This window comes from Zingiber officinale, chromosome 6B (assembly GCF_018446385.1).
Source record: "Zingiber officinale cultivar Zhangliang chromosome 6B, Zo_v1.1, whole genome shotgun sequence".
Taxonomy (NCBI): Eukaryota; Viridiplantae; Streptophyta; class Magnoliopsida; order Zingiberales; family Zingiberaceae; genus Zingiber; species Zingiber officinale.
The window spans coordinates 33,534,200-33,606,288 of NC_055996.1; the positions used below are offsets into that span (position 1 = coordinate 33,534,200).

The 72,089-nt window shown below is 38.1% G+C and overlaps 1 protein-coding gene and 1 long non-coding RNA gene across 2 annotated transcripts; one reads left to right on the forward strand and one right to left on the reverse strand.

Moving 5' to 3' along the window:
- Positions 1-6,400: 6,400 nt before the first annotated feature.
- LOC121992340 (WRKY DNA-binding transcription factor 70-like) lies at positions 6,401-8,156 on the forward strand. Its single transcript, XM_042546639.1, has 3 exons — positions 6,401-6,854; positions 7,159-7,263; positions 7,355-8,156. The coding sequence occupies exons 1-3, from the start codon at positions 6,529-6,531 to the stop codon at positions 7,833-7,835; spliced, it is 912 nt and encodes a 303-aa protein (XP_042402573.1). The 5' UTR covers positions 6,401-6,528; the 3' UTR covers positions 7,836-8,156.
- A 17,396-nt stretch (positions 8,157-25,552) lies between these two features.
- LOC121990070 lies at positions 25,553-27,650 on the reverse strand. The gene is made up of 3 exons (XR_006114433.1): positions 27,543-27,650; positions 27,374-27,442; positions 25,553-25,741 (listed from the first exon to the last, which is right to left on the reverse strand). It is a non-coding gene; the product is annotated as an uncharacterized LOC121990070 (long non-coding RNA).
- Between the last annotated feature and the right edge of the window lie 44,439 nt (positions 27,651-72,089).

Sequence of the window (72,089 nt, forward strand, 5' to 3'; positions counted from 1 at the left end):
TTATGCCAAATTACTATAATTGGTATTGTCACGGAGAGCCTTATTTGTATGAACCAATTAGGCCTTCTGGTGGTTCTTCATCTGGTACAACTTTTACTACACCTGAATAATCAACTTATGATATTAGAATGCAATCAATGGTTCACAATGCAATGAATGTTGCAATTGATTATTCCAATATCAATGAAATACCAACACCTGAATATCAGCAACTATATGATATGTTAAAGGCTAGTGAAAGAGAAGTGTGGGAAGGCATTCGTTCTGGTCATTCACAATTATCAGCTACTACAAGGTTATTGAATATGAAAATAGAACATCTTTTTTTAGAAAGATGTTACGATGACATATGTCAATTGATGTCAGAGTTGCTCCCTGCCGACAACATAATGATGTTAGAGTTGCTCCCTGTCAATTGGTTAGAGGTTTAGGGTTGCCTGTAGAGAAGATTGATTGTTGTATAAATAATTGCATGATCTTTTGGAATGAAGACAGTGAACTGAGTGGATGCAAAATATGTACTCACCCTCGTTATAAGCATCGTACTCGCATACCAAGGAAGAAGAAGAAAAATATTGCTTGGAAAGTGATGTATTACTTTCCTTTAATTGCTAGACTTCAACGCTTATATACATCTGGCGCTACATCTTGTCACATGACCTAGCATCATGAACATGAGCATGAAGGAGGAATTATGTGTCATCCTTGTGATTCCCTTGCATGGAAACATCTTGATACTGTATTTTCCTCCTTTGCAATGGAACCACATAATGTGAGATTGGGACTTTCTGCAGATGGATTTCAGCCATTTGATCAGTCGGGACAGCAATATTTATCTTGGCCAGTTAAATTAACACAATACAATTTACCACCATGGATGTGCATGAAAGATGAATTTATGTTCTTTACCGTGCTTATTCCTGGTCCAACCAATCCCAAAGATAAGATAGATGTTTTCTTGCAACCTCTAATTGTCTAACTGAATGAATTATGGAATGTAGGGTCGGTGACTTACAAGTAAAACTAATTTTACATTGCATGCTGCCTTATTATGGGCGAACAGTGAATTTTCAGCATACTCAATGGTGTCAGGATGGAACACGGCTGGTAAATTAGCTTGTCCACACTGCATGATAGATTCTGATGCATTTTCGTTACCTTGCAGTGGGAAAGTATCTTGGTTTGATAATCACCATAAATTTTTACTTCTTGATCACCCTTTCAGGAGAAATAAAAAAAAATCCTAAAGAATATGGTAGTTATAAAACCTCCTCTAACAGTCCATACTTCAGGTGAAGAAATCATTGAACAAATAGACAATTATAGATTTCTACCAGTATCTCAACCTGATTCTGATGAGTTAAATAAATACATTGTTAGGATGTGCAAGTGTGGTTGGAAGAAAAGGAGTATTTTTTGGGAGTTTCCATATTGGAAGTATCTACTTATTTAACATAATTTAGATGTCATGCATGTTGAGAAAAAAAATTTCGATAATATCTTCAACACTGTGATGAATGTGCCTGGAAGAACTAAAGACACTGCAAAATTACGTGAGGAATTAAAAGAACTAGTCAACAGACTAGAGTTGCATTAAAATGAAACAAGTAATAGATTTCCAAAAGCTTGTTATACATTATCATTTAGTTGAAGTTAATGCAAACAAAAGGTTCAATAAGTTTGAACCTTTTATTTTCAGAGTACAAGCGGGTCAGGTTTTCTATCTTAAATACCCTATGAAGAGAAGAAGACCTAGTGAATAGTTGTCTATTTGCCAATCAAAGCCTCGCTCGACAATAGAAATGTCGAACACCATCACTACTCAGAACCATGATGCATTTCAAAATGACAAAGTGATGAGACGTTCAGTTGATGCACAACTCCAATCTACATCTCAATTACTTGTAGATATTAATGTTACTTACGAAGAGATAGATGATGGAGAGATGTATAACAGTGAGGATGAAATTGTACTAACAAAGTCTAGCAATGAGGACTTAGAAACTATTATTGTTGATTAGTCAGATGTTAAAATTGATAGAATATTAGCATTATTATTCATCAATTAAGTTATATTTGCATATTGTTTTGTATTGATATCATGCATGTTTGTAAACTTTAGTATATATATATATATATATATATATATATGTTGTGCTCTAATATTATTTTACAGATATTATTATGGCTGAGCACCAACCAGTAGCACCCCGTGGCTATAAGGTTATTAGAGTTGTTGAAGACACGCAAGTATTTTTTTGTTATTAGTATTTTTTATTATTAGTATTGATGTCATGCATATTTTTTTCTTGCATATTTGTTCCTGATATCCACCGAATTTCATCTTACATCACCGAAAAATTTAAAGAAAGAATGTGTGCTTCTGTTACTACATGGAGACATGGAGACCATGACATGAAGGCATTTACTATAATGAATTTGTAGTAAGTAATTTAATATATTTGGTATTCCATGTTATATTTGTCCTTTCATATACTAAATGTTTAACTTATAATTGCAAAAAAGGTATACATGGGAAGAAGGCAAACAAGAACAATTTATAGGCACATGGAATAGCTATTATGCCAAACTGTACAGAGACATGATGTACTACATCAGAAAGAAGGGCACAAGACTGACGTATGTTTCCGAGGTGGTATGGAGTGCATGGACGGCCACCTGGGCTGCAGAGAGGTGGCAAGAAAATGCAGAAAATGCTAGAACAAACAGAAATATAGAGTCAAGTGGCCCGGGCACCGAAACTGCTCGGCATACATCATGATGCAGATCCATTGTTAAGCATGTCATGGATCTGGTGAGTTTAATTTAAAGTTAAATAAACTAATTTGTATTTATTATTAAATTTATATAATTTTATCCCAAATTATTTGTGTATGCAGGAACATGAACTAGCTCGCCAGCCTACTTGTATGGAGGTCTTTCTTAAGACTCACAAGAAGAAGGATGACACATTTGTCGATCTCAGATCGAAGGTCATACATGTAAGATTATTTACTTTATTACATTTAACTTTCTATCATTATTAACTTTTGTAATTATTAGTAAATTGAATAATATTCATATATATTATATTTTTTTACACCGGATCAAATTACAGGTAGAGTGGCTCAAACATCTCAACCACCAACAGAGGGTGGGGGAAGTCACAGTCTCTATCCATCGAGGTACTAAATGATATTTATTATGATGTTGTTGATGGACGGACAAAACACTCCACCCTCTACGGCCTTGGCTCCCAAGCCAAGGTCGTATTTGATTGTTTGAGGACTCCTAGGGGTCATGATGGTTCTTCTTCTTCTTCTTCTTCTACTGAGATGCAGTCTTTAAGACGGGAAAACCAAGAACTGTGTACTCAAGTTGCCTCAATGGATCAGAAGATGAATGAGTGGATGGTGGCTGAGCGGCAGCGAGCTGAGGATAATCGGAAGTGAAAACCGGATCATGATGCTCTCATGTCTCAGATGCGTGCATTCGTAGGTCAATTGCCCCCACCGCCACAAGAGACTCAGGGTCTATCAGATCATGATCATTAGTTTTTTTTTTAGATTTGTTCAACCATAACTTAAAATTTTTTATCATCCATAACTTATGCAGAATATATTTATTATGGTTTGATAATTTACTATATTAATATTTAAATTTTGTGTTACTATATGTTTCAAGAGCTCAGGTCTATTGTCATTGATGATCATCATTTGCTTATGCTGACTATCCAAGTATTAAAACTTATAATATATATACAACATTTTTAGTTATACATATATATATATATATATATATATAATATAAATCTATCATATTTCACATTCTGCAGGATTTTCTATTGTAATCTTAGATATGGATATACTATTTGAATTATGACTGTCTATTGTAGTTTTTTTTTCTATTATTTTGTTTGCAAGATATGGATAGATATGAGTTTTATATTACTATTTAGATTGTGAAATATATGGATGTATGAATGTGAAATGTATTTGTGGATTGTGAACTTTTTATATTGTTTGTATATATGTAGATGTCATCATTTGCGATGATTTTTTATGTGTCCTAGAAATTGCATACAGTTTATAAGTTGAAATAAATGTTGCCTAGAATTTTGTTTATAAATTCAGACGGAACACCGACGAAATCCCCGATTCCGTCGGTGTTTACTGACGGAATATCCGATTCCGTCGGTAAATATTTCTGATATTTACCGACGGAATTAAAATTTCATCTGTAATCTTTAACTTATGATAATGAAAATTGTCGAAGGAATAACTGTTCCGCCGGTATATATTTACCGACGGAACTAATTATTCCGTCAATAAATATACCGACAGAACAATTATTCCGTCGGAGTATATTTTTCCGACGAATTTTACATCGACATATTATTTTCTGTCGGTAAATGTTTCTGTCGATGGAACTACGATGAAATATTCTGTCGGTAATATTATTTTTTTAATGAAAAAGAAAAAAATAATAAAGTAATAAAATAAAAAGAATAAAAAATTAACTGTCCCTTTCCATAAATATTAAAATATAATCTATCTTTTTACTCCATTCGTAAACATGAGTACCGATTATTTATGTGTTCTGACGTACAATAATTTAACAATATACATGCATGTTCCAACTTGGCTCTGCTTTCTGACACACGGACCCACAAACAGTTCTGGTGTGCATGCTGAACGAGGTAACGAGTTAGGTTACAGCCAATTGTATAATATTTAATTTACGGTAAATCTCGGTCAGAATTGGGCTGGGTAAAACTTTCATCAAATTAATTAAAATATTAATTAAATATTATTAATAAAAATTAATTAGATATTATTTTTGGATTTAAACATATAAATAGATTAGAAAGGATTAATTAACTTTTAAAATATGATATTATTTGAATACTTCAATGACCTTAAAAATTTTATAAAAAAATCATTCTAGCTGCTGTCCTTAAATTTATTTATTAAATAGTTAGCCAAATTAAATTAATTTTAAAATAAATTAAATTATTAAAATAGTTATTTAAATTTGATTTGATTTTTTTATAAGTTTGGGTTAGCTCTCAATTAAGTTTATTTAATTGTTTAAAAATTTTATATTTTTAAACTTTTGTTGAATTTGATAATAAAAATTATTTTTTTTATTTTAAAATTTTATTTGTTTATTTATTATATTGATAAAAAAAATTATATATAAACATAATTTTATAAATTTAGTTTTTAAATTTTTTCTATGATTAATATATTTAAATTTATTTATTTAATTTCATAAGTACTTTAAATTTATTTATTTAATTGATCTGAATATAAACAAATTCTAATTATCAAATAACATCAAATTTATCCATAATATTTAATTCATACTCTGATCCCATGCGGGATAAAGTCTAGGGGGCGCTTGATATATATTTGATAATGAGAATGATAATAGATTTTAATTGAGGGGTTAATGACAATGAAAATGATTACTGGATTGATGGTGCTTGGTATAGATACTGGAATGGATATTATTCTCATTAATGTTGTGATCTCAAAAGCGACGATCGAGTTCCATAGTCTTAGAAAAATGACCACTATTGTCACTAATAGAAAATAAAGAGGCAATAGAAAATAAAGGACACTAATGTCGATTGACGACAATTAGGTAAAAAAAAAAGACGCTGAAATGCGAAAATCAAAAGAGAAAGAAAGATGAGTTGAGACAACTGACTCACTTTCGATAAACTAGACTGTGGCAAAGAGGCGAGTTGAGGTGCATCGGCGAGTGAGGAAGAAAGACGCATAAATACGAAAATCAAAAGAGAAGAAAAGGTTCGGCTCGAGGGGCTGAGTCATCAAAAAAAAAAAACCAAGAGAGAAATAAGTTTAACGATAATCTAGGGATGGATGAATTATGAAAATAGAGATATTAAATTCTATTTTGATTTGATTCCCATCTATCAAACATCACGAATAGAAATGAAATAGTCTGAACCCCGCCTACCATGTACCTTTGTCTTCACCTTTGTCTTCATCCATTAATTAGATGGAAGATACAATGTTCGGAGAAGAAAAAAAAACAAAGAGTCCATGTGCTCAGAATTCCAACAACAAAGTGACCTGGCAAACTGCACAGAGCCACGATTATTACCATATTGTCATGAAAAAATCTTCCCTAAAACGTATTAAAAATAATTTAACATATTAAACTGGATTAATTACGACTGTTGCCGTTCTTAAAAATGTTACAGGTGTGATTGTGGAAGCATGTAAGAAAGAACACAAAGCCATTAGATTCCGTGACGTCATCTAGCTACGTCTTAATGATTACGTCCCCATCTTAGTTTTTTGTCTCCTCGCGTGGGTTTCATTTCATATTCCACGTTGATTCCAGCCCCTTTCCTTTCCTTTCCCTAGTTCCCTTCCCTTCTATAAATTTTCCTCCTCCCTGTCTGTTCCTCACATCTCACTTTCTGCCTCTATCATCAAACTCCTTGATCGGAAAAAATTAAGGAGAGGAGGTTTGCATGAGTTGAAGGTGGGAATGGACTCCCATGATCATGATCAAGGCAGTTCATGGCAGGTGATGAACATGGTCATACGAGAGTTGCTCAAGGGGCAGGACTCGGCCACTCGCCTGCAAGCCCTGCTGCAGCTCAAGGAGAACCTTCCTCCAGAGAACTATTCCGGCCCAGCGAAGGATTTGCTCGTCGAGGTACTGGGCTCCTTCTCGAGAGCAATCTCTGTTTTGGGAACGGAAACGACGGCTGAAGCACTACTTGGCCATGCCAACTTGCCCAGTTTTGATGAACAGAAGAGTGAAAGCTCGATGAAGATCCGACCACCAAGAAGATCCGGATACAGAAGAAGGTAAAACAAATTAATTTCTAGTGTCTTTCTAGTTCATCTCGACTGGTAGGCGATTGAGATCTATTTGCTGTCATTTGAGCCACTTTTTGATCATTAAATTAATAGAGGAATAGATTCCAGATGCTTGTTATTGGCTTCGAGAGAATCTCTTAACATAGCATAAGTTTGGCTTTTTGCTGAAAGTATAAGCTGTCAAAGGGAAAGGAAGCTTATGTAATTATCCGAGTGTTCCCTTTGTGATTTTCTTTTTCTATATATCTTGTTTAATCGATTCAACTTGTTAAATGTCATCTTCTCTTTACAGATCACATCCATACACATGCAGAACAGTTTATGCCAAGGATATCGAAGACGGCTACACTTGGAGAAAGTATGGCCAAAAGATCATATATGGTACTACGCATCAAAGGTACTAATTCAATTCCTCTAACGTGAAGTAGAAAATCGTATTAGGGTTTATCCATGGGAATTTAAATTAACTAAGTCGCTCCGACTTGCAGGAGCTACTTTAGATGCACGCACAAGTTTGACAGAGAATGCCAAGCCACGCGACAAGTCCAGAAGACAGAGGATGCCTCGATGTTCGCCATCACCTACATGGGAGAACACACATGCATGGACGCGACCAAGTCGGCAGCAGCACCTTGTATCATCAGTTTCAAAACAGCGGGGGATACTGCAAACACTAAACGAGAAGCTCCTCTGTTTTCTGCACCACTTCTTCCCTCAATGAAGCTGGAATGCGATGAAGAAGTGCTAAGCGGTCACTCACCTCGCAGTGCTTCATCAGAATTTCTAGTGTTCCCTGACTTGTCGGACTTGGAAGGCTCTGCTCCGGCGGCACTTTTCGCCGGGGGTGCTTCAGATCAATACGATGTTACGTCGAGCATTAATCAGTCTCCGACCAGCTGCTTAGATATGGAATTCGATCCTGAGACCTTCATCTTCGACGATATGCTGGACTTTGGCGACATTAACTAAATCACTAGTTAGCTAGCTAGGTTATGGCTACAAGTATGGCGTATATTCTAAGTGGTCGTTGGATACCACCAAATAATCTACGATGAGCTACAATGTATGCGATATTCGAAAGTTTCACTTGATAATGCAAGTCTTAGAGAGGTTAGGCCAATAAAAGCTTAAGGACTGACTTCTATCCATTTGGATAAGAACGCCAACTACCAGCAAAGAAAGAAAGGAAAAAAATTATATCAAATTGTTTGAATGTTCAAACAATTATTTGTGTCCCATTTTCCCCGAAGATGGAGTTAATTATGTTACTGAAGAAAAATTTAAAGGGAACTTCCTGACCGGTGAGCTTGGCCCATCAATCAGTCAATATGGTGCGGCATGTAGACATATTTTGTGTACCAGAGATCAGTTTCCACGTGATTGCCCGGGTCAACCTTGGAATTTGGGGACCGATTCCTACCACTTGTTTTATTAGAGAAATGACAGAATCATTTACATGAAGAAAAGGTGTGAAAGATTGACATAACTCTCACTCCTTGTGGTCAGTCACCTGTGTCTAAAAATATTGTCACGCCCCAAAGAAATTTAATTAGAGCAACTGTCGTGATCCCGCAATATAATGACCTCCCGGTTGCGACGACAATTTTAAATCATTAATCAAAATAAATCTAGTTTAAACATATTTGATGATGTTATATTTAGTCCGTGGAATTCAATTAATGTAAATTATCATGTTTTATCCAATAAATATTAAATATTTTACAAGAGACTATTAAAATTTAAATTCAACATTTCAACTATAACACAATAATAAATATCTATAGTAATTAAATATTAATAAAATTATTTTTTATTAGTATATTTCATATTTAAAAAATTATCAAAATTATATCATTCCGTTTATAAATTAAAATTTTGACAGTCTCTAAATTTTAAACCTTGATAAGAAATTTCAAAAAGAAATCTAATAGCTTAATCCTCAAGATCGCATGCAAAATATAGAATCGAAGAGAATAGTGGGGGATAAGGATAAAGTTGGTCTTGATTTAAGCTTTAGATCATGACAAAGTGGTGTTAGTTACGTTATTGGAGTTAGTGGCTTGGTCTCGCATCTCGGAAAGAAATTTTGTTAAGGTGATTGGGTTGAATATAGGCAAACTGGATGAACACAAATCCCAGAGAAGATCTATACAAGCAAATGCCGACCAGTAATATAATTCAGTGGAATGCCGACTGGTTTCACTATCCAAAAAGTACATTTAGATGAAAGAGACCCGTTTACAGTGTAGAGTCGAGAAGATGCTGCGGAGAAAGCAGGAAGATAAAATATGAAAGAACCTTGTAGCAACATACCTCACAAATCACGGTGGAGAATCCCTCATTTGTTGGATCAGAAATAAGATCTTGATATAATTTACCTCCTTTCACGTATGTTCCTATATAAAAACGGAGAAGACGTAAAGTTATAATATGGCTGAAAGTTTGATGAAGGAAATAACGACAACAAATATAACAGTTCATTAAATTCAATGATTGATTTTAATTACATATGATTTATGGGTAATACTAAATGGTCAGAATCTTGACCAGCTAAAATTTATGCAAGCATGCATGTACAAGGATATTTTAGTAATATCATATGCATATATTAATTACATGCATATATTATAATTGGACGATAAAAAATTCTAGCTACCAAATTTTGACCAACAAAATTTACTCATGATTTATAATTTTAAATTGCAATGCAAATTCTATTATATTCATGATTATTTCTATATTTATTATTATTATATTTATAATAATGTATTACTATATTTATGATAATATATTATCATATTTATGAGAAATATATTACCATATTTATGAAAATAAATTTCTATGTTTATCATTATATTATATGTTCTATATATTATCTTGACAATATGTATAAATAGTTGAGTTAACTGTCAATTATCAATCCATAAAGAAACAATTGATTTCCCTTTATTTGTGTTTTCATATTATGTATTTTAACATAGTAACAGAAATCCTTCATACTTTTCTCCTTTTTTTTTTTTCATTGAAAAAAAATGTTTTCTTCGTGATCCTCCCACCAATTTACTTACTTCTGCTACCTCGCACTCTTTCTCCTTTTCTCCAATGCATTAGATATCTCTTCTTCCTCCTAATTTTCTTCTCCCTTAATCTTTTCTATTTTGCTTCTCGCCAGTGATCCCACTATCGTGCGCCAATCTTCGGCTAACTTTCTCTTTCTTTTGTTTTTTTACTTTTAACTTCTTCCTCTCCATTTTGTTATCATTTTCGATGTTGACATCATTTGCTATCAATTTTGGTGCAGACATCCTTTGCTATCAATTTTAATGTTGACGTCCTTTGCTGTCAATTTCAACATCGATGTCCTTTGTTGTTGATTTTGACACCGATGTTCTTTGCTACAGACTTCAACGTCGACGTCCTTTACTACCGATTTCGGCACCGACAACCCGAGTTCCATTGCCGCTACTCTTCATTCTCACGGCTCTCACCTTGGCCTTATTCCCGATTGCTTCCGTTGTCTCATTTACCTTCTCAGCCATCTCTGTGGCCTTTTAACCTTATATTTTTCCTTACCTATGAACTTTTCAGCGATTTCCTTAGCAGTCAATGCCTTCTCTTTCACCTTGCCTATTAGCTATTTCCGAGTCTCTTTGCTGGTTTCCCCGGTCTCTTCTCTTTCTCAGAGGTATGTGTTTTCTCTAACAAGAATCCTCTCCTTGCTGTCCTACTTTTTCTTCCTTAACGGCAGCCTATTTCTTCTTTCCTTTCTTTTTATATTTGCCAATATTATTTCTCTCTTTTTTTCTCTCTCTACCGCATCTCATCATTTTTTTTCATTTAAAGGAATTAGATATCTGTCCTTTTGTTTTTTTCCCTCTTTTTCTTTGCTTTTCCTGAAAAAACATGGAAACATACAAAAAAAACAAAAATCTTTCTTTTTTTACCCAACAGCTCGCTCGAGGAGAGCAGAGCATTTTCTTCTCAAGAGAAGCATTTTACCATTTTTGCTTCCCTTCCTTTATTGTTTCAGCTTTAGCAACTATTTTTGTTTCCCCTGTTTCTTTTCCTCATGCCCCTTCTTCTTCCTTCCCATTTTGATACGAATTTTCTACTAGCAAATTTCTTCCTCTTAATCTTTCTATCCCAAAATCAACAAGGTACTCTAAAGTTCCTCCTTTTACTATTACTGTCATCTTTTCTTCTCCTTCCTATCTTCTTTTTAGCGAGATTCAATTCCTCATCTTTATTTTTTTGCTTCTTGGTTTTCTCATAGAAAGAGCAATATTATTGCCCTCCTTAATTTCAAGGACATCAAATTGTACTCTTTATCTCCCTTTCTTCTCCTTCTCTCCTTTTTTTTTTTAACAGTAGCAGCATGATAACTGCCTTTCCACCATAAGTATTATTTCTTTTTAGTCATCTTCTGATAGGCCAAATAGAAAGCTTTTTCCTTGTATTGCTCAACACACAATAACAATTTTTCTTCCTCTGCTCTAGCATATTCAGCCACCAAAATACAGCCTTCCCTCTTTGTTGCACTGCACTTATTCTGATGACAGATTAGATTTCAGTCTTCAAACAACAACTCCTCATCTTCTTCTATTTATTTTCTTTCATCAAAGGGAAATTCAACAATATTTGTCATATCATTGATCGTACTAGTGGTTTTTGCTCCAGAAGATTTGATTGGTATTGGCAATCAAACTTAACGTTCGATATCTCCCGTTGACTTTGTTAAGTTCAGGAGATTCAGAAATTGATTTCAATTACTTATGATTTATCATATTTGGATTACAATCCAAACCATATTTATAGTTATTTTTATATTTATTATTATTATATTTATAATAATATATTACCATATTTATGATAATATATTATCATATTTATGATAAATATATTACCATATTTATGATAATATATTATCATATTTATGATAAATATATTACCATATTTATGATGATATATTTCCATGTTTATCATTATATTTTCTATAGATTATTTTGACAATATGTATAAATAGGCGAGTTAGTCTATGTCAATTATCAATCAATAAAGAAACAATTGTTTTCTCTTTCTTTGTCTCTATATTTGTGCTTTCGCATTATGTATTTCAACAATGAAGACTTCACGCGTTCCTGCAATACAAAAGCATCAGTGCCCATCCGGGAAAGAGTGTCGGTCTAGGAAGGAGTTCCGGCCGTTGGCCCTCGACACTCAAATCAGTTCCTAGCGATGTAGAGAATAGTGAGAGTACTGTAGCAAAAGAGCGTGTAGAATGATGATGTTGCACATATCTTCTCCTATAGATGGGAATCCCCTTTTATAGCGCTACTGTAGTGTCTGTGCACGTATCTCAAAGCATGCACACATTTTCCCAAGTGTCCAAGGAACAGACAAGCTAAAAAGTATCTCTGATATCTTTTCTTAAGCGAGCATACATATCTCTGATGTGACAGTCTAGAAACTTCTAAAGTACCATTTGCCTGTGGAACATTCTCCTTTGTTAGTGGCGCACACCCCCAAAATGATACAATGAGATACTTAGGTGGGTAACACTGTAGGCTGATCAGAGTTGGCTCGGCCGGGGCACCCTCGCTCGACTGTGTCCCTTGGGTATGTCGGCACGCCTCCTTTCTTGTTTCTCAACTGTCATTGGTTACCTTCGTCTGACCAGTTGTGTCCCCTGATCAACGAAGTAAGCTCGTTGTGGATTGTCGTTCACCTCTTGACTCTGTCTATCGGCATTAGGCGAGCCGCTCAACACCCTTTCTTGGCCGATCAACTCTCCCATTCATCCGATCGACCCTCTGACCTCGGCCTACACGCCAGCCGGTCTTCCTTGCTTTGAGCTACCTTTGGTGGGACCCCTCTTCATCGCCGCATCATAAGTCTTCCCCTCAAGTCTAGTCAAAGGAGGTTGTAAGTCCGACTGGCTGAACAATTAGTGTATTTTTTGGCTCAAGAGTTTATAGCCACCGTTCAGCTTTGGTGTTTTTTTGGCTCAAGGGTTTATAGCCTTCGTTCGACTTTGGTGTTTTTTTAGCTCAAGGGTTTATAGTTGTCGTTTAGCTTTGGTGTTCTTTGGCTCAGGGGTTTATAGCTGCGGTTCGGCATTGGTGTTCTTTGGCTCAAGGGTTTATAACCACCATTCGACTTTGGTGTTCTTTGGCTCAAGGGTTTATAGCCGCCGCTTGACTTTGGTGTTCTTTAGCTCAAGGGTTTATAGCCGTCGTTCGTTTTTAGTATTCTTTGGCTCAAGGTTTTATAGCCATCGTTCGGCTTTGGTATTCACTACACAAGAGTTTGTAATTGCCACTCGGCGATATCATGGCCAACACTTAGCCATTTTTTGACCTCCCTCTAATCCCTACTCCGACCTCTCGACCCACGTAGTGCCTTTTAATTATTGCTGACACTACTATAATTTCTCGAAAGTCATTCAAATCTCTCACCATTAATGCAATGCACACTTGGCTATGCCCTATAATCATGCTTTCTGGCTTCTCATTAATGACACCTGTAACCAAATTCCACATGTCACCTTTGCATGTCGTCGCATGCGTGATATGACAAACGGTTGTTTAGGTTTGATGTGGTAGTTTCCTTTTTGAATTCAACGGACCAGATCAAATCTCGTTTTCTAAAACCCTAGATTATACATCCCAGGGCGGCCGCTATCTAGGTTTTTAAACCCCCAATTTTTCCTTTCACCCCATTGTCTCTTTCACGTTCATCTTCCTTTTCCCTACTTCTCTGTCTATAGTCTTCGCCCACAATCTTCTTTGTAGTAAGCCTTTTATCTTTCTTCTCTTTAAATCCTTGATCTCCCTTCTTTTCTTTGCTTTATGGCGGAATCTCCTAATCCTCCTCCGACCAACCCTAGGCTTTGGTACACCTCCATCGAGTCCAAATTTAATGGCGACGCTACCGCTTTCCTGACAATTATCAAATTGCCATCCCTTCTGCTTATGATTGCCCTCGCTTGCCTCCCGATAATTTTTTGCCCTTCTTTAGGGACCAATTCTATGTCGGCCTTCGCTTCCCCATCTATCCTTTTTTTTTTCAGAAATTTGTAGATATTTTCATATTCCCCTGCATCAATTAGTGCCTAACTTGTTTAGATTATTGTGCAAGGTCGTTGTCTTATTCCACCTGTACGGGATTCCTTTGGTGCCTCATGTTTTTCATACTTTTATTATCCCAATCTCTCTGAGCCGAACACCTTTCTTTTCCAAGCCTGAGTGGGTGCTGTATATTTTGAAAAATACCCTCCTCGAATGAGCACTAAAAGGAGTACTATTTCTATGTTCATTTGCCCGCTCAGCCCGACTTTTTGACCGGCTAGTAGATCAAACTGTCAAAGTCTCCCCTGCTTGGGAGGTACCATGGATCGGCGGCCTACCTCCAACCAATTTCAAATTTGTCTGGTCAGAAGTATAACATACACTGACTTCACTTGGAGGGCATTTTGTATGTATTCAGGCTAAGTCCGATCTGAACATGACTTCCCCTTCCCCTTGGTATGTTTTTTCTTCTTTCTATCATCTTTGAATCTAACTGATTTCTCTTTCTTTTTTTTGCAGATTGTATCATGAACCGAGCGTTGATGAGCAGCAAGTGTAAGCTTGTTGATGCAGATATCAACGCTAAGGTCGTGGTCGAGCAGGAGAGCCTCGACCTAGCGCCGATCGAGCAATCCGACGAGCTGACCGACGGAGCAGGGGGAAGCTGAGTGGCGGATAGTGACGCCGCGACAACAACTGGCGAGCTCCCCCCGGAGCGATAACCATGGCACCGATTATGGTACCCTTGGAGTCGACCACTTCTGGTGAGACTTTAATTCAACGCCGCAAGAGGGGAAGCCTCTTCCCGCTTGACAACTTCAGCTTTGCAGGTCTTCGCTCCTATAACTTCCCGCTCTCTCTCCAAGCGGGGAGACTCTTCATCTTCAGCAGCCCCTGAGAGAGAGGCTGCCCTACCTACTCCCCCTTCTTCCGACTGGACCCCCTACTTGTCCATGCTACCGGCTTGGATGATATGCGCCTCACTAGTAGCTTACCTGCCACCTCCGTCGATCAACCCAGGTGGTCCGGTATCCATAATCCGCTCCTCCTCGAAGTCCAAATCTAAAGGGTTGGCCACTTCTGCGTCTTCGACTCCGAGTGGTTGTAGACACATCGAGGCCATCCTCCATCTACCGACCGACAAGTGGTGCCAACTGGACGATGTAGTGCCGCATGCTCCCCAACATCAAATCACCATTCAAGGGTCTCTGGTGTAGGTCTGGGCAGACACTAGGACCCGAGCGGCAACCCTTTTGCCTAGCGAGCTTGCTGATGGTTCCACCCAAAAATCAATTGGGTAAGTTTAGCTAATTCTCTTCTCTACTTTTCCAAATTGGCACTAACTAGCTTCGTTCGTCTTGTAGTTTTGGGTGGAGAGTTTGTCTATATGCCAGCGGTTGGCCTTCCTCGAGCACGAGAACCAGTAGTTTCGAGTGCTGAACGGGCTTACAAAAACTTCTCATGCCTGGGTGGAGACGCTTACTACCGAGGTGGCCCAGTTGAAAAAAGACCTGGACATAAGCTTCGAACAGCTGCTTGGGTTCGAGTGGGCCCTCACTGTGAAGAAGAATAAAAATCATGACCAAGCTATGCAGCTTGATCGGCTGACCAAGGAAGTTCACCACTTTGAGTCGAACATAAACTCTACCAACGCCAGAAAACTCTGAGCCATTGAAGATCTAGACATCAAGAATAAGGAGGCTCGGGTCTTGGCACAAAAACTTAAAGAGACAGAAGAATCTCTAGCGATCAAGTAGGTCAATCGAACGGTGGAGTAGGAGATGAGTGAGCTCCAGCTCAAGGAGCAAAAATAAACAATAGACGAGAAAGCCATCAAGCTGGCTAAGTTAAAGGCTAAGTTGGAGGCGTCCAAAGCTACTTTTGACAAGTTCAAAGAGGAGAAACCTGATTGGCAGGAATCATTAAGGGTAAAATACCTTTGGTCCCCTGAATTCAAAGAAATGTTCACCGATCAGACCCTTCGCCTCTTTGACTATGGTATTGATGACACCCTCCAGCAACTGAAGGACGACGACTATCTTTCCCTTGATCTGTCCAACAAAATTATAAAGAGGGAAAAGATCTCCGACTCACTCCCAGACGACTTGTTGGACTACCTCACATAGTTTTTCATTGTATCACCAAGCGCAACTTGTAAAAATTTTCTAAGTATGAATCAATGTCTTTCTATTTGACTCTATGGAGCCCTTTGTTTTTTGAACTTATCCTTCATGTAAGAGACTTAGCTTTGTATACTTGTCAGTGTCACATGTAGAACGTAAGCTTAGATCTCTGATACTATTGCCGAATGACAAGTGAGTCTTAGACACTTAACATGAGCACTTAGCTCACTTATAACACGGTCGAACGACATGTGAGGCTGGGACACGCCCGATCTGAACCCTGTGGCTGATAATCTTGAGGTACGAGAGCATGCTCGCTTATAACTCACCCAAGTGGGTCGAGAATCTTTGACACTTAGGCACGAGAGTTTTGCTCATTTATAACACGACCGAGCGACACGTGAGTCTGGGACACACCCAGTTTGAACCTGTGGATGATAATCTTGAGACGCGAGAGCATGCTCGCCTATAACTTACCCGAGTAAGTTGAGAGTTTTTTACACTTAAGTGCAAGGGCTTTGCTCATTTATAATATGGCCGAGTGGCACATGAGTTTGGGACACGCTCAATTTGAACCCCATGGCTGATAATCTTGAGGTGCAAGAGCATGCTCGCTTATAACTCACCCGAGTTGGCAAAAAGTTTTTAACACTTAGACGTGAGGGCTTTACTCGCTCATAACATGGTCGCGTGGCACATGAGTCTAGGACATGCTCAGTCTGATCCCCGTGGCTGATAATCTTGAGGCGTGAGAGCATACTCACTTGTAACTCACCTAAGACAGTCGAGAGTCTTTGACACTTAGGCATGAGGGCTTTGCTTGCTTATAACACGGTCGATCAGCATGTGAGTCTAGGACATGCCCAGTCTGAACCCTATGACTAATAATCTTGAGGTGCGAGAGCATGCTCACTTATAACTCACCCGAGAGGGTCAAGAGTGTTTGACACTTAGGCACGAGGGCTTCGCTCGCTTATAATGCGATCAAGCGACACGTGAGTCTTGGACATGCCCAGTCTGAACCCCGTGGCCGATAATCTTAAGGCTTGAGAGCATGCTCATTTATAACTCGCCCGAGCAGGTCGAGAGTCTTTGACACTTAGCATGAGGAGTAGCTCCCTTATAACTTTCCCGAGCGGGTCGAGAGTCTTTCACACGCGAGGGCTTTGCTCACTTATAACTCGCCCAAGTGAGTCGAGAGTCTTTGACATACTTGGTCTGAACCCCGTGGTTGATAATCTTGAGACGCGAGAGCATGCTAGCTTATAACTCGCCTGCGCGGGTCAAGAGTCTTTGACATGTCTGGTCTAAACCCCGTGGCTGATAATCTTGAGGCACGAGAGCATACTCACTTATAACTCACCCAAGTGGGTCAAGAGTCTTTGACACTTAGTGAATTTTTGTTTAAACTTTCCTGCATTCATAGAATAAGTGGTTTTATAATTTACACGAATTCTATTGCACACTTACTATCCTGCCCAATAGGGTTGTAGATGGTTTGCGCTCCAATGGCGGTCAAGCTTCATTCCATATTTGTCCTGTAAATAATACAACCCTGAGTTGAACTTCTTTATCACTTTGTAGGGTCCTCCCCATGGGGCTTTAAGTTTGGTGACATCGCTGACTTGACTCTCTTCCAGACTAAGTCGTCGACCTGGAAGGATTTATAATCACCCTTCTATTGTAATTCTATTTCATCCTCTGTCGGTATGTCGTTATTCAAACGACTAATTTGTCTATGATTTCATCTATTAAGTCTAACTCCATCAAGCGTCGCTCGGGATTCTCTTTGTCATAGAGATGTACCCGATCAGACTCAATTCCCATCTCGACCAACACTAACACCCCCCCCCCCCCCCCCCAATATACTAAGCGGAATGGGTTTATGGTAGTAGCTTCCCTGGGTATAGTGTGGTAGACCCACAGCATGCTCGATAGTTCATCTACCCAGCTACCCCCAATGTTGTCGAGCCGGGTCCGGAGTCCTCTGAGGATCTCTCTATTGGTGACCTTCGCCTGGTCATTGCTTGTGGGTAGGCTACTAAAGTGAAGGCCTGCATAATATCATAGCTGCCACACCATTCTCTGAGCCTTCTCCCTTGAATTTGCCTTCAATTATTGGAGACGAGTTTGTGTGGGACGCTGAACCGACAAACGATATTCTTCTATAGAAATCTGATGACCTTCTACTTGGTTATCTTGGCGAGTGGGTCGGCCTCCACCCATTTGGAAAAGTAGTCTACCACTACAAGGAGAAATTTCCTTTGTCTGGTCACCATTGGGAATGACCCTATAATGCCCATGCCCCACTGGTCAAACGGGCAAGAGACCATGGATGCCTTCAATTCCTCGGTGGGCCTATGCGGTATGCTCTGATATTTTTGACAAGATAAGCAGGTTGCTACTGTCCGAGTGGCATTGGTTTGCAAAGTAGGCCAGAAATACCCTGCCAACAAGGATTTTTCTGGCCAATGAATTACAACCCGAATGACTACCACAAGAGCCTTAGTGAACTTCTTACAAGATGTACTTATTGGATCAGAAAGACGCTAGAAGAGGGATGAATAGAGTTCGTCACAAATTGCGATTAAAAAAAAGTTACGTAGTGGAAATAAAAATAAGTAGAAGGAAAGGAGAAAGAAAAACCAAGCGCTAACACAAGTAGCTTTTTACTTGGTTCGGAGCCTTCGATGACTCCTACTTCAAGACCAATAATCATTGAGTGCTTTCATTGGACAATCCACTAATAGTTCGAATGATTATAAAATTTAAGCACAAGAACTATTAAGAAAATATTACTGACAATATAGAAAATAAATAGATCTTGATCGTCGATTGTCGGAGGAGCGTTATAGCGTCGTAGAAACTCTTATGAAATAGTGTGCATGAATGTAAGTCATAGAAAAAGTTATTCTAAAGTTGTTGGTCGAAGATCTTTATATAGGCCCATTCCGAACATCTGTAACTCCTCCGGGTGCCTGGACCGCTGCTGACATGGTGATTTCTCGTCAAAACTTGATCTGTCAAGTTTATCCACTTTCGGCGCCCGAACCCCCTCCGGGTGCCTAGACCGTTGATGTGGGTTTAGCCAGCCATCGTGCTCCAACTCAGCTTTAGGATAATTCTTCTGGTTCGGGCAGTTGGACCATCTCTAAGGGCGTAGACCGCTCAGGTGCCTAACCAGGCAGCTTGGGTGAGGCTGATCCGAGCGCCCGAACCTGCTCTGAGTGCCCGAACTCCAGGTGCCCTGATCCCTTTCGTGCGACCAGACACTCTTTTTTCAGCCATCTTTCCTACAAAAAAGAGTTAATCTTGGGAAACAAAAATATGTTTATCCTACAAACAAATTTAGCATAATTTAGTAGGATAGTAGTAGTAATTAGATCCTGTCTTCTCGAGACTAGGATCTAGTTAAGGTCTTAACTTTGGTTTTCCAAATGGACCTAAGTTAGAATGACACCTACAATTCCCTCAACCAAAAACATGTCCTCACTGGATCTCTCCTCCAATTGCTTACCTCTTACTTACCAACTGCAGTCGCTTGACTTGCCTTTGACCCACCATGTCTTCCCGTTAACTTTCAAGTCTGTAAACCCAACTAGACTTCGACCAGCTGTCAGATCTGCGGACCCAACTAGACTTCCCACCAGATATCAGGGTCCTCCAGATCCGTCAACTCCTGCACACTTGGTTAAGCAATTAGATCACAAACACTTTAACTTTAATCCACTTATCATTCACAAAACCTGAGTTAGATCATTAGTACAAATTACACCAACTATCTTCCCCTTTTTGATGTAATGACAGTCTGAATTAAAATGAGAAAAAAAAATAATATTAAAAGATAATATGTAGAAAGCAAACAAATGATCTAAGTTAGTTTTCAATTTAATTTACTTGATCAAGTTTGTTTGTTCTTTTTATACATTAATCCCTACCCCTCCTCCTTTGACATTCATCAAAATAAACTAAGGTAAAATACACACAAGCACAAGATAAGTAATGTCAAATAGAAAAGCTCACACTGTGTATGTATTAGACTTAGGGAGAGACTTGAACAAATGTTCCTGAGTGAACTTTTAAAAACAAAAATAATTTAAAAAAATTGAACTAAGTAATTTACAAAGGAAATATTTTCCAACAATTTTTTGTAGTAAAATTTTTCAAAAAGTTTGCCATAGTAAGTTGAAATATTTTCAAAGTAAGTTTGTCAAAATAGTTTTAAAGAAAAAAATTTCTAAGTAATTTCAAAGATAGATTTCTAAAAAAAATTCAAGGTAAGTTAAAGAAAATTTTTCCAAAAAATATTTCCAAAAAAATTTTCTAATAAAAATTTTCAAAGTATGAAATATTTTCAAAGTAAGTTTAAGTAAAAATTTTAAAAAAAATCACAAATTTTTAGGTAAACGCTTCCCAAAAAAATTTGTAAATGATTTCAAAAGGATCTAAAAAAATTTCAAATTTTTTAAATAATCTTTTTCAAAAATTTCAAAAAATATTTCTATGGAAATTTTATCAAAATTTCTAAGTAAACTTTTTTTTTAAAAAAAAATTCTAAGTAAACTTTTGCATAGTAAGTTTGCAAAATAAGTTCGTATAAGAATTTTCCAAAGAAAAAAAATGTTTTCAAAAATAATTTTTAGGTAAACATTTTCCAACAAAAGTTTAGTAAATGTTGAAAAATTTATGTAAGAAATATTTTCAAAATACTCTTAAGAGTATGGATTCAAAAGAGTTTTCTAATTTTTTTTAAAAAAAATCTGATTTTTCAAAAATTTTCAAGTTGTCCAAGCAAATCTTCCCCATTAACCTGATATCTTTATTGAAAAATATTCATTGAATTATCAATATCCTTAATACATGTCTAACTGTTAGTTACTAACTATCTACTAGAAGATAATAGTATTCACTTGGTTAGTTAAGTTAAGCAAAATTTGATCCATCTTATTTTGATGCACGGATCACTTTATTTTTGTATTTCTCGCCTAGACTTATGTTGATGCACGAATATAAGCATTTGAAGTCTAGATAAAACGTCTACACATCTCACGCTATTCTATGTTTTTGAATATACAATCAAGGTAAACCTAGTGTGTTTGTGAGATTCTTGATTTTAGATCTATAGGATCATGTTTTCTATGAGTTTGATCTAGACTAAGGTTAAAACAATTTTTCAACACTAGAGAAATGGAAATTTTTTATAAAACACTAGTGTGATCGGGCACACGCGTTGCGTGTGTAATATAATAATATATAAATTATTTGGGTCTTTGAAAATCCGAATTGTTTGGATTTTCTAGTGTCACCCTTATAAACCAAAGAGAATCCTAGCAACAAACTAATGTAACGGGTTTCCCTATGCAAAAAATTATTTTAATTTAATATTATACTTGTCTTAGTAAAAAAAACTAAGAAAAGTTTATTTTTTAACATCATCGGTCTAAAATATTTATAAAAACTTCTTTGATCATAGTGTTGTCAATTCTAAGATATGAGACTAAAGAGAACTATATTTTTTTTATATAAAACAACCAGAGAAAATTAATGATGAGAAAAATTCATAATAATATGTTGTAGCTGAGTCTCAAACTCTAGATCACTGATTGTTTCACTTATGGAATTACTAATAAACCTTGGAATTATTTTTAGTATAAATCGAAAAAAGGGCATTAACCTAAATGCATTTTAGGCTTCACCAAAGTTAGTTAGTAAAGGGGAGAGATTTTTAATAAAATAGTAAGATAAGTAAGTAATTTTCCTAGAATTTGTAAATCACTTGAAAATTTGTTTGATAATAAAATTCTTAGTCTATCATGCATATTCTCAATCATCTTTGTATATTAATGAATTCATATTCTAATAGTGGTTTAGTGAAAATATTAGCCAAATTTAACTTGGACTCAACATAGTTGAGTTAAATATCTCCTTTAGCGATGTGATCTCTAATAAAGTGATGTTTAATTTTGTAACGACCCGACCCATTTGACGGCCCATTTGGCGACCCTCGGGTCGTCGACCGTCAATCGTCGGTCGTGCCGTTACTCACTAGGACTTTCCACCCCTGGCCAGTGGATTTTTGCCTCCCCCGAGATTCGAACTCTAGACCTCCAGGCTTAAGTACTAGGGTTTATGAATCCTAGTAACCAAGTGAGAGTTTATGAATCCTGATCTCACTTGGTTACCAGGATTCATAAACTCTAGTACTTAAGCCTGGAGGTCTAGAGTTCGAATCCTGGGGGAGGCAAAAATCCACTGGCCAGGGGTGGAAAGTCCTAGTGAGTAACGGCACGACCGACGGTCGACGGTCGACGACCCGAGGGTCGCCAAATGGGTCGGATCGTTACAAATTTCAATATGTTTGGTTCTTGAATGATGCACTGAATTTTTTTGTTAAGTTAATTGAACTGATGTTATCACTTTAAATTTTTATATTTTTATATTATAAGTTAAAGTCTTTTAATGTGTGCATCATTCATAACAGTTGTACTACACACTCATCCATTGCTATGTACTCGACTTCAGTAGTAGATAAAACAACACAGTATTATTTTCTACTAAATTAGCTAACAAGTGATGATCCAAGTAATTGGCATCTACCACTTGTACTTTTATGATCTAGTTTACTGTCGGTATAATCTGAGTTAGAGTAACCTATTAGTTCACAATTAGGTATTCTAGGGCACCAAATTCCTACATTTGGTGTCCCTTTCAAATATCTAAAAATTCTTTTTACATTTGTTAAGTAGGATTCCTTAGCACAGATTTGGTATTTAACACACATACTAATTGTAAATAAAATATCATGTTGACTTACAGTTAAGTATAAAAGGTTGTCTATGACACTCCTAAAATATTTTAGATCGACGATTTTTCTATTTGGATCACTATCTAAGGTTTTGTTAGTCGTTATTGGTATTTTTATTCCTTTGATATTTTCCATTCTAAATTTTTTAAGTAATTATTTTATATATTTTTGTTAGTAAATATAATTTCCTGCATTAGTTTGCTTAATTTGTAATCCTAAGAAATAAGTTAGTTTACCTACTAGGCTCATTTCAAATTCTTCTTCCATTAAAGTTATAAATTCTTGCAAAAATTCTGAGTTAGTTGAATAAAAAATTATGCCATCTACATATATTTGGACTTTGAAGATATCTTGTTTAATTGATTTTATAAATAGAGTTAGATCAATTTAACCTTGGTTGAACCCTTTGGAAATTAAATAGGAGGTCAACCTTTCATACCAAGCCCTAGGTGCTTGTTTAAGACCATACAAGGCTTTCTTTAGTTTAAACACATGGTTAGGATGATTTATACTTTCAAACCCATGTGGTTGACCTACATAAACTTCTTCTTTTATTAGCCAATTTAAGAAGACAGATTTAACATCCATTTGATAAAATTTAATCCTTTATGGGCTGCATAGCTAAGTAGCATTCTAATAGACTCAAGTCAGGATACTGGAGCATATGTTTTATCATAGTCAAGTCCCTCTACTTGATTAAACCCTTTAGCTACTAGTCTAGCATTGTTTCTAACAATTTCCACATTTTCAATTAATTTATTTCTAAATACCGATTTTGTTTCTATTACCTTTTTATTATTAGGTAATGATACTAAATCCTAAACTTTATTTCTTTCAAACTGGGTTAGTTCTTCTTACATGACTATGATCTAGTCTGGGTCAAGTAAGGATTCTTCTACTATTTGGGGTTCAATTTTAGAAATTAAAGATATTTAACTTAGGTTTCTGAAAGATGATCTAGTCTGAACTCTTAGGTCTAGGTCACCTATAATTTGTTCAATTGGATGGTCTGAGATAACTTTTATTATTTTAGGCTCAGTTTGTATTTATTTATTTTCTTGTGCTTGATTTTGTTCAACTTCATATTTGTTTATTTGATTTTTATTTGCTCCCCCCTAGATCAGTGCTAGCTCTAGCAAAATCAATTGGTTGGTATCGAGGTTGAGTTGATTTAGATTCTTTAGAGTTAGTAATTTTATCAAATTTTACATGGGTTGTTTCCTCAATTCTTAGAGTGGTTTTTCTATAAACTCTATATCCTCTACTATTTAGGGAATACCCTATAAAAATTCTATTTTCTACTTTTGAGGCAAATTTTCTTAAATACTCTCTTGTGATTAATATATAAACAGACATCCAAATACGTTAAAGTATTTAATACTAGGTAATTTATTATAGTAAATGTTAAATGGAGTTTTCTTATATTTCTTATTTATTGTTATTCTATTTTATACATTACAGATTGTACTAACAACTTCTGTCCAAAAATATTTTGGTAATTGACATTCATTAAGCATTGTTCTAGTGGCTTCTTGGAGAGTTCTATTTTTTTTCTTTCCACTATTTCATTTTGTTAAGGTGTATTAGGATACGAGAATTCTTGATGGTATCCATTTTCTAAGTAGAATTTAGTAAACTTATGATTTTTAAATTCTCCACTGTTATCACTCTTAATTCTTTTAATTTCTGAATCTTTTTCATTTTCAGTTTGTTTACAAAAATTACTAAATATTTTAAAGGTTTCATCTTTATTTTTTAAGAATTTTACCGAAGTAAATTTTGATTAATCATCAATTATTACTAGGCAATATAAAGTTCCATTAATAGATTTAATTCCATGTGAGTCAAATAAGCCTAAATGTAACAATTCAAGTGTTGAATTTATTTGAGTTTGATTGTTGGTTTGTGTATTGATTTGGTCTATTTTTCTTGTTGACAACCATTACAGATTGTTGAATCTAAATAAGGTAGTTTTGGTAATCCTCTAACTAAGCCATTTAGTTTGGTGAAATTTCTAAAGTTAAGTGTGGGATATTCTCCTATGTCACAGCCAGGTTTTCTCTTTTTATGTCAAGTGACACTTAAGTGAGGAGCTGGCTAGGTTAATTGTATAGATGTTATTATTCCTAAGTCATTTTAATTTTATTGCAGGGTCTTTCATATGTTTAATTAAGAATTTAGTGAATGTAAACATAACCTTATATTCTGAATCACACAATTGACTAACACTGAGTAAATTAAATTTGAAATTTTTAATAAGGAGTACTTTATTAATAATGAAATTAGATTATAGTTTAATGTTACCAATTTTAATTACCTTTAGTTTGCCTTTGTTTTTAAAGGCAACTATTCGTAGTATCACGCCTTGAGAGTAAGGTTGTCTGACAAAAATCGGAGAGCACCTCCCCTGTAGCAGTGACAAATGAATCATGTATACACAGTCACAAGCTCACATAAAAAAATAATAAACAACCCACACGGTTAGAACATACACAACCACACAGTTATATACTCAGCCCACACACCTGGAACAAAAGAAACATAACTACACAGTTATATAGGCAGCCCACATGGCTGAAACATAAAGAATACAGCGAAAGTAAATAAAACTACACAGCCTACACGGCTATTACAAACACAAACTACACAGGATATAACACTGATTGCATGCTGGCATGACTTATACCACAATACAAATCCAAAATGAATAAATGAGCCACAAGGCTCAAAACCATAAATAAATCCACATAACGCAATACTAAAACCAAATACAAAGTACAAATAGTGTAATGCCAAAAAGCATGGAAAGCCTATCTCAGATGTGACGTGGGACTAGCAGTCAGGATCCTCCAAGCAACTCCTTATACCTCTACCTTCTACCTAGAGAAAGAAAACCCGTACAAAGGGTGGTGAGTGTGGATCACTCAGCGGGTAATAAGAATATGGTAGTGCATGGACAAAAGTGTAAAGCGATCAACGATATACAGTCTCAATAGGGAAATAAGAGCATGATCATATATGACATGATAAATATACATACCAGTACTAATCTAACACATATGGTATAACGATCAGTAAATCACTAGGGATCAGCAGTAAACTTGCTCATAACACCTGAGCAATATATATATATATATATATATATATATATATATATATATGACAGTATAACCATGTATGATACAACAATAATAGATCATCAAATGTGAGAGCAACGCTCTACCACTAGTAATCCATCATATGTGGGAGCAATGCTCCACCACAAGCCATACAAAATATGTGGGAGCAACGCTCTACCACAAGAAATACAACATATATGGGAGCAACGCTCCACCATAGGCAAATACAAATAACCAAGACATCTAGCTATTTAGCTAGGGACTGAGCGAGAACACTCTACCCCATGTGGGCAGTCCAAAATGTCAGGGTTCCTGTCTACGCGAGAACACTCTACCACAGATAACCCGTGGGCAGACAGGATGTAGCTATCTAGCTATTGGCTACGTGAGAACACTCTACCACAGATAACCCATGGACAGCCTAAGGTATAACAACCTCTGTCGACTGGCTCTGACCTGAACCAACAATGAGAGGGATCCCTAGTCGATAGGATATATGCAAATCCAGTGTATAATAATCACTATCAACTGGCTCCAACTACAAGGGAGCAATGGTCATCAAACTAGCTCATACCACATGGGAGCAATGACTGTCAAACTAGCTCATACCGCAAGGGAGCAATGGTTGTCAAGCTAGCTCATACCGAAAGGGAGCAATGACCGTCAAACTAGCTCATACCACTAAGGAGTAATGATCGTCAGTATGTATGTAGTGCAATAATGAACATGATGTAAATAACCATGATAGTGATACAATGATCATCAATGCAATAACTCCCTCAATATAGGTACAATATAATCTACCTAATCCTCCAATAGTACACACCAAACATGTGTACACACACACACCACACAGGTATAAGCAATATGATACCTCCAATAGAACACACCAGACACGTGTGAGCACCCAAAATAGATATAGTCAACAAGATACTCCCAATAGATCTCACCTAACATGTATGCACACACTACACATAAATATCTAGAAATATGATCCATCAATCACATATATATACATATATGCATGAAAAGATCCAACATGTGTCTGCCAACAACATCTACAATACATAACAACACCTATACACATGTGCACAATAATATATACATAATCAGTATGATATAACCTATAGTACACACCAACCTCATGAGTGCACCACTATAAATAAACAATCTAAATGTAAATTCCTATTGTAGACACCATATATGTGTGCACCCTATAGAATAGGAACATTAAATAGTGAGATTGTATAGCCAATGAAAGAGCATCGCAAAGATCAAGCATATAAGTATCAAACTCAGGAAAAATATAAGTGGAGTTAAGATAAAGCAACCTCATATATAAGATAATCCATGCACTAAGTTCAAAGAACTATAGAGCCCAAGAAAGAAGTACCTGCCTTTATTTGTAAGTCGCACTGAATATCTTCAAGTCCAATAGTTTGCTTCAAATCAAATCAAAACTCTATAACATAGAATATAAATCAATCCAATCAAGTATAATTCAAATAACTAAACTCAATCCCAATTAGGGTTAGGTTAACCTAATCATTTCACATACTCACCAAATCTATGGTGGCTAATGGTGGCTCACTACCTGAGGGATTCACAATCGAAAGATGGTGGCCAGAGTTAGGCAGAGCTACTGTCCAGCAAATCCAATGCTCCAAAATTAGCACCTAGCATGGATCCAATATCCAATTCACAATCATCACATTATCAACTGAGAATTAAACCCAATCATTCATCCCCATCCTTTTAAACTAGAGATCTTACCCTCCAATAAACCTAAGTTTCTGGCCAAAATAGATGAAGGCAGTGATGGATGAAAAGGAAGAAATGGTCGATGATGCTACCGCTGGCAGAACCTACAACTTTAAGAATTGACACCTACTTGTGGCTATGACTACGTTGGCCAGTGCAGGGAGGTGGCAGTTGGCAGCTCACTCTCCGACAGTGACCCCAGCAATGAAAATGGCAAGAGCAGTAACGGTTCAAGGTACTATGATTGTGGGTGGCTGTCGAAATGGATGTGAATAGAGGAGAGACGGCAGTGCTGCCAAGTTAGTCTCGACACAACCAGAAAAACAACAAGGGGTAGATCTCACCATGGTCGACGGTTGTGGCGTTGCTGACTCGGCTTCAAGTGAAGGGCGTTGGTCGACGATCGACCGAGAGGGGCAGCGGTAGTGAAGCGAGGAAGAAGGGTAGCAGGAAATCGGGACGGCTTCCTACTTGTGGTCGGAGAAAAGCCGGTGGTGCAAGGGGATCTGGCAATCTAGCGAGGCGACGCGGATAGAGGTCCGCATAGGGAAAAGGATGGTGCGGTCGGGATTGGGGATAGGAATCGACAACGTCGGTCAGTGCCAAGCGCTTAAGCGACATCGGGCAATGTTGGGCAGTCAGTGATCTAGCAATGGGCGGCGGCAGCTGCAATGAGTTGGGGAGAAGAGAAACTGGAGATGGAATTGGGAATCAGGGAAGAGAGGAATCGAGCAATGTCAGGCGATGCTGGCAGTCAGTGATTGGGCGATCGGTGACGCGTGAAGAGCGGAGTGGGAGAAGAAGAGTTCGGCAACATGGATTTAGGGCACGGATGAGGAAAAATGATATGTTATAAACTTAGGTATCTCTAATTAAACCCTAGGTTAATTTCTCAATCAACTCCCACTTTATTGGTATTCTACACAAGCTTCCTCAGCCAATTCGATTCATCCCCTTAAACATGTCATACGTTCTCCATTTAAATCCTAAAAAATTTCTAAAAATTACCAGAAAATTCTATAAGATTATTTCTCAAATAACCTTATTATTTAATTATTATTTGGGTATCGTATTTTACATTCTCCCCCACTAATAAAAATTTAGTCCCTAAATTTTCTTCTGAGCTCAAGGATCCTTATCAATCAATGTCATCGATAACAAATATTGGCAGTCGCCATGTGACCACTCTCCGTCCGCAGTTGACTATGGCATGATACATAGCCAACCCAACCATGCCTAAGGTGATGGCAACTTCCATCATTTTCCACACTTGCGGATCTGCCATAAGTGTCTGACTTACGAAGTCCAAAGGACATCCTTTGACTTCTTACAATATTAGTATCTCTCCAGATGGAGAGATATTAGCCCGTGTGTAAGATGACTAGACAATCTACTGTTCTTACCCCATAATACCCAGAATACGAAGGAATATTAACTACCAATATCTATCAATAAATCTACATAAATGAAATAAACTGAAATAATACCTCGAATGACAAATCCCTTGGCATGCTATGTATCACATTCGATCTTGGGGTTCAATGGTGACATTCTTGAAATAGACTGTGGATGGATCGGAGGAGCAGTAGTCAACTGCTGAAACTGGGAGTGATGCATCATATTGGGCCGAGGTGGGGGAGGCAAGTCCTGCTATGCTGGATAGGCCTGATAATAAGAAGTTATTGCAGGGTACTGTACAGTTGCAGGTAATGCGATGTGCTCCTAATCCTGAATGAAGAGAGGATTGAATCTGATATAGTCCTCTCCGTGGTTAAGACTGAGGGGGCCTATTCCCTTGAGGGGTAACTTTAGTGGTCTCCAACTGTGCCTTCAATGTACAATGTCGGCTCATATGCCCGGGAAGTTTGCAGTAGTAACATATAGCTTGGTCCAATGGGCATTCTGCTTTAGTGTGACTTCTAGAACCACACTAGATACATCTGATCTTTCTAGTTGAACGTCTTGTCTTCTGTGGTTGAGAGAATGCTCCAGAAGTTGCTCATGAGCTTTGGTTTCTATCTTCTCTTTTCCATCCAAATGTATGGTGTTTCTGACTAGCAAACTTATCTTGAGACATCTGTCTATTATTTCCCTTTTCTTGAGATATCTATTGCTGCATCATTTTTATAAATAGAGCTCGATCCAGAGCCTCTCAATAAGTACTGGTGGATGATCCTGACATCCTAATCCGAATATAGGTTGCAAGTCCCTGAGTGAACTGGAACATCCGGTCACTATCCTGAGCTACCAGATGTGGACAAAACTCTGCAAGTCGACTGAACTCCGCATTATACTCCATGACTGAACGATCACCTTGCTTTAAATTCAAAAACTCCTGGCGGTGTTTCATGCAAAATGTAGCAGGAAAATATTGCCTCTCAAAGGCATCACGAAACAAAGCCCATGTAATGGCCTGCTCTCCGAAAGTCATCTTTTGCATTTTCCACCAAGTAACTGCCAGATCACATATCTGGTAAGGAGCTAATTCAACTTTTTCTTCCTCAATGCATGTCAGATACTCAAACGTGCCCTCTAGGTTTTTCAACCAAGCACGAGCAGCCCATGAATCAGAATTGCCATGAAATAGTGTAAGTTGGTCTTTCACTAACCGAGCTAATAACAGTGATACGGGTTATGATGGATCGACCTGTCAAGTGAAGGAGGTGCCTAGGTTAAGAAAGATAGGAAAGGTATATAGCCAGTCGAATGAAGGCTAAGAGAGCACCCACATGCTCATATAAGTTCGGTCGCGCAAAGGCCACCTGACCATAAAGGTGTTTAGCCTTATATATGGTTCTAAGAATATTACTGGCCAACCACAGCCCGAGCGAGTGCCCATGCATTCATTTACGCTCGACCAAGCAAAGTTCACTCGAGCATAAGGGTGTTTAGCCTTATATATGGTTCTCAACATATTACCGGCCAACTGTAGGCCGAGCGAGCGCCCACGTGCTCATATACACTTGGCCAAACAAAGTCCGCTCGAGCATAAATGTATTTACCCTTATACATGATTCATAGCATATCATTGGTCGACTACAAGTATATGCTCGGCCATGCAAACCCCGCTCGAGCATAAAGGCATTTAGCTTTATATATGGTTCTCAACATATTACCGGCTGACCGCAGGTCGAGAGAGTGCCCACATGCTCATATATGCTCGGTCGTACAAAGTTCGCCCGAGCATAAAGGCAGTTAGCCTTATGTATGACTTCTAGCATATTGCCGGCCGATCGAAGGCAGAGCGAGCACCCACATGCTGATATACGCTCAGTCGGGCAAAGCCCACCCAAGCATAAGGGTGCTTAGCTTTATATATGGTTCTAAGCCTATTACCGGCTGATCGCAGGCCAAGCTAGCGCCCACACATTCATTTACGCTCGGCCGGGCAAAGCCCGCCCGAGCATAAGGGCGTTTAGCCTTATATATGGTTCTAAGCATATTACCGATCAATTGCAAGCCAAGCGAGCGTCTATGTGCTCATATATGCTCGGTCGGGCAAACCCGCCTGAGCATAAAGGCATTTAGCCTTATGTATGACTTTTAACATATTACCAGTCGACCATAGGCCAAGCGAGCGCTCACGCGCTCATATACACTCGGTCGGGCAAAACCCGCTTGAGCATAAGGGTGTTTAGTTTTATATATATATATATATATATATATGGTTCATAGCAAATTACCAACAAACTGCAGGTCGAGCGTTATATACGCTTGGTTGGGCAAAGTCTGCCCGAGCATAAGGGAGTTTAGCCTTATATATGGTTCTCAGCATATTACCGGCCAACCGCAGGCCGAGCGAGCGCCCACGTGCTCATATACGCTTGGCCGAGCAATGTCTGCCCGAGCATAAAGGCATTTAGCCTTATACATCATTCGTAACATATCACTGGTTGACTGCAGGACGAGCGAGCGTTCACGTGCCCATATATGCTCGACCAGGCAAAGCTTGCCCGAGCATAAAGACATATTCAACAGAAAGTATTCCTAATATACGACTGGCTTGAATGACCAGCTGAGACATATTCAGCAGAAGGTATTCATAATATACGGTCGGCTTGAACGACCGACCGAGACATATTCAACAGAAGATATTCCTAATATACGGCCGGCTTGAACGATCGGCTGAGACATATTCAACAGGGGGTATTCTTAACAGCATATGTAGCCAACTTGAATGATCGGCCAAGACATGCCCAACAGGATATTTGGCGAAAAATATCTTCTAGAAGTTTTTTTAATCATAATGACGTGTCCACATTATAAATACAAGTTATAAACGACAAAATGGGTATATCTAGGGTACAGAAAAGATTCCTTAAAGGATTATTGCATGAAGTATAGAAGATGACTTCACCTCCTAACAAACCCTAACGAATCGAGGACCACTTCACAACTACGGAAGTCACGTGAGGTAGTATAAAAAGGGGAATCCTCTCTGTGGCAAGGTACGCAAGTTCTAGCATCCAAACTCTGTTTCACTTATTCTTCTTCCTTTCTTCTACCTTTGGAGAGAGAAACTGACTTGAGCGTCGGAAGGCCTAACAAGGGATCCCCACCCCGATTTTAGGTCACTAACACTTTGTTGGTTTGTCTCACTGTGCGTAGGATCGTGGAGGGCTTCTTCCAGATCTACAGGAGGTTCTCTTCCTCAGGGATCGACGTTCACCGGATCTAGTGAACATCTTCACAAATTTCAAACATGATTAAATTTGGCGCCATTTGTGGGAACTATTCACCTAGATCCGAAGCTACTAAGATAGAGGAAGCTGGCAAAACCAACACTATTACTATCTCACAAGATGATCTAGAGTTGCTCATCAATGCCAGACTACAGAAGATATTGCAATAATAGCAACAACAAGTGAATACTGGTGGCACATTACCTGTAGTGCCACCTTCGGTGATGTCTGTAACTTCTTATCACACAGAGAGGGAGATCAAGGGGGAAGATTCAGCTCATTTGTTCTTTGCCCCCCTCTCTCCCACTCGACATTCTAAAGCTTATTTCCAAACACCTCTTGAACAAGGAGGACAAAGAGCAGTCCTTCAGGAGTCTTCTGGAGAAATCCCTGTAAGGGAAAAATGAAAGGGAAAGATCGTAGCCAATGATAGTTCTCCTGAAAGGATTATCACTCTGTTTTCTCAACGAGTACTAAATGATTCGTTGCCAAAATATTATCAGAATTTAAATGTCAAAGAATACTCGAGAACAACTGATCCCGAGGATCATCTTCTTAAATTTGAGCATGTGGCGCTTCTCCAACAATTTACCGATGGAGTTAAATGATGAATGTTCCTTACTACTTTCGGAGGAGCAGCTTTGAGATGGTTCAAGCGACTGTCAGAAAATTCTATTCATCGCTTCAAGGATTTCCGCAAGGTCTTCTTACACCATATTTCTAGTAATCAGAGGTATCATAAAACTCCCTAGAGTCTCTTTTCTATTAAGCGAGGCCCTAAAGAATCTATCAGAGCTTATATTAAGAGATTCAACCAAGTGGCTATTAATATTTCATCGGCCACCACGGAGATCTTGGTAAGTGCCTTCTCTTAAGAGCTTAATGATAATGATTTTTTCAATGATTTGGTTAGGAATCCTCCTACCAATTTTGATATATTAATCGAGCGGGCTTCGGAGTTCATTAATGTGGAGGATGCTCAAGCTGCCCATAGGAAAGATGTTAACACTTCTGCACCAGTTCTAGCAGTGGCCCATCCGGTGGGACCTACACAACCTTCTAAAGGACCTCAGGCGAATCTGCACCATCGTCATCCCAAGCCTCGACCTCAAGCGGTACAGCATGTAGATGCTCTCGCACATTTCCCGCAAGGGTGGTGCACTTATCATCTGACTAGCACCCATAACACAGAAAACTGTTTTGCTTTAAAGAATCAGCAGGCGGGTAGCACCCACTATCGTCGGCGTTCTCCAATCCCAAACCACCAACGGTATCCACAACATAATAGTCCTCTTAAAATTGAATATCAATCGAGCAGATTGCAAGCAGGAATATTACCTCTCCTTGCTATACAGGCACAAACACCTAACCAAGCATAATTAGGACCACCATCGACTCGACAAGAGGAAAATCGTAATAATGCTACTCACGGTAATATTAATATGATAGCGGGAGGATCCACTGATGGTGATTCCAACCGGGCAAGAAAGTCACACGCTCGGTGATTAATGATTCATGCCGTTGGGTGTAGTGCTGAGAAGGCAGTAGGGCTAGAAATCAATTTTGGGCCCAAAGATTAAGTAGGAGTGGAAGTACCCCATGATGATGCATTGATAATTAAGGCTGTTATGACCAATTATAACATTTCACGTACTTTTATTGATACTGGTAGCTCTATTTACATTATCTTTAAACAGGCTTTTGATCAGCTACAGATCGACCCAAGTGAGCTTCAGCCTATGGTCACTCCATTATATGGGTTCACAAGCAATGAGGTACAACCACTGAGTCAAATAAAATTGACCATATTTTTAGGGGAGAAGCCTCTTATGTGGACACGCCAATCGATTTTCATGGTAGTGGGCACTCCATCAGCATATAATGTTATATTGGGTTGACCGGCCTTGAATGAATTCAAGGCGGCCGTTTCTACTTTCTGCCACAAAATAAAATTTCCTGTGGATGATCAAGTAGGGGAAGTCAAGGGAGACCAAATAGTAGCACATAAGTGATATGTGGAGATTGTAAGGGCGGAAGCTAATGCCACCCGAAAAGCTCAGAGATGGATATTAATGCTATTCATGAAAAACTACCCACTCTTGTATATGAGGAGAAGAGGAGGTGCAGATACAGACCGACTGGCCAGAAGCTACTACCAACATCCGTTCGATCTGGATATTGATCTCAAGGAAGATGTGGTAAAATGCTTAATGAGAAACAGTGATGTGTTCGCATGGACACCTAAGGAGGTAAAAGGTGTTGCACCAATAGTTATGGAGCATGCTCTGCATGTATACCCAGATGCCTGGCCGGTCAAGCAAAAGAAAAGGGACTTCAGAGCTGATTAAAACAAAATTATCAAGGAAGAAGTGGATAAACTACTGGAAGCCGGATATATTCGAGAAGTACAATTTCCAAGCTGGTTGGCTAATGTGGTCTTGGTTTCTAAGCCTGGTAATAAGTGCCGAGTATGTATTGATTTCCAGGACCTCAACAAAGTATGTCTAAAGGATTATTATCCTCTATCTCGTATAGATCAAGTGGTGGATTCTATAGCCGGATGTGAATTCATCAGTATGTTGGATGCATATCAAAGGTATCACTAAATTCCACTCGCCAAAGCGGATCAAGAAAAGGTTAGCTTTATAACTGCTGAGGGTACTTATTATTATAATGTTATGCCTTTTGGTTTAAAGAATGTAGGAGCTACTTATCAGCGGCTTATGAATAAGGTTTTTCAGAAGCATATTGGAAGGAACATGGAAATTTATGTGGATGACATTCTTATTAAATCTATACGGACTTCTAGTTTATGTGTTGATATTGAAGAAACTTGTAGGACCTTGAGGAGGCATGAGCTCAAGCTCAATCCCAACAAGTGTTTATTTGGAGCCAAGAGTGGGAAGTTCCTGGGATACATGGTGAACGACAGAGGAATAGAAGTCAACCCCAGCAAGGTAAAAGCATTACAAGACATGGCTCCTCCAAAGAACCTAAAGGAGGCCCAAAGATTGACAGGGAGATTACTGCCCTGTCTCACTTCATTTCTCGATCGGTCGATCGGAGTCTCCCATTCTTCAAGATACTCCGGCGAGCAACTAAGTTCCAATGGGATGAGGACTATAACAAGGCGTTTGAGGAGCTAAAAGAATATTTCTCTCCTCCAGTTGCTTACCTCTTACTTACCAACTGCAGTCTCTTGGCTTGCCTTTGCCCCACCAAGTCTTACAGCCAATTGTCAAGCCTGCAAATCCAACTGGACTTTGGCCGGTTGTCAGGTCTTATAGACCCAACTAGAGTTCCCGCTAGATATCAGGTCCTGCGGGCCTATCTAAACTTTGTACTAGCTATTAGGTCCCGCAACCCTAGCTGGATTTTAGCCTAGTGTTAGGCCCTCTAGACCTGTCAACTCCTCTACAATTGGTTAAGCAATTAGATAACAAACACTCTAACTTTAATCCACTTGTCATTCATTAAAACCTAAGTTAGATCATTAATACAATTGCACCAACAGTACTGAGTGTCCTCTACCCCAATGCACTTCAACAGGGGTCTCGAGAAAGTCCTTTTATATAAGTGGTCTCCCATTAATGTAAATCGTCCAACTCTCCTTTTTATTAATCGAGCCTGCTCCCGGTTGGCCGTCTTGTTGCCCGACTGGAGGAATTCAATCAGAGGAGTCCTCCAATCATTGGCGACTTCCATTCCGACCAATCTTTCAATATGGGCCACTAACATGACTTGCTTGGCTAGCTAATTCAAGACTACCGGGCTTAAGGATCTTGCTAACTTTGCAAATTCGTCCGCACACTGGTTGTCCATTCGGGGGATTTTCTGGATAACCACCTCTTGAAATTTGGCCTTTAATTTCTTGAACACCTCCGCATATAGCCTTAGCCTGGCATTTTTATCTCAAAGGATCCTAAGAGCTACTGTGCTACCAATTTAGAGTTTAAGTGGATAAGGACCCGAGTGGCTCCTACATGTCTTGCTGCTTGTAGCCCGACAATTAGTGCCTCATACTCTGTCTCATTGTTGGTGGCTCGATATTCTAGCCACACGGACAGCTACATTCTGTCTTCATGTGGGGATACCAAAAGTATCCCCACCCCACTGCCATGCCGGGTGGTCGACCCATCAACGTATATCTTCTAGGTTACCTCCGGCTCGGTGTTCTACACTTCAGTCATGAAATTTGCTAAGGTTTGTGCCTTGATAACCGTTCGAGGCTGGAACTGAATATCAAACTCACTTAGTTCTGTCGTTCACTTGCTCAGTCGGTCAGATGCTTCAGGGTTGAGGAGAACTCGCCATAAAGTGCTGTTAGTTAACACAATTATTGGATGAGATAAAAGTACAGGTGTAACCTCTGAGTAGCTAGGATTAGCCCGTAGGCTAGTTTCTTGAGACAAATGTAGCGACATTCAACAACTTTTAATATATAACTCAAAAAGTACATCGACTGTTGTTTAGTGTCGTTCTATCTCACCAACGCTAAGCCGACAGCCCACTCTATGGACAACAAGTACATCCAGAGTGTCTCACCAGCGATGAGCTTTGCTAATACAAGTAAAGACGTTAGGTAACTCTTGAGCTCCTCCAGCGCCTTGTCACACTTGGCGTCCCATTGAAACTTCGTTGCTTGGTGCCAAATCTTGAAGAAAGGGTGGCTCGAATCGAATGACTTGGATATAAATCTTGATAGGGCAGTAATACGTTCGATCAATCATTGAGCTTCCTTCAAGTTGCGTGAAGGGGGCATGTCCTAGAGCACCTTTATTTTGCTTGGGTTTGCTTTAATGCCCCGCTCGATCACAATATAACCGAGGAAGCATCCGCTCCTTTCTTCGAACAGGCACTTACTTGGGTTGATCTTCATTCCAAACCTCCTCAACGTTCGACAAGTCTCTTCTATTTCTGCATAGAGATCAGCAACTCAGAGGGATTTTATCAAAATATCGTTGACGTATATCTCCATATTTCAGTCTATCTGTCTTCTAAACACCTTATTCATTAGCCTCTAGTAGGTGACTCTGGTGTTCATCAAACCAAATGGCATCACATTGTAACAGAAGGTTTCATCCGTCGTAATAAAGCTGACATTCTCTTGATCCTCCTTAGAGAGCGGCACCTGGTGGTAGCCCTGATATGCATCCAATATACAGATCAACTCACAGCCAGTCGTGAAATCCACCATCTGATCAATCTATGGCACCAGATAGTAGTCCTTTAGGCAGGCCTTGTTCAAGTCTCGAAAGTCAATGCAGGCCCGCCACTTATTACCCGGCTTGGAGACCAGCACCACATTAGCTAGTCAGCTCGGAAAATGCACTTCGAGTATATGGCCAGCCTCTAGCATCTTTTCTACTTCTGCTCGAATGATTTGATTATGCTTCAAGCTGAAGTATCTTTTCTTTTATTTTACCAGTCCGATGTCCAGTTGTACGTTCAATTCATGTTGTGCGACGCTTGGTGAGATTCCCGAGAGATCGTAGGTTGCCCATGTGAACACGTCATGATTTTGCCTTAGATAGACAACCAGCTACATCTTCTTTTCTGCACTCAGGCCCGCGGCGATGAAAGTCATGGCTTCCAGCCGGCTAGGATGCACTTGGACTTCTTCTTTTTCTTCATAGATAAGGGTGAGAGGCCCTTCAAGGATTGCATTCACTTCAAGTCATTTTGCTTTCTGAGCGGCATGTGCCTCGGTCTTTACCATTTTGACGTAGCACTGGGGGCAACTAGCCGGTCACCCCTTACTTCCCCAACTGAGTTCTCCACTAAAAACTTGATCTTTTAGCAAAATATGGAGATGACCGCTCAAAATTCATTGAGTGTCAGTCGGCCTAATATGACGTTGTAAGCGGACGAGACATCCACCACAATGAAGTTGGTCGTCCATGTCCGCCTGAGCAACTCCTCCCTGAGTAATATGGTCAGCCAAGCCTAGTCGACTGACAACACTTCATTGCATGTGAATCCATATAACAGTGTTATCATGGGGTGGAGCTCACTCCATTTGATCTACATCTGCTTGAATGCCTTCTTAAATATTATGGTCATCGAACTTCTTGTATCCACGAAGGTATAGTGAATATTATAATTGGTGATTATTGCGGTGATGAGTAGGGCAGCATCATGAGGGACTTCTACTCCCTCCAAGTCTTAAGGATCAAAACTGATATCTAGTCATTCTTCTTTTTCTTTGCTGCACCTAACATCGTGGATTTACAGGCTCCGGGAGTGTGACTTACATGCTCTGTTGTAGTCGCCATCAGTTAGACCCCTTACGATCATGCCTATGTCGCCCCGTAGGGTGTTATTGTGATTCTCCTCTTCTCGAGCTGATGGACGCGACGACTCAGCTAATGCCCAAGCAAACCTTTGATACTCTCAGTGTTGATGCTACTGTCGGTGTTCTTCGGCTGTTGGCCTCCTCTCTTCATGTCATCCACCTGGCTGGCGATGACGATGTCCATTAGGAGAGGGGGATCGAAGGCAGGATCTTAGTGAAGCCGCTCGGCGGGGCTTTGGTTTGAAACTATAGTAATCTCTGGTGTTGCACATTGTTGTCCAATGATGTGAATAGAAGAGTGGCGTCCATAGTCTAGGCTCAGTGATCTTCGCCCGCTCAACCTCCACATGTTAAACCGCATGGGTTTGTGGCTCTGGATGTTGCTATGAGGTGCTCACTCGAGGCCCCTTGGGAGGCAGGTGGGCATGGACTACTCGACGTTTTGGGATAGCGACCGGCTCAGGGATCACTTCTTTCTTCCGAGCCACCTAAGCCTCTTCGACGTTGATATACTCAATGGCCCACCTGAGCAGATGATCAAAGTCTCTTAGGGGCTTCGGGATGAGTGACCGAAAGAACTCTCTCTCTAGAAGTCCTTGGGACAAAGAACTTATTAAGATTTCTCGAATCACCGATGGAACTTTCATTATCACCTGATTAAACCTCTTAATGTAGGCCCATAATACTTCCTTGGGCCCTTGCTTGATTGAAAATAGGTTGAATTTAGTCTTCTGCTAGCGGCGGCTGCTTGCGAAGTGTTGGAGGAATGCCATTCGAAAGTCCTTGAAGCTGCATATTGATCCAATCGATAGCTGCCTGAACCACCTCTGCATTGAGCTGGAGAGCGTCGTGAGGAATACCAGTATTTGACTCCATCAATAAACTGATGGAATGTGGCTATGTTATCAAATTTGATCAGGTGATCTTCTGGGGGTCGGTTACTCCCATGTATTCCCCAATCGTCAATGGCCATCCAATATCTCCTGGGAGAACCGCCTATTCATCCGCTAAGGAGAGTCATCAGGACGGGGCACCTTTCCTTACCGTCCATCTTGGATGGTTGCGTCCTCTAAAGAGGAGCTTTGTGGTTTCTCTAGTCGTCCTTGCTCTTTCGATGACATGTGGAATAATACATGGTGGTAAGAGATTGGGGCGTTGGTGCTTCTACGAATGCGCTGGTCGGCTTGTTGCTTTGCCTTCGAGCAGCTCGAATTTCCGCTCAGGCTCTGTGATCAAATTGTTGTCCCATCATCGATGTTGTGGAGTCGTTCACTAGGCAGTTGCACTACTCCAACATCCTGGCGGCTTAGGCTTGTACCAACAACTCCAAATCCTCTTGCGTTAGTGTCATGGGTGATGAGTTGTCCAACATCTTCCATCTTTTCATTTCAGATGCAGGTGAAGTTCCCACAGATGACGCCAAATTTATTCTTGTCCGAAAGTGAAGAAGACGGAAGGCTGAGGATGTGGCTAGAAGTTTGACGTGGCAACGACTCCACGCATTCCTGTAATACAAAAGCATCAGTGTCGGGCTAGAAAGGGATTTCCAGCGTTGGCCCTCCGACGCTCAAGTCAGTACCCGACGATGTAAAGAATAGTGAGAGTACTGTAGCAAAAGAGCATGTAGAATGATGAAGTTGCACATACCTCCTTCTGTAGATGGGAACCCTCTTTATAGTGCCACTGTAGTGTCTGTGCATGCATCTCAAAGCGTGCACACATTTTTCCAAGTGTCCTAGGAAAAAACAAGCTAAAAAGTGTCCCTGCCACCTTTTTTTAAGTGAGCATGCATATCTCTGATGTGACAGGCTAGAAACTTCCAAAGTACCATTTGCCTACAGAACATGCTCCTTTATCAATGGCGCACACCCCCAAAAGGATATGACAAGATACTTAGGTGGGTCCCATTGTAGGTCGATCGGAGTCAGCTTGGCCAGGGCACCTGTTAGGTCATGCCCCTTGGATCTTTCGACACGTCTTCTTCCTTGTTTCTCAACTGTCATTGGTTACCTTCATCCGACCAGTCGTGTCCCCTGATTGGTGAAACAAGCTCGTGGAAAATTGTCATTCACCTCTTGACTCCGTCCGCTAGCATTAGGTGAGCCATTCGACACCCTTTCTTGGCCAATCAGCTCTCCCATTGGTCTAATCGACCCTTTGACCTCGTCCTACATGCTAGTCGATCGATCTTCCTTACTCTGACCTACCTTTGGTGGGACCTCTTTTCAACGCCGCATCAACGTAACTTAAGGATGGACTCTGAGGGGTGTCTGGATTGAGCATATTCACTTTTTGCTATAATGACAAATAAGATCTTGATGTCCCCATGGGCGTAGCTGAGTTGATATTCGGATGGTAAATTTGCATCACAAGAATAATTAGGTTCGAATCTCTGGGATTCATTCCTTTGGGGAATAAGTTCCTCCCATCTAATAGGTCGCTCACTCAGTACCATGATTTATCTCTCTTCTACAAGGTCTTGGGATAGGCAATGGAAGGGTGTATATCAATGTATAGGATCGTGCAAATTTGATTAAAATATCATCCACATACATCTTAATATTTCTCTCGATTTGATGTTTAAAAACTTGATCCATGAGTTGTTGATAAGTTATCCTTGTATTCGTTAATCTGAATGACATGACAGTATAACATCATTAGTAGTTACAAAACTAACATTTTCTTGATCTTCAAAAGCCAAGGGAATCTAATAATATTTTTGATAAGTATCCAATATGCATATAAGTTCACAACCAGAAGTAGAATCTATTAGTTAATCAATACAGGATAGAGGGTAACAATTTTTTGGACAGACTTTATTAAGGTCACAAAAGTCGATGCAAAATCTCCATTTTCCTCCTAGTTTGGGCATTAACACTACATTAGCGAGCCAAGTAGGAAATTAAACTTCCTGTAGGGATATGCCTGATGAGGTGTGTGCTAAAAATATATTTCGTAAACGTCCATAGTGGAAGACTTAACGATAAATAAACTAATTTATTACATCATGCACATCACATGCATGCAAGATACAATCGCATAGACAAAATAATAAAATAAAATAAAATCGAATAACAATTATTCTAGGTATACCTTACGGATGACCTGTAACGAGAAGGGCATCAACCTTTTATGATATTATCGAATCTCGTCTCTATTCGTATCCACGCCTAGTTCTTCAAGACAACTCCAAGAGAACAAGCTTCGCCTTCAGAAGGTACTAGCCACGAGCAAAGGAGAAGAATCAAGAAGAGAAAGAAGAAGCAAAAGGAAGATCTTCTTCCTTTGGGTGGCTCACGACAACAAGAGGAGAACCTCTTGTTGTGGTCGACGGTAAGAGAGAGGGAGAGGGAGGTATTACGTTTAGGTTTTCAAAATCTAATCAAAACAATAATGAATTATTTATTAATTCTCTCTTAACTATATCAATATATAGTCATTTTTAATGAGTTGGATTAGAAAGCCCAAATCCAACACATTACGTCTTAACCAAAAATTAGCACATTAACCCCTTAGTTTGGTTCACAACTAAATCAAGTTGGTTCATGGCTAAACCAAATTAGTTCATGACTAAATCAAATAGGATCCAACAACTCCTTCATAGAAGATGTGGCTCATCCTCACTTCTATTTCGATAAATATTTCCATATTTGTCTATATGGTCCAACCAAACATTTATCTCTTGGTCTAATAATCCTATTCTCTAACTTGTTTTACGTCTTTTAAAGACTCGTAGTGTGTGTGACCCAATATCTTCCTGATTTATATTGGTTGTCCATAATTAATTACTTAATTATAGAATGATCATGTGTGATACCTAGAAGTACATCATGATCTCCAATTAGTCAAAAAATCATAGTTTATCTCAGAATTAATTCTGAACCCTTCAGCAACTACAGTGAGTCGTGCTTCGTTTCTTTCACTCATCTTATACCCAATTAGTTTAATACATAATCTATGTATTTGCCCCCATTAAGCTGACTTCATCACACCTAGCCCAAGTAATACTTCCTCGTTATGAGAATTCAAATTACTCATACATGTGTACAAGAGTCCCATTGTCATGCCCCGGAGGTATACTTGTCCGACGAAACAGACGGTTCCCCTAGTGATAATGTATGATACACCATGGTATGAGTCCACAACACAGATATAAATACACAGTGGGAGATAAAATACAACAACAACAATAGAGAAAGATTTACACAATCCCTACACAACATTAATGACTATGTGTCGGTACGACTTAACACAACAAATATCACAACCAAAAAATACACTACAAGACTAAAATCCATAAATAAAATCAAATGCAAATATAAAGCAGTAAAACATAACATGGAAAAACATGATCTTGAGTGTGATGTAGGACTTACAGTCAGGACCTCTAAGCGATATAACATCACCTCTATCTGCTAACCTGAAAGTCAAAGGAAAAGCAAGGGATAGTGAGTACATCAACATAGTGGATAGAAGAAGATAGTGCATGAATAATATACTGACAAAAGATCAAAAAATGCAGTCTCAAGTAAAATAATTACTAACCAACGTAGGTGTCTCAACATAATTACTAGCTAGCCAAAAGTATAACCAATAATATAGTGTTACGTTTCCGCAAGTGCACGAATTCATCGTCAGTAATAAAGAATATCGATCCCACGAGGACTGGTTATAAGCACTAGTGATGTCACACTTAGGATTAGCTACACTATCGATGGTTGTAAGTAATCTAAGAAAAGAGATTAGAAAACGGAAACGAGAACTAGCAATGAGAAGAAATCAACATGGTTAATGAAGAGTTCTAGGAGTTCGGTTTCATTGTAGTGGTATTGATGTATCACATACTATCCTATACTCATTGTCCATCATCATGCATTCGCCGGAAGCTAAAGCAACTATCCTTAAGCACCAAACAAAGACGACCCCTATGAAATCCTGTTATGGTTAACCCCTGTCACTAGACGCCTCGGTAGATCACAAGGACACAACTCTAATTGATGTTATCAAAGATAGAATTAAGGAGCTTAGTTTGGTCTCTTACTTCCTTGTGAAGGAGTCGCTTCTCTTTTTAAGGAAGTACCCTAGATGTCCGTGAATGGGTTACCCCTATCACTAGGGCCCCTCGGGTGTACGATCTAAGGTATTCCCTCTACGAGGTTGGCAATTCCTACACAATTAATCAACACGACAAAGAGATCAAGTAGTCAAAACAAAGCAAGCAAAATCATCTAATCAATATAAGCATAATATGAGTCTTACATCAAAAGCAATCCACAATTACTCCCTCATCCTAGAACAAGGACTCTACTCCATAGACGCCGGAGAAAAATTCAAAGACATGATGTATTTAAACATACAAATTCTCAAACACGAAGAGAGAAAGAAGAAGTATGTTTATCCAACGACGACGAGTGATCTTCGGATCCAATCCTTTGCTTCTGGAGTTGATGTGGTGATGAAAGAACGCTGGACCGATGTCATGGACGACGTGGAACGACACCAGAGTGATTCTCCTGTGTATGGCTCGCCTCCCATCTCTCCCCCCCCCTCGGAAAAAGGGTTGAAACCCCTTTTATAGGCTAGGGTGCGGCATGGCGGCGCGGCCGTACAAGGATAGCACGGTCGTGCCCTTTCTTGCCTCTGGGTGCGCTGCAGGGCCGTGCCAATTGGCACGACCGTGTGATGCTGAGACTCGAATATGGGAGCACGGTCGTACAGGGTTGCACGACCGTGTGCTGCTTGGTCTCGGTCATGGGGGGCTCGGCCGTGCAAGTATGCACGATCATGCTCTGATCTGCCTCTGGGTTGGTCGCACGGCCTTGCAAGGGTTGCACGACCGTGCACTTCCCCCCCCCCCCCCCCCCCCCCCCCACCCCCCTCCCCCCCCCTTGTTTGGCCACACGGTCGTGCAAGGTTTGCACAACCGTGTTCTCTGGCTTACTCTGGAGCGTCGACAAACGATGTTTTCACTCCGAAAGTTGTCCCTGTCAAGACAAACCCAAACAAAGAGCAGATATCTGTACAAAAGTATATATGATGAGTACATGATAAAAGAGGCAATCATACAAAGAATATGTACGTATAAAGCCAGTGAATGTGCGTAAAAACATGCATAAACTATCATGATATTTACGCACATCATATAGTACTTCACTAACCTGCTCAACTAAGTATAACCAACAAATCGAAAGTACATACAGTACATCCAAACCTACATGAACAAATGCATGACCGACATATAGCAAGCACATAACAAATACTAACTATGGGAGAAATGCTCTACCACGAATGGTCTTGAATTAAAAGTCTAAGAGCAAACAAATCAAGCATATAAAATTTTCTGATATTTTTGGCTGGTTGCAAAGTTTGCATGAATATAGTCTTACATTCTTGAAAGGTCCGAATAGAGGAGGCAAGGAGTTGACTAAACCATCTCTATGCCAAACTTGAAAGAGTAGTTAAGAAAATTTGACATTTGACAATATCCGTATATTGGTGTAATAAAGAAGCATTCTCAAACTTATAGATATGATCTTTCGAATTTGTAGCACCATTATATTCTTTGATCTATAATACCCAAAAGTACTTTGGTAACTCATCCTGGAGGATGTCTTTTGAGAACAGAGGACCTTGAGGGGCTTTCAATTTGCCAAATTCAGGCCCTATTCCCCTTGGAAAACCTCGATGAGTGGTTTCGCTAGAAGATTCCCTAGAGGGCGCTCTAACGACAAACTTACCAATCGATATGGGAGAAACAATTCATGGCGTTCCAATAGGCCAAAGTACGCATTTGCACACCTACGTACATAAAACCCTAAGGGTGTGTTTGGTTGAGTGTTATCATTGATAACCTTGGTAGATTATCGATGACAACCTTGTTTGGTTTAAGTAATCAATGATTCCTGATAATGCAACATTCTTACCATGTCAGCAATCAGGGAATATAATCCGGAATAAAAAAAAAAACCTTGGAAACCTAAAGTTTTCCATGATTCTGGGGTTATCAATTATTTTTTCAAAATTACCCTCAGATCCTCTCCCTGATCACTGGCCGGCATGGCAGTCGCCGCCTTTGCTCGTAACCAGCTTCGACGCCAACAACACCTTCGCGCCTTCTCCTCTTCTTTGGCATCCTCCATCCAAAATCCTTCCGCTGCAATCGCTAGAAAACATAAGTCCCAAGCCACATCAAGTCTGAAACTGATCCCTTGTGCATCGTGGGCATCTGTCGTACTGCCTCTCTTGATTTGCTCTTTTGTAGTCGGGTGATGATCGTTTACAGGAACTTTTATATTCTTGCTTCCTTAATGGATCAACATACATACGACCAGTTTCTATAACATAAAGTTAGATTCCCGCTAGCAGAACATTTCATATGCAAATCATCTAACAACTAGAAGGATCAAGAAAAAAAAGGACAGATGTGTATTCTCGAGAGAAGACTCATGCTGCAATTTACTTTCTATTCAGTGGTGTTAATTAACACAGCAGGTTTGGCACTGAGGAATAGTTAGTCAGCGCACTACATTTCGATGAAACAATAAAATGAAGAATGACCAAAAATAACCTCTCTCCACAAACCATGCCACCATGTCACATTCTTTACCTGTCCCTTGGGATTATCTAATGATTAACATATCAAATATTATCATTACAAGGTCTGAGATTTGAATCTTGATAAAGTTAAGATAAATATCTTCTTTACATATTAGTCATTATTCCAAAATTAGTAGCCGTCCGTGATATACCTCCTCCGTATTGACCCTAGGACGGGTGGTGAGGGCGCTGGGACGAGCGTATTCGCCTTTTGCCATCATGTCACATTCTTTACCTGGTTCCCTCGGGACGATCTAGTGGCTAGCACATGAGATGTTGTCGCGATAAGGTATGAGGTTCGAATCTAAGTAAAACCGAGATAATGTCTCCCTTATGTGTTAGTTATTATTCTAAAAGTTAGTAATCATCTGTAATTTATCTCCTCCGTATTGATCCTGAGATAGATTGACGGGAACACTGGGAACGAACGTAATGCCTTTTACGACCACCATATCACATTCTTTACCTGAAAATAATAATTGAAAAATAAATTCACTAACCATAAGGTGCAATTTTTTTTAAAAAAAACACTGAAGCTAACGTAAAGGTAGCACTCAAAAACAAGACAGAATGGAAAGTCTACAGTCGTCTACTACAGCCGACAATTCACGAGGGAAAAAGATGGACAAGAACAGAATAATATTTGACAAATATGGCCGTACGTCTCTATCCATTGCAGTAAAAGAGGATTAAACGATGATTAAGCTGATCTCAAATATTTCTCATAATATATTTTTAAATTATATAAAGAGAAATAAAATATTAATTCAATTTATAATGACCGTCAAATAATTAGAGAGCGGAAGAGATTTTTTTTTTTCCGATTATAGATGTATGTCAAAAATTAATCTCTTATCTTATGGTAATAAAGCTGTCATCTTCTAATTAATTGGGCTTCTATCCCGTTATCAACCGATAGTAATTTTTCCTTTCGAAATGACCATAAACTAATTTTGAGGGGGCGTATATATATTAGTAGTGAGTAGGGCAGTGGCAGTGACAACCCTATAAACTCCATTACACTATTTTTCCTTAAAGGGAGTTCGTCCAAGTGATAAGGGAGTTGCTAAAAGTGAGGGGGAGAACTCTATTTTTTGTATGGAGAAGAGTACATCATTTTGACAGAAGAATGGATTTAATTTATGGATTTGTTGAGGAGACTCATTATGATCTTCTTGCCTACGGTAAGCACAATCTTCATATTTAGGAGATCACTTTACTTCGGGATATCACAATAAATTTTTACAGTTTTATTTCCAGATTTATTTTGTGTCAAAGAAACCAAAATTTACAATCTAAATGCATGTTCAAATTTACAATCTCAATGGCTGTAGATTAAAATGATACAGTGTGAACAAAAGAATTATTTGATTACATGCATTTGTGAAATGCTTCAGAAGAATTATTCGATTGCATGCATATATGAAATCTCTTTTGAAAAGTGCATGAAAATCTTTCAGTGATGCGATTTCGTTGTAGAAAATTTTGAAATTCATCAAAGAACGAAACGTGCCTCTAAGAAGACATCGTGGGAAAGATTGCGAAATTTATTGCGATCTACCATTGTCCCCAGGCTAAAGACTTTATTGTGAGCCATGACCGACGCGGTCCTGTGCTCCTATCGCCGGCAACTGTGTCACGGCAGAGGAGTATCAGCGACCGCGTGACATCAGAAGGATGCTAGCACAAGAGCCACGTCACGTCGAGTTCTCTCAGTCGTTGGACTGTCTCGGGTGCTGCTGGTGATCGGCTTCTATGGCCGGAGAGCGCCGGTGGAGGCCAACAATGAGCAGCGCTACAGCTGGCACGTTCGAGGTTGCCGTTGAGGCGGCGTGCTGCGCGGGGTGGGGATCATGTGGTGGCGGGTGACACTGTGAAATACAAACGAAGCATATTAGGATGCATTTGGTACGCTACTTTTCATTTTTATTTTTTAAAAAATATATATTTTCTAGAAAATAAAAAATAATTTTTTATCATTATCTATTTTTCTAGAAAACGTTATCTATTTTATTAGAAAACAGACACGAAAAATATAAACCAAATATTATTTTTCAGAAAATACACATTTTTCAAAAAATGAAAATGAAAAATACGCATACCAAACACACCCTAGGTTTCGTATTTAAAAAAAAAATAATATTTTTTTTATACGTTTGTATGAGAAAACGCTCACTTTTTTTTTATTAATTAATACATTGTTTTTAATTAATGACAACATGTTGGAAATTAATTGGATTGAGTTTAAACAACGGTTTGATTTAAACGCGATCTGTTCATTGAATCAGACAGATTGGATTGGTTTAATGAGATAATTTTGATCTAATTAGACAACAATCTAGTTTAAATTATTAGTTGTCTTAGGGAGGTGTCATGGTAAGATATTCAGGTTGTTATTCAGGTACTTGCACTTCGAACCCTAGCTATGACGTATTTGTAGAATTTTTTTTTCCAAATGGGGGAGCAACCAAAGGACGATGCTGGGCTTCTGGGCTGGTCTCCGCGTGCACTTCCCGATTTATCCTAGTGGCCGGTGGAAAACTTCCGTGGGGCTGAGTTGGTCACCCGCAGAAATAGTCAGTGAGACTAACTGGAATTATTATTTTTTAAGTTTAAATTATTAGTTATATTAACCAGACTAGTTTGATCTAAACCAAGATCATTTTGGGTTGATTTGGTTAAATGGGTCTAGGCCAATTATAAAATTGAGTCAGTTTGATTTATTAGGTTGGATCTTTCCAGATTTGATCAAATAAGCCATATTTGTTTTAATGGGCTAGATGTGATCAAAATATTGAGTTAGATTGGCTAATAGGTCAAAATTAGTTAAATGAGCTTAGGTTAAATAAGAATGACATAAGTAAGGCATCCCTATGCAATTAGATTAGTTCTAATAAGGACAATGGACTAAGTTCAGGGTTTAATTTTCTAATCAACCAGTCTAGTGTGCTAGCCCACTGGAGCTCCTAAAATAAAGAAAATTACTTTTTTTCTTATTTGCTTATGGATTCTGTATATTTTCTATGTATATATGTGAATTGAAATGAACCGATTTTGTTACTGATTTGTCAGTTTTATTGACATTATTATTTTTTAATTCTAGATGCCAAAAATGGTATACACCATGACCCATTGTGACGTGCGATTGAACGAGCTAAGAGAGCAGATTGAGAAGATGAAGTTTGACCTAGTTCATGGACTCCAAGGACATATTGGACGACTTTATCAATTGCTTTGTAAATTTGAATAAGATGAGTTTCCAACCCTGGATAATATAGAATCTGGGCTTTGGTATATCGCTACCAATACACCTCATTATAGTAGCACACCAATTATGAGGGATCTCTAAAGGGTGTATCTTATAAGCAAAGTTGTGTGTAGAACTACTTCATCATGTGGATCAAGAGGACCCTGAAGAGGTTGAGGAGGATCCAGAAGAGGATCCAAACATGAACTAAATGGAGAATCCTGTAGCTATCCTACCTGAGATTGTCTCAAATGAGTTTAGGTTGAAAGGGATAATATTGGCTACTGCATTAGTGTCTGTCCCAGTGAGAGTGGTATTATTTTATATATTTTATTAGAGTTCTATTGTTATTACTGTTGTTATGTACGAATAGTAATAAGCTCGTTTAGTTTATGTGAGTCATGTTATAGTTTCTGTCATTATGTACGAACAAAATTATTTTATGAAAAGTTATGTTATGTGTTAACAAACTTAAAAATAATTAGTTCATATTTAATCTAATGATTAGTTCATTTAATGATTAGTTTATTTGTTGGGATGTGTGTAATAAAATTGATCAATATTGATTTGATTGAATTATATGACTGATGAGTGCAAACGTAGTTACCATTTTATTTTGTAAACCAACTCAAATTAACATTGATTCAATCATAAATTGTATGCATATGAATTATACTGAATACTAAATAATGTATTTATTTATATTAAATCATAGCAACTAATAATATAATGGCTGAACTCAATAAGAGAAATTATATGGGGATAACTACAAAATTTGGCACCTTAAGATACATTATGTTCTTGAAGAACTAGAAGTTCTAGAAGCTGTAAATCAATTTATGGAAGAATCTACTTATGATTTTACAACACAGCATAAACGTGACCTTGATGCCTATAAGACATGGAAAAAAAATTATACTGCTAAGGGAATATTGATTAGTTTAATAGTAGATGAACTAATATTTGAGTATAAGTCATTACCATCTATTCATGCAATCTAGGTTGCCTTAAGAGAAAAGTACAGTAGAGTTAGCATGAGCACGCTTCGTTAGCTAACAATAAAGTTTGACAGTTACAAAAAACTCTTGAATGTTACCATGACCCAACATTTGAGGGAAATGATGAATGTGATTTGAGAGCTAAAGACTGTTGGTCATAAGTTAACTGATGAATAACAGGTTTAGATAGTAATCTATTCCCTTCCTGATTATTAGAAAATGATGAAATAGAATCTTACACATAGTGAAAGTATCAAGGCTTTCACTGATGTCTCAGGTCATGTTGAACTTGAGGAGAGAATTGAATCTGTAAGGATTTCTAGACAAACTTTTATAGTTGAAGGTTCTGTTAGAGTATTTGGATCCAAAAAATAAGAAAAGATGGTTCAAAAAAGAAAAGGGAAAAGAAAAAGAAGTCGGTGTTGTTGGGCAAGGCCTAATCAAGAAGAATCTTAAAGGAAAGTAGTATGGAAAAAACCTAAAAGCAAGTCATCTTGCTATAACTGTGGCAAGAAGGGCCACTTTGCTTGGGATTATACTAAACCAAAAAAGGTAGATCCATATTTAACTTCTTTTTATGACCATTATGTTGCTAGTTATGTGTTGTTAGCTAATTCTCATCTTTTGTGGATTATAGATTATGAGCAACGAATTATGTAGTTCATGATCAAGCTACATACGTGGAGTATCATCAGGTACCAACTGACAATAAATTGATATATATGGGAAATAACGCAGTCAAAGGAGTTGACATTTGCAAACTAAACCTACGTAGTGGATGTGCCTTGTTTTTACATGATGTCCTTTATATTCCTGAGATTCCACAAAATTTGATTTTTGTTACTAGTCATCTTGATTTGGGTTATTGTATAAACTTTTTCAATCAATGTGTGGAATTTATTGAAAAAGTTAATTTGTGGACTATGAAGTGATTGGAGCAGCAGCCCGACAAGTCAACATGAAGTTGACTTGTCTAGGTGCTTGGACCAAGTCCAGGCACCTGTACACGTTAGCAAAATTTCAAGTGCCCGGATTGGTCTAGGCACTCGTGTGAGGATAAGGTTTTATCACTGAGCCATTATGAAGCAAATAAGGTGCACTGCTGGGGGCACCCAGACCTTCTCCAGGCGCTCAGAGCTACCATGTCAACTAATGGTCAAATTCTACCAATAGGCTATAAATAGAGCTCTGATCCTAGAAGTTAATGATACAAATAGTCAATTCTTTATTTTCTAATTTGTTTTTTTGTATCTACTAGTCATCTTGTTCTCCGACAATAGTTGACTTGTCCGGGTGTTACAAGTCATCTTGTTCAGGTGTAGTTATGTAACAAATAGTTTCATAGTTCTTGATGTAGAACCTAATATTAATTATGGTATTAACCATTGCTTCTACTAGTAATGCTGATATTAATGATGAAATTTGGCATGCTAAACTTGAACATATTGGATAAGAACGAATGAATAGATTAGCTAAAGAGAGTATATTTACCACTCATGCTAAGATTAACTTGTCTATATGTAAACATTGTCTTGCTAGACAAGTAACTTGGAAATCATTTTGTAAGGATATTATATCTAAATCACAAATGTAATTAATTCATTTGGATATTTGTGGTCTGATGAATATGAAGGCTAGACATGGAGGTTCCTATTATAAGTATCCCGGATTAATTTTGATGTGATCAATCAGGTTAAATTAGGCCCTATGTATTTGATACCTTATGTCTGAGTGTGCAGGATCTTAGGAACACAAGAAGTCAAGCAGAAGAAGTAGCTAGCGAAAAGGATGGCACGAGAAGCCCCTCGACTGGCTCAATGTATTTGAGAGACAAGGTGCTGTGGAAGAGTACATCGGCGGATAAGAAGGAAGCGCATGGCGCTTCCGAGGGACGAGAAGCCAGAGCAAAAGACTGCTTGAGGAGAAGGTCGGAGTTAGATTCGGGTGATCTCAACTTTGGATAACTGGAGAATCACGTAAGTGATTGGAGCAGCAGCCGGACAAGTCAACATGAAGTTGACTTGTCCAGGTGCTTGGACCAAGTCCAGGTACCTGTACACGTTAGCAAAATTCCAAGTGCCCGGATTGGTCTAGGCGCTCATGTGAGGATAAAGTTTTATCACTGAGCCGTTATGAAGCAGATAAGGTGCACTGCTGGGGGTGCCCAGACCTTCTCCAGGCGCTCGGAGCTACCATGTCAACCAATGGTCAAATTCTACCAATAGGCTATAAATAGAGCTCTGATCCTAGGAGTTAATGATACAACACTTTCTATACTTTATTTTCTACTTTGTTTTTTTGTATCTACAATTCGTGCTTTCAAACGCTATATAGGACTTCTCCGCCTCTGACTTTGCTCAAAGAAGGAGACTTTACTAGTACTTACATTATATTGGAGTAGCAACCTTTCTGGTTGTAAACTAAGTAAATCTCGATAGACTCATATTTATTTATACATATTTTCTTTTTATTTATTAAGTGTTTATCTAACTCAAGTCGAAAGAATAAAAAGGGTATAATCATAATTTCAAGGCAATATCCCCCCTCTTACCGACTACACCGGGACTAACAATTAGTAACAGAGTTCGGACCACTCTAGAAGGACTAACCGCTATCTAAAGCAAGAAAACAATGGTCAAATCCAACATTCAACCACCCAAGTTTGAAGGAGAATTTATGCTTTGGAAGCGTAAAATGGAGGTATACTTTAGAACTGATTTCGATATATTTCTAACTTTAAAAAATGGTTTTGAAGTACTCAGGGATAAAAATGGAGAACAAAAAGGGGAACACCTCTGGAATAAAAAGCAGCAGGTTGACTTTGTAGCCAATGACAAAGTAGAATTCCATCTACTAAATATATTGCCACCTCAAGAAGTCAACTGAATCGACTCTTACAACCCTGCCAAAGATCTCTGGGAGAAATTCCTAGAGCTCCATGAAGGCACCTCGGAAGCCAAGCTAGCGAGATGGGACGTCCTCCGAAATCAGCTAAAAAATCTCTAGATAAACAAGGTAGAGAAGGTGGATCAACTCCATGTAAAGATTAAAGAACTGATCACCCAACTCAACAACCTTGGAGAATCCATAATGAATTGAGACTCAATTCGGTATGCGCTCAACGCTTTTCTGAGAACACAAGGGTGGTCGCCCTTAGTTGATGCATACTACATCTCTAAGGAGTTGGAGGTAAGTACTGTTAGATTTTGAGGGATATCCTAAGGTAATCATCATATGATTTTACTATTTATTTGATAAATATAGATTTATTATTTGAGTGTATATTATATGTTTGAATAATTTTAAACTCATTTATTGAATGCCCTTAATACAATTCATAACATCAGAGAATTTGTGATTGGATCATAACTTGTGATTATCTCTACATGTGTAATTATGAATGTATTGGAATTTCCCTAGTCATCAAATTGGTGCATTCGGACATCATCAATTTTGTAAGATTAACACGGGTTAAACTCTTTGGTTCGACCAAATAACTATTTCTCACTAGCTGGAGACATTGGGATGTCGAAGGTTAAACGTGGATGCTAGTTATGGAAACTAGTTTATTGGAGTGACTTGTTGTAAGACTTCATATAATTTTCTATATATATGGATGTGTTTGTGAAGTTTTTACTGCATTTCGAGTGTAAGTTTCCTTCGAATTGAGGTATACAAGTCATCTTGGTTATGAAGGCTTATACTTTAACATCTTAAGCAAACATCTCTTGGAGGTGTGGGCTCGAGATGATTGGGTATAAGTCGAAATGATAAAAGGTGTTTGGATAGCCTACAGAGAATTCACCGCTCCTTGCGAGGGGACGTATACCCTATGACCACTCGTTAGGATTATTACTCAAAGTCTTTACCAAAGCATTACATCTTAAGAGTATGTGACTCTTGTACACATGTATGAGTAATTTGAATCCACAGAACGAGGAAGTATTATTTGGACTAGGTGTGACGTAGTCAGCGTAGTAGGGGTAGACACATAGACTATGTTCTGAACCAAGTGGGTATAAGATGAGCGAAAGAAACGAGGAACTCATTATAGTTGTTGAAGGGTTCAGAATTAGTTCTGAGATCAACTATGATTTTTCAGTTAATTAGGGATCATCATATACTACTAGGTGTCACTCATATTCATTCCATAATTAAGTAATTAATTATAGATGACCAAGATAAATTGGGAACCTATTGGGTCACACACATTATGAGTCTTTAAAAAACATAAAATAAGTTAGAGAATAAGATTCTCAGATCAAGAGATAAATATTTGGTTAGACCATACATAAGATAAATATGACAATATTTGTTAGAACGGAAGCATGGATGGCCCATATATCTTATGAAAAAGTTGGACCCTATTTGGTTCAGTCATGAACCAATTTAGTTTAACCATGAACCAACTTGATTTAGTTGTGAACCAAAGCAAGGGATTAATGAGCTAATTTTTGGCATAATGGGTTAGATTTGGATTTTCTAATCCAAATCATTAAAGAAGTCATATATTGATATGGTTAAGAGAGAATTAATAGATAATTTATTATTGGTTTGATTAGGTTTTGGAAACCTAAACCAATACCTCTCTCTTCCTCTCCCTCTCTTTTACCGCCGACCACAACAAGAGGTTCTCCTCTTGTTGCTGTGAGCCATCTTATTCTCTTAGAATTATCTTGAAGAGCTCGGCGTGGATACGAATAGAGGCAAGGTTCGATAGCATCACAAAAGGTTGATGCCCTTCTCGTTACATGTCATCTGTAAGGTATACCTAGAATAATTATTATACAATTTCATTTTATTTTATGATCTTGTTTGCATAATTGTATCTTACATGCGTATGGTGTGTGTGATGTAATAAATTAGTTTATTTATCGTTAAGTCTTCCGTTGTGCATGTTTATAAAATGTGTTTTTAACACACACCGCATAGGACATATCGCAACAAGTATTCTCGACTTTTTGGCCTACTCAAGAAGCACTATTCTTGACTTTTGAATTACATGAGTCTATATGTGCAAGAGTTACAAAAGAAATGGAGATAAATTATAACCTAGCACTACAAGCCAGAAAGGATGAACCAGACTTAGAATCATCCCTCAACGAAGATGAAGAAGCATTCATGGTAAGAAAAATTTCAAAGTTCTTTAAAACTAACAAGTATTACATGAGTCTATATGTGCAAGAGTTACAAAAGAAACGGAGACAAATTAAAACCTAGCACTACAAGCCAGAAAGGATGAACCAGACTCAGAATCATCCCTCAATGAAGATGAAGAAGCATTCATGGTAAGAAAAATTTAAAAGTTCTTTAAAACTAATAAGTTCAACAAGTCTTAAGCCAAAAAGCTAATAAGGGAAAGAAGAAAGTGTTGGTTTGCGTAGGACGACAATGGGAGGTGAATTTCCTAAAAAAATTAAATCCTTTCTCAATCTTTGGACTTGATTAGTTAAGCACAATTAATTAAAATAAACAACAACATAAAATAAAAGAGGGTATAGTTTTTACTTGGTTACAGCCTAGGTGGTTGTTAATCCAAGACCTTGAAATAGCTCCACTAGAAATCTCCTTTATTGAAGGTGGAGAAATCTCTTATGTAAGTACCCCATGGTAGTTTTGATGTGGTCAACCAAGTTAAATTAGGTCTTGTTTTTGTTTAATACCTTATGTCTAAGTGTGCAAGAACTTAGGAGCACAAGAAGTCGAGCGGAAGATTCAGCGGACGAGAAGGATGGCACAGGAAAGGAGCCAACTGGTTCAGTGCATCCGAGAGATGAAAAGCTGTGGGGGAGTACACTGGCAAATGAGAAAGGCACGCATGATGCTTCTGAGGGACAAGAAGTTGGAGCAAAAGTTTTCTCGAGGAGAATGCCGGAAGATGGGTTTGGTTAGCCTAATTCTGGATGGCTGAAATCACCCATACAAAACTGTTGGAGTCTGCCAGCAGCTAATGAAGGAAGGTACCTTCAAGCTAATAGAAGGTGCCTTCGAGCTCTCATGGAAGGCACCTTCGAGCACCTTTAAGGTGCCTTCAGATGACCGTTATCTGAAGATAAAGTTTTATCTTTGTCGATAAAACCTGTCTCATTGAAGGCACCTTAGACCACCTTGAAGGCGCCTTCAATCTACGGATAACATTTTCCAAGAGTTATAAAAAAAATGCCTGGATCAAGGAATTAAACAATAACTGAACTACAACAATTGTATTCAATTTTCTAGTGATTTCTGAGCTTAGAAAGTATGTAAGAGGATTCTTCGCCTTTAATAAAGAAGTAACTTCTAGTGGAGCATTCTTCAATTCCTTGGATTAAGAACCACCTAAATTGTAACTAAGTAAACAACCATCTTACTTTCTTTAATTGTTCAGTTTATTTCTACTTTATTTTAATTGTGCTGTCTAACTAAGTTAAAAGAACAAGAAAGGGGTTATTTCTATTTTGCAAGCAATTCACCCCCCCTCCCCCCCCTCCCCTCTTGCCGATATTACGGGAACAATGTCTTACATTCTTTGAAAGCTCAGAAAAAGATTAGGAATGAGTTACAGAAGTTATTTTTTAAATTTAGCTCTAGGGGCTTTTTATAGCCTCGTAGGATGATGTTACCATTGGCTAACATGGCTCGAAGGCACCTTCAAGGACATCCGAGGCGTCCTTAATTGGATAAACTCATGTAGCAACGGTCACTTAACGGCTCTGCCGCGTCTAAGATGCCTTCAATGTTCTTGAAGGTGCCTTCGATACTCTTCATTTGAGGTGCCCTCAAGCACACTAGAGGTGCCTCGGGTCCCGTATATAGCAACTTCGCTGCTAAAGCTCGAGGTTCCTTCAAAGTCATTGGAGGTGCCTCGAGCATTGTTCATCGAACAGTCTTTTCTCCTTACTCATTTGGGCGATGTTTCAATTATCTAAAATTGAGCTCACCTAAATCCAACTCTAATCTTCTCCTCGAGCAGGCATCCTCCCTGGTTTCTCGTTCCTTGAACGTCGTGCATGTCCTTCTCGTCCACCAGTGTACTCTTCCACAGCTTCTTGTCCCTCAAATGCACCGAGCTCGTCGGCTACCTTCCCTTGTCATACTTCTCATTCACTGCGTCTTCCGCTCGACTTCTTATGTTTCTAAGTTTCTGCACACTTAGACATAAGGATCAAACACAACAAGACATGTTGGTCCCGACAGTGACCGACTAGAAAAGGGGGGGGGGGTTGAATAGCTCTGCAAAAAAAAAAATTAGACAAACCTTTCTCATTCTCCAACTCAGATTAGTAGCAATATCACAATTAGAATGATAAGAAATGAACAACTAATAATTAAAAGAAACTAACAAATTTACTAGGTTACAAACTAGATGGTTGTTAATCCAAGGCAGGTAAGTGCATTAAAAGTCTCCTTCTTTGAAGGAGGAGAAACCTCTTACACTCATGAAAAGCTCAGACAATTGCTAGGAAATGATTACAAGAGTTGTTTCCTATTTCTTAGGTCCATGGGTCTTTTTATAGCCTTGGGAAAAGTTATCCGTGGATGGAAGGCGCCTTCCATAGGGCTGGAAGGTGCCTCCAGTGAGGCAAGCGAGGATAAAGTTTTATCCTTGCCAACGTTCATTTCTGCTTGGTCGAAGGCACCTTCCATAAGGTTGGGAAGCACTTCCATACTATTCATCGAAGGCACCTTCCACAGTGAGGCGCGGAGGCACCGCGCAGATGCCTTGGAGGCACCTTCAATTCCCTTTGAAGGTGCCTCCAGCAGTATTTCCAGCCTCCTTTCACTCTTCTACTGCTCCAATCACCTGGGTGATCGCCGTCATTCGGAATAAGGCTCACCCGGACCCATTTTTTGACCTTTTCCTCAAGCAGGCTTCCGCACCGGCTTCTCGTCCCTGGGACCACCACGCGTGTCCTTCTCATTTGCCGATGTACTCTTCTGCAACACCTCATCTCTTAGACACACTGAGCTTGTCGGCTCTCTCCCGTGCCATCCTTCTCGCTAGCCACGTCTTCTGCTCAACTTCCTGTGCTCCTAAGCTCCTACACACATAGACACAGGGTTAAACACTAATAGGACCTAACCTGACTTGGTTGATCATATCAAAACTACCACGGGGTACCAACAATCTCCCCTTTTTTGATGTGATCAAACCCAAGTTAAGTTAGGGTAAAAAAAACTTTCTTATTTTTGTAAGTTAGAAAAAAGTTTGCAAGTAAGAAAATTTTTCTGAGTAAAATTTGCTAGAATAAATTTTACACAAAAAAAACTTTTTACCAAAAAAAAAATTCCAAGTAAAAAGATTTTTTAACCTAAAAATTTGTAAGTATCCTCTAGACTTGTTCTTCCCTACTCCCCCTTTTGATCACATTAAAAATGGGGTTCATATAAAAGTCTAAGAGAGAGAAAAAATTCTAACTGATAAAAAAGAAAATTAAGGCATTTTTATAACTTCTTAATGCTTAACAGTTAGTCAATTAAATACTTATTTCAATAATTGGCTTCCCAGCTGTGGCGAGGCACTAGGCCTTCTTAGATATTGGAAAAACAACCACTTTATAGACAAAGCCTCTTAAAGAAAATTCAATATTTAATTTTCTCTGAAAGCCTTAAGTCAAAAAGTAATTAATCTAAATATGATTTTGGAATCCAAAATAGATTTCTTCCAACTGGGTTAACTAGGAATTTCTTAGGTACGTATTTCTTTGAAAATTTTCTAATTTATCCCTTATGATATTTAAGGTACCAATTCAACCCACTATATTTTCTAATATATTGAATATAGCATGTGTGATTTTTTAAAGTTTCTATCTCTTTTTACAATTTTTCATTCTAAATTTTAATTTTATCAAAGTCTTCTAATCGACAAGATTTAGCTAGTATTGATTTTAATTCCTTAACTTCTTTTTCTAATTTACAGTAATTTTTTTTAATAATTTAATAAATTGAAATGATTTGTTAGGAGGAAGAGATCGTACCTGACTTACCTTGTTGATCCTATGATCCGAAGCTCCCCCTGAAGTACCGTTTTCTTTCGATGTCGCCCCCCCCCCCCCCCCTTCATCGATGCTTTCGATGCTCATTGAGGATGAGCTTGCTTCATCTCCTTATTCTTGGTGGCTTGCCACTAGAGCAAGTCTGGAGATGGCTTTAATTTCTGATTCAAATGGCATTTCGTCCTGTTGGATCGAAAAGAATTTAGATATCTTCACAATGGCATGATATTGTCCACTTTGGGCCTAGGCCCTCATGGCTTTGCTCTTGGGCTCTCCCCAAAAGGCCTTCCCATGTGTTTTCAATGTGGGACTATGTTTGCAACCTTGCAACCCCAACAATCCCCCCTCAAACAAAGGACCACATGCTTCCCACGTTCGATCCTCGACCTACCAGGTCTTCCTGCCCCTCGGTCCACCCGACCTACTAGGACTTCCTTGCCTAGTCGCAACTAGGACTTCCTGCATGGTGTCTGGTCCTCTTGATCCGAACATAGGAGCCCCCACTTTCTTTATTCAAGATTAATATTGTACCCACATAGCTCAATCAGACCATAATGCTTGTGCACAGTAGGCGGTTAAACCTTCTGACAGTCCGGACTCTGATACCAATTATTGTATCATAAAAAATTTAGATATCTCCGCAATGGCATGATATTATTATCCACTTTGGGTCTGAGCCCTCATGGCTTTGCTCTTGGACTCTCCCCAAAAGGCCTCATGCCAATGGAAATATCTTTTTTCTTATAAACCCATGATCTTTCCCATGTGTTTTCAATGTGGGACTATGTTTGCAACCTTGGAACCCCAACACATCCCGCATCGCTTTCATATTCTTGTACTTGTTTACTTGGGTCAGCTTCTTGTTCTTGCTCTTGTCTTTGACTTTTAATTTAGGGTAGTTATATTTCAAATGCCCTTATTCATTGCAGTGGTAGCATCTTATCCTTCTTTTTCTACCCTGCACTTGATTAAATCTTTTAGTTTTAAATAACTTTTTAAATTTATGTACCATCAGTGTTGTTTCACTATCATCGAGAGAAGATTCTGAGTCTTATTCATCCATCTTTGCCTTTAAGGCAATGTTATGCTCCTTTTTCGGACCTGCACATCTCGTTTCATGGATTTCAAAAGTTGAAAATAATTCTTCTAAAGTAGTTAAATCTAGATCATTAAATATATAATAAGCATCTACTAATGATGCCCATTTAGTATTTCTCAGGAATGCGTTAAGAACATACCTTAGTGAATCTCGATTACTTACCTTTTCTCCGAGATTCGTGAGTCCAGTGATGAGTTCCTTGATCCTTGAGTGAAGGTGTGCAACAATTTCACCTTCTTCCAGTTTGATGTTGTTGATATGGTTTTTGAGCAGATCCTGTCTTGCGAGTTTCACCTCTGAGGTTCCTTCGTGTAGTTCCAGGAATTTCTCCCAGAGCTCTTTTACAGACTCGTAGGCTCCGATCTGGTTGACTTCTTATGATGGTAAGACGCTTAGTAGATGGAACTCTGCTTTGCTGTTTGCCATGAAATCGGCTTGCTACTTTTTGGTCCAGTGGCATTTTCTTAGCTTTCGGGTGCTACAAAATCAAATTCCATTATTAAAAGCAAATTAAAATCAGTTTTGAAAAATACCTCCATCTTCTTCTTCTAGTTGGTGAAATCCTCTCGAACTTCAGTGGGTAGATGCTTGATCCGACCATCTTGTATGCTTCGTTTGACGATTAGTCCTCCTGAAGCAAACCTCATTTTGATATCATTTGTTGGTCTCAACAGGGGCCGACTAGAAAGGGGGGAGAGTTGAATAGCCCTGCAAAAAAAATTATATGAACCTTTCTCGTTCTCCGACTCAGATGAGTAGCAATATCACAATTAGAATGATCAGAAATGAACAACTAATAATTAAAAAAGGCTAACAAATTTACTTGGTTACAACCTAGATGGTTGTTAATCCAAGGTAGGTAAGTGCACTAAAAAGTCTCCTTCTTTGAAGGCGGAGAAGCCTCTTACAAGAGTTGTTTCCTATTTCGTAGGTCCAGGGGTATTTTTATAGCCCCTGAAAAAGTTATCTGTGGCTGGAAGGCGCCTTCCATAAGGCTGGAAGGCGCCTCCAATGAGGCAAGCAAGGATAAAGTTTTATCCTCGCCAACGTTCACTTTTGCTTGGTCGAAGGCGCCTTCCATAAGGCTGGGAGGCACCTTCGTACTGTTCATCGAAGGTGCCTTCTAGCCATGGAAGGCACCTTCCATAGTGAGGTGCAGAGGCGCCGGCCTGACGCCTTGGAGGCGCCTTCAATTCCCAATAAAGGCATCTCCAATAGTATTTCCAGCCTCCTTTCGCTCTTCTACTATTCCAATCGCCTGGGTGATTGTCGTCATATGGAATAGGGCTCACCGGTGGAACCTATTTTTCGACCTTCTCCTCGAGCAGGCTTCCGCTCTGGCTTCTCGTCCCTCAGACCGCCATGTGCATCCTTCTTGTCTATCGGTGTACTCTTTCGCAGTACCTCGTTCTTCAGACGCACCGATCCCATCAGCTCTCTCCCGTGCCATCCTTCTCACTAGCCATGTCTTTCGCTCGACTTCCTGTGCTCCTAAGCTCCTGCACACTTAGACACAGGGTTAAACACCAACAGGACCTAACCTGACTTGGTTGATCACATCAAAACTATCATGGGGTACCAACAGGACCTAACTTGATCTCAGTTAATTATATCAAAACTAACCCGGGGTATTTACAATTTCCCGCTTTTTGATGTGCATCAACCCAAGTTAAATTAGGATTTAACCCAAAATAAAATAATTGGTACAAAGTAAATGAATTTTCAATTATAACAAAATTTGTAATTAAGTACAAAAAAACTTTCCCTTAACTTACTCCCTATTTCTTCCCCTTTGATCATATAAAAAATAGAGAAAAATAGTTTTTAAAATTTTGAAAAAAACAATTCTAGGGGGATGTGAATAGAATTAACAGTAAACTCATTTTTTCAAAACTAATTTTTAAAAACTTCTCAATTTTACTAGGTAATTCCTTGTTTCATAAGGTAGTTAGATCAGTGAAAAAATTTTCATAACAAATAAATATTGATTTTGACCAGAATAATATTTTTAAGTAGCAATATTCATTGTAACAATTAAATTCTTAAAAAATATAATTTGATTTAGAAAAATCATGATAATTTTTATGAACATATAAAATTTAGTGTTTATCCATAAAAATTTAAATTTCTCAAAAATAATGTGCAATAAATTTTTAATAATAAAAACTTTTTTTTAGAAACAAATATGTAATAATTCAAATATATTCAAAAATATCAAAAAAATTTATTATGATAGAAAACATCATGTTTTATTGCAAAAAATAAAATTCTTTGATAATAAGTCTGCAAAATATTTTAAATTTTAAACATACAATTTTTATTGAAAAATTTGTAGAAAATAACTTAATGGTTAAAAAATCCAAAAAAAAATTGTTAGTAGATAATATTTTCATTTCACATAGATAAAATTTTGAGTAGAAAATATGACCATAAAGTTGACAAAATAATTGATTTTACCAAAAATAATAAATCAAGCAAATCAATTTTCTAACATGCATAAAAATAAATTTATTGAGCCAAGAATAATTTTGGTATTCAAAATAAATTATTTTCTACTGGATTGATAAAATTTTTTGATGATATATAATTTCTAAGAATTTTTCTAATTTGACGCTTGTGAAATCTAAAATACCAAGTAAACTCTTCATAATTCTTAAATTTTGTATTTTGAAGTATATTCAAATTTTGACATGTATAGTTATTCTCAATATTTCTATTTATACTTTTAATTTTTAATTTTTAAATTATGAAAATCTTCTAGTTTGCATGCATTTAGTAAGGTTAATTATAACTTTATATTTTTTTTTCTAATTTAAACATATTTTTAGCAAGCATTTTAATAAAGTGAAATTGTTAGTAATTAGCCCTAAAAGCCAATCATGAGATGATTAGGCCTTTTTGGGTTACTCATTGAGTTAGACTCAAATGAACTCACTCATTGGATTGAGTCCAATCCGAATTAGATACATTGGATTACTGGGTTAGACTCAATGGGTTAGACTTATTGGGTTATAGGATTAATGGTTAATCTAATATAATAATCCAACCCATTAAGAAGAATACGAAAAGACAAAAACCCTTGGTGTTCATGGGATGAATATAAATAGATTTTTAGAATGAATTTTTCAAAAAAAAAAAGAGAAGAAAGAGAGATGAAAAGTGTGACTCTTAATCTTCCCTCTTCTTCCTCCTTCCTCCTTGGGCGGATTTTGCTCTTGGCCGAACCTCCATGAGTGGCTAGCACCATGAAGGTGATTCTTCTCCGAAGGCTTCGTTCATGTGACGAATGAAGGATGTATTCGTGTGGATACCGTAGAGGCATGGACGCTTGATCACGCTGAGATCTGCATCCAAAGAAAAAGTTGTTGTTGGGATTGCGAAGGGCACGCAACAAAGGTATACCTCTCATGTAAAACTTAGTATATGATTATTTTCTCCTTCGCATGGATCTTCTAGAGAGGATCTAGTTAATTTTCCACTGCACTTAAGCATATTTAGTGCCCTAGATCCCTACAGAAATAACTCTTTAGGAGATCAGGAACGTATCTTACTTACCGTGATGACTTCATTATTCGATGCTCCCCCTTCTTTGATGCTTGCTTCCGAGAATTATCCCCCTTCGTCGATGATCATTTCTGAGGTACTTTCTTCTCCCTTCTAATGGTCCACCATTAGTGCCAGTCTGGCATAGGCCTCAATCTTAGACTCGGAGGATGATGATTCATCCCATGTAGCTTTTAAGTCCTTGTACTTCGTTTATTTTGGCCCTTTGTCTTTTTTTTCTCCTTCTTCTTTAGTTTAGAGTAGTCACCCTTGATGTGCCCTTCTTCTTAGCAATTGTAGCATCATATCTTCCTTTTTCTTTGCACATGTTTCCTAGCCTGTAGCTTGTTGAATTGGTTAGATTTGAGATATTTATTAAAGTTTCTTACTATTAAGGCTGCTTCATCTTCATCGATAGAGGCTTCAGAGTCTAGTTTGTCCATTTTTATCCTTAGGGCAATGTTCTGATTTGGCACAATCCTTAGTTTTGCACATCTAGATTTATGAAATTCTAAAGTAGAAAATTAACTTTCTAATGAACTTCTAGATCCCTAGAAATATAATATGAATCAATTATTGAGGATCATTCGGGTGTTCTCGCAAAGAAATTCAATGCATACCTTTATGAATCTCTATTTTTTACCATTTTTCTAAGATTTGTGAGTCTAGTGATGAACTCCTTCAGTTTGGCGTGCATTTAAGCGACAGACTGTCCTTCTTTTAACCAAATGTTGATGAGCTTGTTTCGGAGCAAATCTCATCTTGTGAGTCTCGCTTCCGATGTTCCTTTATGCAACTCTAGGAACTTCTCCCAGAGTTCTTTTGTCGATTCATAGGTGTCGACTCTGTTGACTTCCTGCAGTGGTAGCATGCTTAGGAGGTGGAATTTTGCCTGCCCGTTTGCTATGAAATTAGCTTGTTCCTTTTTAGTCCATAGGTATTATTCTTTTTAGCACCTTGTTGATCTTTAGGTGCTACAAAATCATATTTGATTATTAAAAGTCTAGTGATGAACTCCTTCAGTTTGGCGTGCATTTAAGCGACAGACTCTCCTTCTTTTAACCAAATGTTGATGAGTTTGTTTTGGAGCAAATCTCATCTTGCGAGTTTCACTTCCGATGTTCCTTTATGCAACTCTAGGAACTTCTCCTAGAGTTCTTTTGTCGATTCATAGGTGTCGACTCTGTTGACTTCCTGCAGCGGTAACATGCTTAGGAGGTGGAATTTTGCCTGTTCGTTTGCTATGAAATTAGCTTGTTCCTTTTTAGTCCATAGGTATTCTTCTTTTTAGTCCCTTGTTGATCATTAGGTGCTACAAAATCATATTTGTTTATTAAAAGTATTTCAAAATTAGTTTTAACAAATACTTCCATCCAACATTCCTAGAGTGTGAACTCCCCCTTAAACTTGGGTGGATAAATACTTGGTCCGGCCATTGTCATGTTACTTTAGTCGGCAATTAGTCCTTTTGAGGCTGTTGGATTCTGATATCAATTGTTAGTCCGGGTAGGCCGACAAGAGGGGGGGGTGAATTGCTTGAAAAAAATTAAATACTTTCTTGATCTTTGGACTTGATTAGTTAAGCACAATTAATTAAAATAAACAACAACATAAAAATAAAAGAAACTATAATTTTTACTTGGTTACAAGTTAGGTGGTTGTTAATCCTAAGGTGTTGAAATAGCTCCACTAGAAATCTCTTTTGTTGAAGGTGAAGAAGTTTCTTTCACTCTTTGAAAGCTCAGAAAAAAATAAGGAATGAATTATAGTTGTTTAATTCCTAACTCCAGGGGCTTTTTATAGTCTCTTGGGATAATGTTACCATTGGTTAACGTGGCTTAAAGGCACCTTCAAGGACATCCAAGGCACCCTCATTTGGATAAACTTTTATCCACGTAGCAAAGGTCACTTAACGACTCTGCCGCATTAGAGGCGCATTCAGTGTACTTGAAGGCACCTTTGATATTGTTCATCTGAGGTTCCCTTAAGAACAATGGAGGCACCTCGGGTCTCGTATATAGCAGCTTCACTACTAAACCTCGAGACGCCTTCAAAGTTATTGGAGACACCTCGAGCACTGTTCATCCGAACAATCTTTTCTCCGTGCTCGCTTGGGTGATTCTCCGGCTATCTGGAATTGAGCTCACCCACACCCAATTCCAGTCTTCTTCTCAAGCAGACTTCCTAACTGACTTTTCGTCCCTTGAACGTTGCACACATTTTTCTTATCCACCGGTGTACTCTTCCACAGCTTCTCGTCCCTCAGATCTACCGAGCCCATTAACTCCCTTCCCGTGCCATTCTTCTTATCCGTTGTGTCTTCCACTCGACTTCTTATGTTCTTAAGTTTCTACACACTTAGACACAAGAATCAAACATAACAGGACTTAACTTGACTTTATTGATCATATCAAAACTATCCCGGGGTACTTACAGAAAGGTTTAATGTTATAACTGTCAAAAAGGTCTCATCAAAGATAATTGTCCTAAACTAAAGAATAAGATAAAAGAGAAGGATAAAGGATAAAATAAAACTAAGCACAAGAACCTCAGAGCAACGTGGGATGAGTCATCATTCGAGCATGAGCTTGAAGAGTATACCGGACTAGCACTAATGACGAATCACTAGAAAGACAACAAAAGTACCTCAGAGATGAGCATAGATGAAGGGGGAGAAATGTCGAAAGAAAACAGTAATGATGGGGGAGCATCGAATTACGAGGATGACATGGTAATTATTGTATGTCTCCTACCTCTTAATCAGTTATATGAAGGTATACAAAAGCTTTCTAGATCATTATGTAAGCTAAGGACGAAAAGCATACAATTAAAAAGGAAAATTTTAGACTTAAGAACTACTTTAGCGAATGCACGCCCCTTAGAAATTTTTGATAAACTAAAAATTAAAAATGAAAAATTAAAGGAACAAATAAAAATAAAAAAAAAGAATTATGTATGTTCAAATATTTAGAATTTTAGAAATATTCAAGGACTAAACTGATATTTTAAATTTCATAAGGGTCAAATTAGAAAATGACATAAAAATATATTCTAACAAAATATCTTGTTCATCCAATAGGTAAAAACTTATTTTGCGTTCCAAAATCTATTTTGACCTAGTAGATAATTGATAATTAGTAGTATTATTGTCAAAACTTCTTTTCTATACTTTATATTTGATTTTTTTTTTCAAATTTTTATGTGGTAAAACTTTCTTTTTTCTATAGAAATAAAAAATTTCAAGATTGTTTAACTAATAAATAATTTTTAATGAATTTTCTATCTAAATATGAAATTTTAATATTTAGAATTCTTAGCATTAAATTTTTGAAAACTTTGATATTTTGAAAACTAATGGCTAGATTTTAAATATTCAGAAAAATGTTCAATAATTTTTTAAGTCAAAATCTATTTTTTAAGTATTTTTATTTCAAAAATACATATTCTATCAAAAATTATTTATTTTAGTTAAAATTAATATTTTTTTCAATGAAAAATTTAATACTGATCTGAATAATTTTCTTTGTCAATGATAAATTTTTTAGAAATTTTAAAAGATAAAAAATTATTTTTTAAATTATTTTTGACAAATTTGATTTTTTTAAAAAAATTTGGTTATTCAAAAAATAATTCTTAGAAAATTTTATCAAATTTAGTCACTATTGCAATCACCCTTAGAAAAATTTTCAAATTTTTTTCGATATACTCATATTTTTTGATGTAATCAAATGGGGAGAGGAAGTTAGGGGTTAAGAGAGAAATGTGTTTGTTTTTCCTTAATTGCAATATTTCACTTGCACTTACTTGCAATATTTCACTCGTACTTAATTCCAATAATTTTTTATATTTTTGTTTAATCCTAATCTTTACCCGGGTTGGTGCACATCAAAAATGGAGAGATTGTAAGTACCCCAGTTATTTTTTATATGATCAACTGAGTTAAGTTAGGTCATGTGTATTTGATGTCTTATATCTAAGTGTGTAGAGACTTAGGAATATAAGAAGTCGAGTGAAAAATACAGCTAGCAAAAATGATGACATGTGAAGCGAGTCGACGGGCTCGGTGCATCCGAGGAACGAGATGCTACGGAAGAGTACACCGGTGGATAAGAAGGATGCGTGCAGCTCTTTTAAGGGACAAGAATTTGAAGTGAAAGATTGCTAGAGGTGAAGGCTAGAGTTGTGTTTGGGTGAGCTTAACTCTAGATGGTCGGAGAATCACCCAAGCGATTGGAGCAGCAGCCGAACAAGTCAACATAAAGCTGACTTGTCCAAGCGCCTGGATTCCAGGTGCTTGGACCAGGTCTGAGTGCCTAGACCACCTTGGGCTAGCAGAGGTGCTCTAATGAGCCATTGTTGTGAGGATAACGTTCGGAGTCCACATCAACAAAACTCTAGGCGCTCAAACCAGTCCTGGCACCCAAGCGAGGATAAAATTTTATCACTGAGCCATTGAAGAGATGTTGCAAAGCAGATAAGGTGCACCGCTGGGGGTACCTAGACTTTCTCAAGGCGCCCGAACCTGCTCAAGGCCCTCAGAGCTACTCAAGGAGCCCGGAGTTGGCACATCAGCCAAGATCAAATTCGACCAGCAGGCTATAAATAGAGTTTTGGTCCTAGGAGTTAAGGATACAACACTTTCTGTACTTCATTTTTCACTTTATTTTTGTATTTACAATTCATGCTTTCAAACACTGTGCTGGCCTTCTCCGCCCTCCGACTTTGCTCGAAGAAGGAGACTTTGCTAGTACTTACATTTCCTTAGATTAACAACCTTCCTGGTTGCAAACCAAGTAAATCTCAGTAGCCCCGTATATGTATTTTCTTTTTATTTATTAAGTGCTTGTCTAACTTAAATTGAAAGAACAAGAAAGGTATAACCATAATTTTAGGGCAATTCACCCCCCCTTTTGCCGGCCGCATCGGCACCAACACTTATTTCATTACATTTATTGATGACTTCATATGTTTCGGTCATGTGTATTTGATTTCTCATAAATTTGAAATATTATATTGCTTCAAACTTTATTTAAACAAAGTTGAGAATCAATTGGAATGTAAGTTAAAAACCTTATACACTGACCATGGGAGTGAATATTTGTCACGCCCCAAAGGTATGTATGACCGAAAAATAGACAACATCTCCCCCCTTATGACAACATATGAAACCTGAATACATTACCACAAGGTTGTACACTTATAATAACTATAGCCTACATGGCTGAAAACAAATACAGCGGAGGATAGAGGGATTTACATAATCCACCAACAATATGAAAACTAAAAGTGACTACGTTCCAGTACAGCTTAATACAACATATAAAAATACACCAAAATACTAAAATCCATGAACGAAAAACTAAAATGTAAAAACAAAGCAACAAGACATAATATGGAAAACACGATCTCAAGTGATGTGGGATTGGCAGCTAGGACATCTGAGTAACACGATACATCCTCTACTTGCTAACCTGGAAATAAAAGGAAAAGCAAGGGGTAGTGAGTACAAAATACTCAACGGGCATAAGACAGATAGTGCATGATCAATACGGTATAAGGAGATCAAAGAAAATACAGTCTCAGTTGAAATACTTATTACAAACATAAGAGCACCTATATAATCATTTGCTAACCAAAAGTATAACCAATAAGATAACACTCACTAACTTACTCAACCTGGTATAACCCATAAATAGGGAGTATACAAATAGTACCTCCAAACTTACACGAACAAATACATGACCAGCATATAGCAAGCACTGGCTACGCAGAATAATATGCTACCACGAATGGGTCTCATGAATGGTCAGGGTATATCAATATTCACAATCCGTAGGAGAACGATCTACCACGGATGGTCCAATGAGCGGACATGATGAGGTAGCTATCTAACTCCTCAGCTACTTACTCCGGAAGAACGCTCTATCAAGGATGGTCCCATGAGTAGTCTGGGTGTGTAAACAGTCACTGTCTATGGGAGAACACTCTACCATGAATGGTCCCATGGGTAAACCGGATGCATAAGTGGATACTATATGTAGAAAAATACTCTACCACAAATAGTCCTATGGACGGATAGGGTATATACATAAACCAAGTCATAATGACAAAATAAGTAGTAACAATCCATCTGAGGATAATTCTCTTCAAGCTACCCTATGGTCTAACCTCACTAGCTTATAGGCATGAGTCTAAATAATCACCAAGAGTCTAGTAGGATACTTGATATCCTATATTATGATATAATCTTACTAATATATAAGCATAAGCCTACATAACAAGCAAAGGTCTAGTAGGATACTTGATATCCTACAGTACGATATAATCTTACTAATGTATAGGTAGATAATAAATAATCATATCCATAAAATACTAGTCAACCAATCTCATCAAGAAAATACTAGTCATCTGGTCATAATATCTCAACTAACTCCATAGTAACATCATGCATATAATAAAATAATGAGATCTAAATCAAGTGGTCCTAGATGTTAGTATGAAGAAAATAACCTAGTGGGATACTCGTATCAATTGGCTAGGATAAGATATCTATCCCATATAAATAGATATAGTCTCACTAACATACATGCACTCATATAAGTATACAACTATACTATAGTATCACTAACATATATGCACTCATATAAATATTCAACTATAATACCCATGATATTGCTAACCTGTAGGCATGAGCATAAGTGATACTATGACATAAATGCACGAGCATGGGTCTACAACTACACTATGGTCTGGTATATCCTATATATATAACCAATTTGAGCATGAAAATAATGAGACTGTATAGATGTCAATATCGACAAACAAATAAGGACAAACAACAAAGATCGATCGCAAGAACAACATAGAGTCGATCTAAGGTAAGTAAATAACTACTATCTAATCAACATATAACAATAAATAATCATGCACTAAGGATAAAGTATTGGACACCGGTTGGTCAGCTAGAAGGGGTGTTGAATAACCCTGCACAATATAAAAACAAATACCCTTCTCGAACTTTTAAAAGAACACTTGCATAAATTAAAATAAAGAAATAAGCTAAAAGAATAGGCTCACAGCTTTTACTTGGTTACAACTGGGGAGATTGTTAATCCAAGAAAGTAAACGTACTAAGTATCTCTTTTAGGCAGAGAAGCCTCTTACAACAGTGAAAGCACAAAATGAAAAGCTAAACTAACAATGAAGAGCGCGCAAGTGTTGTATTACTAGTGCTTGTTGATTGAAAAGCTTCTGGACCAAGGTTGCATTCATAGCCTTGGTCGGGACGCATGGAGGGAGATAAAGTTTTATCCCCTTCACAATGGATCGTGGTCAAACGTGATCCAATCAAACTCACATTCCAGGCGCCCGGAAGGGTTTCGAGCGCCCGAAATGGATCCGAGCGCTCAAACCTCAAAGTCAACCCTGTTGAACTTTTCTGTCCGGGCCTTCTACTCCGGTTTAGCTTGCCTCGGTCCGGGTCTTCCTCTCCGACTCTACTCTCTTGGGTGATTTTGACCAACCGAAATAAGGCTCACTCGAACACAATTTTAGCCTTCTCGCTAGCTGCGTCTTTTGCTCGACTTCTTGTGTTTCTAATCTCCTGCACATTTAGACACAAGGTTAAAACACCACAGGACCTAACCTAACTTGGTTGATCACATCAAAACAACCTTGGGGTTTCAACAATCTCCCCCTTTTTGATATGAGCAACTCAAGTTAAGCTAGGGTAAAGAGACATAAATTTAAAATAATAAATTCTGCAATAAGGTGCAAAAATAAAAATTTGAATCTATCTCCCCATAGACTTAATCTTTTCCTTCTCCCCCTTTGATCACATAAAAATGGGGTATAAAGAAAAAATCTAAGGGTAGAAAATTTTTGAAATACCTTTATCAAATTTTGAAAACTTT

What these genes read in the sequence shown, in the direction of transcription:
- LOC121992340 (XM_042546639.1), top strand. Translation starts at nt 6,529, where the DNA reads ATGGACTCCCATGATCATGATCAAGGCAGTTCATGGCAGGTGATGAAC. An exon ending in AGATCCGGATACAGAAGAAG is followed by an intron (nt 6,855 to 7,158) that starts GTAAAACAAATT and finishes TTCTCTTTACAG; the next exon opens with ATCACATCCATACACATGCA. An exon ending in TATGGTACTACGCATCAAAG is followed by an intron (nt 7,264 to 7,354) that starts GTACTAATTCAA and finishes TCCGACTTGCAG; the next exon opens with GAGCTACTTTAGATGCACGC.